General features: G+C 33.4%; 1 protein-coding gene and 1 long non-coding RNA gene across 6 annotated transcripts; one reads left to right on the forward strand and one right to left on the reverse strand.

Annotated features, from left to right (window-relative positions):
* Positions 1-8,383: 8,383 nt before the first annotated feature.
* On the forward strand, positions 8,384-57,893 carry LOC143234500 (transmembrane ascorbate-dependent reductase CYB561-like). Of its 5 annotated transcripts, XM_076471907.1 has the most exons (6): positions 8,384-8,513; positions 17,743-17,834; positions 37,681-37,959; positions 53,358-53,566; positions 55,238-55,392; positions 55,785-57,893. In XM_076471907.1, exons 3-6 carry the CDS (start codon positions 37,749-37,751, stop codon positions 55,957-55,959), a joined length of 750 nt encoding a protein of 249 aa, XP_076328022.1. In that variant the 5' UTR covers positions 8,384-8,513; positions 17,743-17,834; positions 37,681-37,748; the 3' UTR covers positions 55,960-57,893. The 5 variants fall into 5 exon arrangements, with proteins under 5 accessions (XP_076328022.1, XP_076328021.1, XP_076328020.1 ...); XM_076471906.1 differs by lacking the exon at positions 17,743-17,834 and having other exon boundaries at positions 8,454-8,513; XM_076471905.1 differs by lacking the exons at positions 8,384-8,513; positions 17,743-17,834 and adding an exon at positions 19,840-20,057.
* Positions 34,310-55,331, reverse strand: LOC143234502 (uncharacterized). The gene is made up of 3 exons (XR_013018690.1): positions 55,209-55,331; positions 54,889-55,049; positions 34,310-34,668 (listed from the first exon to the last, which is right to left on the reverse strand). It is a non-coding gene; the product is annotated as an uncharacterized LOC143234502 (long non-coding RNA).
* Positions 57,894-60,948: the final 3,055 nt, after the last annotated feature.

Genomic DNA, 60,948 nt, shown 5'->3' on the forward strand with positions numbered 1-60,948 from the left:
GATATTCCCCCACCTCGTAGAAAAATGTTTAAAGACTTAACATGATCTGTAACAACATTTTTAGAAGTATTAAATTAACATAATTTACAATGAATTAAACAGCAAATAAATTTGTTTTATAATGTTTCTTTCTCAGCTTTTAGTTTCACAAAAAATAATAATTTCATATATTGTATGAAAGCAGATCGTACTTTTATAATCAATACGTCTCTAATTTTAGTTTAGAGCAGCAATACAGATCTACACATGGTAACGGTTACATAGCTGGTATAGAGTTACTTATTTAAGTGTGGAGTGATTTCACGTGGTCTGGTACAGAGTTAACTTTCGTGTGTGTACTATCGAATTTTACCTGAATTAAATTTATATTATATTATATTATATTATATTATATTATATTATATTATATTATATTATATTATATTATATTATATTATATTATATTATATTACATTATATTATATTATATTATATTATATATCACAAAATTTATATGAGAAATAGAAGACAAACGTTTTAAGAAAATCTTGAAAATTGGAAGTTTTGGAACTTTGTTTAAAAACGAAATAAAAAATAGCGTATAAAATCTGTCGTTGTTGAGTGTGCTGGAATGAAGGAATGTCTGGTATTTCTATAATTACTGGACTCAAGTAATTCTCTAATTTCTCTACAGATGGCACTGCTGCTCAGTTCTTCGTGACTATGTGTAACGTTTTAACAATATGCTTGACTGCGTCTGTTCAAATGTATGTTTTAAGAGTACTTTTGTCGGCGATACATTCCATTTACTGGAGTAAAAAACTACAGAACTTGTTGAACAGTATGTTTGTGTTGTACCGACATGCCTAAATCTCCACTTTTCTTTTTAATCACACACCAGCCTTACTGTCGATAGATGCCGCGAGTGAGTTCTCATGGATTCTTTGGGATAAAAAAAAATTATAATTAGAGACTGAACAGTTCAAGGGCAAGCGGTCTCTAAGGGAAACGGATTACGTCACCAAGGCCGTGATTTTGTATCACAAGAACTTCACCATGCGGATGGCGCTCAGTTCTTAGTTTTTAATCAAACAATTTACTTACAGACAAACCACATACCGAAACAGCCATCGTGGATTAACAAAACAATATCGCACTGTAAGTGGCGAAGTTTTTGTATTCTTTGAATCTGGTTTCCATTTTTCTACTTGTTTCTCTAATATAGAAGTCGTGGCAGTTATCACATTGTATTTTGTAAATAATGTTGGTGTGGTGTTTGTCAGTGTAGTTTTTACATAGTATAGACCTCAGTTTTGTGCCTGGTTTTTGAATAAATTTGGTATTAACTGGAATGTCACATTTTGTTACTAGTTTTTGCCAAATGTTGGTAACCAGATTCAAAGAACATAAAAAGTCACCTTCACACGTTTTCGAACACTGCAAATCAAATAAACACAACATAACAATAGAAAACACCCAAATACTAAATAAAGAAACAAACATAAAATTAAAGAAGCCTTACTTATACAACAACTCAAGCCCAAACTAAACCAATACAAAGGAACACCTTTATATCTATATTAATAAATATAATCAAACATCAGAGCATGTCCTCTACACTCAATTACACAACCCCCTTCAAACATGTGGTCAGCTATCGGTCAGTTACCTCTTTCTTTCTTTGTGAACCTGACAATGACCGAAGAAGGTCGAAACGTTGTTCTGTCCTCTACGTAAACATTTTCTCAACCCAGCCGTAAGTAGATTTTCTTTTACCAAAATCGAACTGTCATTTGTTGTTGTTATTTACTTAAATCTAAAGCTGAAACCTACTCATTTATTTCTAAGTTTCGTAAAATTTCTCGTCTTGAAATCATATGAGATAGAAAGACACAACATTAAAACTTGTTTGTTTTGAATTTCGCGCAAAGCTACATGAGGGCTATCTGCGCTAGACGTTCCTAATTTAGCAGTGTAAGACTAAAGGGAAGGCATCACCACCTACCGCCAACTCTTGGGCTACCCTTTTACCCACGAATAGTGGGATTGACTATCACATTATAACGTTCCCACAGCTGAAAGGGCGAGCATGTTTGGTGCGACGAGGATTCGAACCCGCGACCCTCAGCTTACGAGTCGAACGCCTTAACCCACTAGGCCATGCCGGGCCATAATACCAAAACTAAATATTAAATTCAAAAAAAGACATTTTTTTTTTTTATTTTCTTTTACACAATTCGTAGTGCATACTGGAGAGATTAACACATTTTGATAAAAGTTAAGAAAAAAACGACCTTTACAATCTGTATAAATATTCATTTATATTTATCTGGAATATAAAGGTCGTTATTTCTTTACTTTTATCAAAATGTTAATAAAGGTATAAATTCTGTTAAATAACGACATAACTTTGCTAACAGCGCCTCTATTTCCAGTTATTCATTTCTGAGGAGCATCAAGGAGTGCACAATGTATTGTAAAACATTAATCAAGGAGTGCACAATGTATTGTAAAACATTAATCAAGGAGTGCACAATGTATTGTAGAACATTAATCAAGGAGTGCACAATGTATTGTAAAACATTAATCAAGGAGTGCACAATGTATTGTAAAACATTAATCAAGGAGTGCACAATGTATTGTAAAACATTAATCAAGGAGTGCACAATGTATTGTAGAACATTAATCAAGGAGTGCACAATGTATTGTAAAACATTAATCAAGGAGTGCACAATGTATTGTAAAACATTAATTGGCTTTTACAGACGTGTTCCCTTCTGGAAGATGGAATTCAAATTTCAGTAAACAATAATAGTTCACAAGGCTAAAAGTTGTCGATTTCCTACCTTCCCCGTCTGCATGCATGTCTTGTTCGATGGTTGTCCTCAAAACACTAGCGCTCCAACTTTGAAGTAGAAGAAACAGAGAAAAACAAATCCAGTTCCAAGTATCATCAACAATTTCTTGACTACTAATAACTGGAAACTCAAGTGTTTATTATAGCGCTGATAAATACAGTAAAAAGGTTTGGTTTAAATTTCGCGAATAGCTACTTCAGAGCTATCTGCGTGAGCCTCCTAATTTAGTAGTGTTAGACTAACGGGAAGGCAGCTAGTCAACACCACCCATTACCACCTCTTGGGGTATTCTTTTACAGAATAGTGGAATTGACTGAAATATAATAACACCCCCGCGGCTGAAAGGACTAGTATGTTCGATGACGGGGTTCGAACACTAGACGACCTAGAAAGAAATGTAGTCACTTTAAAAGAAGTCTGTTGTCAGCTAGGTGCTATTTAGAAGTTTATTGGTGTGCTTGACTGCATGTATTTTGTGTTAGAATTGTGGTAGTCATTAGTTCAAGTCTGATACTATTATTATCATTTGGGTAAACGAAAGAATGTGTGACGAGACTCAGATTGGTTTGTTTCTTTTGAATTTCGCGAAAAGCTACACGAGGGCTATCTGCGCTAGCCGTTCCTAATTTAGCAGTGTAAGACTAAAGGGTAGGCATCATCACCTACCGTTAACTCTTGGGCTACTCTTTTACCCACGAATAGTGGGATTGACTATCACATTATAACGTTCCCACAGCTGAAAGAGCGAGCATGTTTAGGGTTATGAACCCGCGACCATGAGATTAGGAGTCGAGTGCTTTAACTACCTGACCATAACGATCCCAATACTCAAACTTTACCTGAGAACTTCAGTGTTTTAGTCTCTCATATCGTTCGAGGTCAGTAAACGAAACAAAAGTGGATCTAACGTTGATTGCTGTGAATTACATATTACATGTTTACTGGATTACATATTACATGTTTACTGGATTACATATTACATGTTTACTGGGTTACATACTGCATGTTTACTGGATTACATATTACATGTTTACTGAATTACATATTGCATGTTTACTGGATTACATACTGCATGTTTACTGGATTACATATTACATGTTTACTGAATTACATATTGCATGTTTACTGGATTACATATTACATGTTTACTGGATTACATATTGCATGTTTACTTCATGACATTTAAATAAAATAAAAATAAAAAGAAAATAACTGATTTTAAAGGAAAAAATAAATAGTCATTTTTGATTTTTTTTAACCCCAAGTTGATACAATTAACTTAACATTCATTAGTTGCTTATTTGTTGTTACAGAATGTGATAATATAGCGTTTACAAAGCAGTCCTTTTAACAAGTTAACTTTTATTTTCTCACTTCATCTAATAACTTCAATTCTTTGATGATTTAAACTGCTTTGAATCTTTGCGCCACCGAGTGGTCAAACCATGCGTCTGAAGACCATAACGCTAAACACTCTACTCAATCCAGTATTTTATTAAAACAAAAACCTAAAATATTTTGCTGCTACAGTTATAACACGTAAACTTAGATGTTAAAACGTGAACACCGTCTGTGTTTATTGATTCACGCTATATTTTTATAGTTACTGTCAACTGGTTGTCGTCATGAGTCATAAAACACACTCAAAGTAGAAATTCTAGCAGATGTATGTGTCATAACCAGAGTTAGTGCTTGTCCTTATAAGGATAAAATTACTTATATAACGTCACATTAACTTATTTAATTCCTTGTAAAGTTTTAAACATAATATGTGTTAAAATGCTAGGAATGTCACCCACAGCCTACTGAAAAAAACAAAAACAAAAAAGCTGAACGAGATATTACACTCCCGCACCTCCTTGTTTTCTTTTTAAAAGGCCAGTCCGAAGCTACATTAAAGTAGTTTTACAGTCGTGCTGCCATCTAACGAGTAATATAGTAACCTTGTTTGTAAATCTTAAAGAATTATTTAATGTTTGTTTGTTTGTTTATTTTGAATTTCGCGCTAAGCTACGCAAGGGCTATCTGTGCTAGCCGTCCCTAATTTAGCAGTATAAGACAAGAGGGAAAGCAGCTAGTCATCACCACCAACCGCCAACTCTTGGGCTACTCTTTTACCACCGAGTAGTGGGATTGACCGTGACTTTATAACGCCCCCACGGCTGAAAGGGCGAGCATGTTTGGCGCGACGGGGATGCAAACCCGCGACTCCCAGATTACGGTTAGCTAGTATCAGCTGGACTGAGCTAACCAGGAAGTTGAAGTAATGTGACTGTCAGCTACTATCAAATGTTTTTAACCAGCCAGAAAATAGTATCATGGTCAGCTGTTACAAATCAATGAAAGATAAGGACAGATTATGGAAAACATTGTCTGAATTGGTTTTCTAAGTTAAAATCTCGTAGAAAACATACTGGTTTTGATTTTTATACTAACTTTCAATCCTTGTTACCCAGTGCTAGTTTGATACTCTATACACAACGGATTTAACCGACAGTGCTGGTTTGATAGTCTATACACAACGTATTTAATTGACAGTGCTAGTTTGATAGTCTATACACAACGGATTTAACCGACAGTGCTGGTTTGATAGTCTATACACAACGTATTTAATTGACAGTGCTAGTTTGATAGTCTATACACAACGGATTTAACTGACAGTGCTGGTTTGATAGTCTATACACAACGTATTTAATTGACAGTGCTAGTTTGATAGTCTATACACAACGGATTTAACCGACAGTGCTAGTTTGATAGTCTGTATACAACGGATTTAACTGACAGTGCTAGTTTGATAGTCTATACACAACGGATTTAACCGACAGTGCTAGTTTGATAGTCTGTATACAACGGATTTAACTGACAGTGCTGGTTTGATAGTCTATACACAACGGATTTAATTGACAGTGCTAGTTTGATAGTCTATACACAACGGATTTAATTGACAGTGCTAAAACCAAAGGATAGTGTAATATTGCACTTTTAAATCACAAAAGGATCCTCATGCACGGCCAGACATGGTCAGACGGTTAAGGTGCTCGACTCGTAATGTGAGGGTCAAGGGTTCGAATCCCCGTCACACCAAACATGCTCGCACTTTCAGCCATGGGGGACGTTTTAATGTGACGGTCAATCCCACTATTTGTTGGTAAAAGAGTAGCCCAAGAGTTGGCGGCGGGTGGTGATGACTAGCTGCCTTCCCTCTAGTCTTACACTGCTAAATTAGGGACGACAAGCGCAGATAGCCCTCGTGTAGCTTTGCGCGAAATTAAAAACAAAAGAAAAAAAACTCGTGTAGAGTCTTACATTATATATATATCAAAGACTATCCCGTATAACGTAAACATGTAACAGAACTTCTAACTTATGCCAGTTTGTACAAGTATCTGTGGCAGTGTTATCTCTTAAGATGAGCTTGTCTCACTCCAAGGATTAAGTGCAAAATACAAAGTCACTCTGGTACAAGTTTCCACGTTATTACGTAGCAGAAGACTTAGTACATGTTTACGACCTTGTAGCATCTTGTTTACCTGCATAAAAATTTAGAAAAACAAGACATGTTGGGCACCATTTTTGTATGGTATTTCCTTCAGTTGAAAATAGAACCCAAAAACTTTTACATTACAAGCGAGATCTCCACTGGCTGACCTGTCGTGCTTAGCTTCTAGTTACTAGTGAAGCACTTTCTAACTTTTTAACAACACAAATTGACCACACATGCAATCTATTAACAAGTCTTGTTACACATTGAGAAGTAATGAAAGAAGTCTTGTAGTCTGTAGTTCTTTGTTAGTTGTACGACTACCATCTTTCTACTTAAGGCCTAGTATATCTCTGCTCCACTGCATGGCAGTACATCTCTGCTTTACTGTATACCAGTCTCTTTGAATACGAATGATCAAAACAGATGGACGAGGATACTGGTCACAGAATGCGGTAGAATGTTTCACCGAGTTGTAAAAATTATGTCATTCACATAGGTGGCAGAGGGCTGCACGTGCATTCTAGATTTGTCGAGAAAAGGGTGTCATTAAGGTATTAAATTTGTATTTTAAATTCCCTAGAAATCCGCAAGTAGGGGTGACGAACCTGTGATTGGAAGAGCTTCACTATTGCCTGAACACAGGCGAACTCAAAAACGTCTAATAAGTTCACAATGCATACACTGCTAAATTAGGGACGGCTAGCGCAGATAGCCCTCGAGTAGCTTTGCGCGAAATTCAGAAAACAAAAACAAACAACTATACACAATATTATGTAAAATAAAGTGATCTTTTAAAAAAATTAGAAGGAAGGGTAAAAAATTATTGACTCCGTAAATAGGAGGTCATATTTTTAAAATGTGGAACAAGTACATGTATCTCCATAAATATAGGCCCAGGTCTATTTCTCAGGATTGATTCATGACTCAAAGATTTATTGATAACTAAATGACTTCGTGACTTGCTAGATAAAACAAACAATCATACTGTAACATTTCTCTCTATCCGAATCCATAACGTTACAAAATAACTAAAAACAATCTCACAATAAATTGTACTCCTAACTGAAGGTAATTGAATTTTAAAATTATCTTTTGTTCTTTGACTACATATATTACAAATAATAAACAAATAATAAGTGAATGTAATTCAATGCATTGTTGTCATTATTTTAATATTTACTAATTACTACATAGTAACACAAGAAGTATCATTCGTAAAAGCCAATAATCATGTTTAAACCAATGATGTTAAACAGTGGACACACAAATAGTCCAATATAGTTTTCCTCTAAAAACGATAAAACAAGAAACTTATGTGAGAGTATATAAATTCAACAAGTCATTGGACAGGTGAAGGGTGAAGTAGAAAATATGGAAAAATTATGTGTACACCACTAAATATATAAATTGAATAGTCCATGGTAATATATATGTATAATATGACCACGAGAACTGGACTTTTTTTTTTGCTATAAGTATTTTGTAACGTTTTCGCTGGATATTTATGTTTCTCAGGTCTTTTCAAAGATGACTGAGGCCATATAAATTAACACAGAACAACTTCATTAAGACGCCTAAATTAATTAACATAACTGAATGCGTAGGTTTCTGTTCGTGGAACAAAAAAACAACAAGTATTTTATAACACAAGGACTTGCCATAAAGTTTTTAGAATATCATGCAGCAATAAGTGAACATAGTAATCTGAGGGTCGAGGGTTCGAATCTCTGTCGCATCAATCATGCTCGCCCTTTCAGCTGTGGGGGCGTTAAAGTTGCGGTTAATCCCACTATTCGTTGGTAAAAAGAGTACCCCAAGAGCGGAGGTGGGTGGAGATGACTAGTTGCCTTCCCTCTAGCCTTACACTGCTATTTTAGGGGTGGCTAGCGCAGAGAACCCTAATGTAGCTTTGCACGAAATAAAAAAATAATAAAAAAAATTCAGGTTTCAAATGATGTAATTAATTATAATGTAAGCGCGTTGCAAAAAGTAAAATAACTAGGCAGTTTTAACGAACGTGTTGAAAAGAAATGAAAAGTCGTTGAATTGTATATTTGTATTACACCTGCAATAAAAAAGTAATTTATAGAAGTACTGCTAATAGCGCTGCAGTTTGGGCGCTTCCGTCAGTGGTGAAAACTTGGCATAGCATATGTTAGCTATATCGTGTTTACTACTCTTACAAGGACAAAGTAAGCCTGGTTTTCACTGTATTTTCTATCTATTTCTTGGTTGATTTTCTTATGACGGAACAGATATATGAATATATCTTTAAAAATTTAACTCCAGATTCACAAGTGACAAATTATAAGACTGGTCGTATGGTAACTTTACGTTATATTGTAATACTACTAGTATTACTCATTCTAATATTAATTATATTATAATTTGTTCTATACAGGTGTCTACAAATGACTACAATTACTTAGTTAACTTTGTTTAGTTGCGAGTTGTGATGTAACACGTTTGTTTGCTGCAAATGTTGAGTGAGCTTGATTTCACTTCAACTATTTCAAGATTCTCGTATGTTTTGTTATAATATAAACACGAAAGAGAATAAACCTTAAATATTAAATACTGTTAGTACAGCTGTCAAAGAGAGTGGCTTGCCTCTTTTCTCCTTCTGTTACCATAATACAGTTATATGTAACACCAATATGTTGCCTAATCATACGCTTGTCTTCTCAATTCTAGACTGTTGTCCTTAACGTAAATCATATTAAAGTCATAAACAAGCTATTTTAACAGTTTGGTTACTTAACCCAAATACATGGAAGAAATTATTACATGGTTCTTTAGAATTGTTGTAGGCCTAAGTTATTTTTCTTGTTCTAGAACAATGAACTCGCGAGGATTAAATACAACAAAACAGGAACAGTAAAGACAGGATATACACTAGATGATCCTTAATATGCACTTTACAGAAAAACTGTCCATACTGCTGATAGTAGAAACCCTAAACAAAAATTTTGGTTAAGAATTTCATGGATGCTTTCCAACTGACTATTGTAATTATGGTTTGCAAAATAAAATTCCATTATACAAATGTATAATCCACAATTTTTACATATAAGGAAATGTTTTAAAACCAAGGAAATTCAGAACAGGGTAATATGCTTTAATTTAATTATGTGAGAACTTGGCTTTAAATTTTAATAATTCCAAAAGAGTGAAGGGTTGCCTGGTTGTTTTCAACCAAATTAAGAACAGAGCACATACTAGACTATATTTGAGTAACAGTATTTATTCAGTGAATGCATGTAGTGAATCATTTTCAGTATCTACAATAGATTTTCTATTTAAAGTTCCTCTAAAACTGAGTATTTGGAGTTATGACATAAGCTTTTTGCATTGTGGTATGTATTTAAGATCAGGCCCTGGCATGGCCAGGTGGGTTAAGGCATTCAACTCATAATCCGAGGGTCGCGGGTTTGAATCCCGTCACAACATTCTCGCCCTTTCATCAGCGGAGGCCTTATGATATTACAGTCAATTCCACTATTCATTGGTAAAAGAGTAGCCCAAGAGATGGCAGAGGCTGGTGATGACTAACTGCCTTCCCTCTAGTCTTACACAGCTAAGTTAGGGATGGTCAGTGCAGATAACCCTCATGTACCTTTGCACAAAATTCAAAAAACAAACAATTTCAGATCAACCAGTAGAAAGTGTTAACGTATGCAGTGTCTAAGTGCTTTATATCATCACAGTAAATGTAACACAACATTAGGTATTACTTTGCATGATTGGCTACTTGTAGCAGTAAGGTTACCAGAAATGATGACCTTCAAGGCAATTGCAAATATAAAATGTTAAAACCTGAAGTAAAGAGATTGGTATTCAAACAGATATTCAGTGAGTTTTTGACAGTTTTTTTTATGTTAAAGTCTAATAATTATTTTAATATATTTTCATTTTATGAATGATTTTTAATTTTAAAATAATGAACTCTTGTTGTCTAGAATAAAAACAAAATTTATAAAACAAGATACTTAAATATTGGTGCATTAAATTAACTTTTTAGATTTTCAATCCTGGTGGCTTTTTTAGACTTTAAATGAAGAGTTAAAATGTTTTTTTTAACAGCTTTATAATAAAGAAAAAATCTCAATGAAATTTCAACCTTTCATGAGTAATACAAATTAAGTTACAAAGAGAAGGATAGTAATAATAGTGTAAACCAACATTTGAATCTGAGACTTTCTAGTATTCAGGATTTATAAACATAATTAATTAAAAGAAGGATAACAGTAAAAACCCTAAAAGGAAAACATAATGAATAAACAAAAATGCATCATGCTTACAGACAACAAGAGTACAATTTGACGTGAACAAGAAGGATCCATCTTTATACTCAATTTTAAGACAAATCCACCCTCTATTTTTGAATAAATCATGCATTTGATTCTTAAACACCAATAAGTTAATCACCTTGTTTGAAAAATAGAAGTGTAGCCTATCATATATTTTCCAAGTCTTACATTTGTGTCTTCTAATGTTATATTTGGAGTAGTAATATTGCAAAGAAACTTAATTTTTCTGGTACCCACATGCACTTGTGGCCTTCAGTAAGATCATCTCTTACCTTTCTCTCAAGACAAAATAAGTTCAAAAACCTTAACTTCTTATTGTAAGCTAAGCAATCATCATACTGGCCACCCTCCTGTGAACCCTATCCAGTAAGTCAGTATCCCTTCTTAGATAAGGAGACCAAATGTGCAACACCATTCCACATGAGGTGTCATTAGGGTTTTGTATAAATAGATAATTTGCAGTCATTATGTCTAAATAAATTTAACAAGCACAAGCTAGTAAGTATAGTTTCCACTCAGATTAAGTTTATACATGAGATACAAGTACAGGAATTCTTGTGATTTGGTGAAACTATTTAATGTCAGTGATGTAAAAACAGAAGATATACTACTGTATGTAAACACAGTACCCGATACACATAGGGCAAGTAATGTAAAAACAGAAGATATACTACTGTATGTAAACACAGTACCCAATACACATAGGGCAAGTAATGTAAAAACAGAAGATATACTACTGTATGTAAACACAGTACCCGATACACATAGGGCAAGTAATGTAAAAACAGAAGATATACTACTGTATGTAAACACAGTACCCGATACACATAGGGCAAGTAATGTAAAAACAGAAGATATACTACTGTATGTAAACACAGTACCCGATACACATAGGGCAAGTAATGTAAAAACAGAAGATATACTACTGTATGTAAACACAGTATCTGATACACATAGGGCAAGTAATGTAAAAACAGAAGATATATTACTGTATGTAAACACAGCAATCCAATACACATAGGGCAAGTAATGTAAAAACAGAAGATATACTACTGTATTTAAACACAGTACCCGATACACATAGGGCAAGTAATGTAAAAACAGAAGATATACTACTGTATGTAAACACAGTACCAATACACATAGGGCAAGTAATGTAAAAAACAGAAGATATACTACTGTATGTAAACACAGCAACCGATATACATAGGGCAAGTAATGTAAAACAGAAGATATACTACTGTATGTAAACACAGTACCGATACACATAGGGCAAGTAATGTAAAACAGAAGATATACTACTGTATGTAAACACAGTAACCGATACACATAGGGCAAGTAATGTAAAACAGAAGATATACTACTGTATGTAAACACAGTAACCGATACACATAGGGCAAGTAATGTAAAAACAGAAGATATACTACTGTATGTAAACACAGTTACCGATACACATAGGACAAGTAATGTAAAACAGAAGATATACTACTGTATGTAAACACAGCAACCGATACACATAGGGCAAGTAATGTAAAAACAGAAGATATACTACTGTATGTAAACACAGTATCTGATACACATAGGGCAAGTAATGTAAAAACATAAGATATATTACTGTATGTAAACACAGTACCCAATACACATAGGGCAAGTAATGTAAAAACAGAAGATATACTACTGTATGTAAACACAGTAACCGATACACATAGGGCAAGTAATGTAAAACAGAAGATATACTACTGTATGTAAACACAGTATCTGATACACATAGGACAAGTAATGTAAAACAGAAGATATATTACTGTATGTAAACACAGTACCGATACACATAGGGCAAGTAATGTAAAACAGAAGATATACTACTGTATGTAAACACAGCAACCGATACACATAGGGCAAGTAATGTAAAACAGAAGATATACTACTGTATGTAAACACAGTACCCGATACACATAGGGCAAGTAATGTAAAAACAGAAGATATACTACTGTATGTAAACACAGTACCCGATACACATAGGGCAAGTAATGTAAAAACAGAAGATATACTACTGTATGTAAACACAGTTACCGATACACATAGGGCAAGTAATGTAAAACAGAAGATATACTACTGTATGTAAACACAATTACCGATACACATAGGGCAAGTAATGTAAAACAGAAGATATACTACTGTATGTAAACACAGTACCAGATACACATAGGGCAAGTAATGTAAAAACAGAAGATATACTACTGTATGTAAACACAGTACCCAATACACATAGGGCAAGTAATGTAAAAACAGAAGATATACTACTGTATGTAAACACAGTACCCAATACACATGGGGCAAGTAATGTAAAAACAGAAGATATACTACTGTATGTAAACACAGTATCTGATACACATAGGGCAAGTAATGTAAAAACAGAAGATATACTACTGTATGTAAACACAGTACCCAATACACATAGGGCAAGTAATGTAAAAACAGAAGATATACTACTGTATGTAAACACAGTACCCGATACACATAGGGCAAGTAATGTAAAAACAGAAGATATACTACTGTATGTAAACACAGTATCTGATACACATAGGGCAAGTAATGTAAAAACAAAAGATATACTACTGTATGTAAACACAGTACCCAATACACATGGGGCAAGTAATGTAGAAACAGAAGATATACTACTGTATGTAAACACAGTATCTGATACACATAGGGCAAGTAATGTAAAAACAGAAGATATACTACTGTATGTAAACACAGTATCTGATACACATAGGGCAAGTAATGTAAAAACAGAAGATATACTACTGTATGTAAACACAGTACCCAATACACATGGGGCAAGTAATGTAAAAACAGAAGATATACTACTGTATGTAAACACAGTACCCGATACACATAGGGCAAGTAATGTAAAAACAGAAGATATACTACTGTATGTAAACACAGTATCTGATACACATAGGGCAAGTAATGTAAAAACAAAAGATATACTACTGTATGTAAACACAGTACCCAATACACATGGGGCAAGTAATGTAGAAACAGAAGATATACTACTGTATGTAAACACAGTATCTGATACACATAGGGCAAGTAATGTAAAAACAGAAGATATACTACTGTATGTAAACACAGTATCTGATACACATAGGGCAAGTAATGTAAAAACAGAAGATATACTACTGTATGTAAAACACAGTTCCAATACACATGGGGCAAGTAATGTAAAAACAGAAGATATACTACTGTATGTAAACACAGTACCCGATACACATAGAGCAAGTAATGTAAACACAGAAGATATACTACTGTATGTAAACACAGTATCTGATACACATAGGGCAAGTAATGTAAAAACAAAAGATATACTACTGTATGTAAACACAGTACCCGATACACATAGGGCAAGTAATGTAAAAACAGAAGATATACTACTGTATGTAAACACAGTACCCAATACACATAGGGCAAGTAATGTAGAAACAGAAGATATATTACTGTATGTAAACACGGTACCTGATACACATAGTGCAAGCTCAAACAGCCATTAGGTTTACTGGCATGTGCAGCTGTTGTTTCAGTGGAATAGACAAAGTAAGTTTGAGAACCTTAATGGACTGAACTTTCCACTGAAGACAATATACAAAGAAAGTTTGAGAACCTTAATGGACTGATCTGTCCACTGAAGACAATAGACAAAGTAAGTTTGAGAACCTTAATGGACTGAACTGTTTACTGAAGACAATAGACAAAGTTAGTTTGAGAACCTTAATGGACTGAACTGTCCACTGAAAACAATAATTTGGCTGCTATTACTGATTAACTATTAACATTGACATTTGACAGTGAAAGTTGTTTAAGTTCTTCCAACACTGAACAATAAGGAATTCAGAATCCTCACTTGTGACACTAAAAACACCCATCTCAAATCCGACCAATCAAGAAAGAGCAGCCGTTCTTACTCTTGAAGAATCTCACTATTTGTGTTATGAAAAGGTAAGGGAAACTACATTATTCTCAACAAGATGGCTGGTGAAGAAAAATTAGAATCCATTATACAAACAATGCTCTACAAGGGATTGAAAAAAAGAGAAGTTAAAAAGTTACCAAAAAATTGGAGCCTGAAAAGCTACGAATCTCCAAAAGCCCTGACTGTATGTGATGTCTTTTAAAGTGCACTAACAGATGTATGTTTAATACTTAACATGGTGTAGACCACTGCTGTTTTCTTCTTATCAGTATATAGAAGGCTTATGTGGGAAGTGTTCTGTATATATATATCATGATCTCAGAGTGTACTAAAGAAAATCTTATAAATCAAAATTTATACTGTCATCCAGTAAATAGAAGATGATATGTGAAGCTTATATTATCATTGGAATGAGCAGTGCCAAGCCACTTACCTTCTCCTCCTTGTCATAGCTTAACTTGAGGTTAAGATGTCTGCTGTCATGTCACTGTTATCAGTGAAAGGTTAGAGGTTATCATACATGTTGTTGTTTTTTTAGTTACTGTTTTTGTCTCTAATTAGACACAATTTAAAACTAAGCGACCTCTTTATTTATTTGGTATCACCAAATGATCTGAAATTAAACACCCACTGAGTGACCCAAAGCTGGTACACCTGCTAAACGTTAAAGCTCTCTTTCTTATCAGTAATTTTATCAGAAGGTATTTTTAAGCATGTCACTGCAAACATGGACGAGGCACTTTTATATATTTTTTACAGATCTAAGGTGCATTGTATACATGTTGTGCCCCTGTCCACTCGTTAGGTCTGTATGTTTTGATTGTTCTCGACCAGACATTGGTTGCAGGGCTTCTTGTGGTGTGTTATAGGGGGAATATCCAGATCATACTCCTCTCATCTAATTCTCTGCAGACCAGTGGCTATGTGTTGATCTTAAAGATACCCAACAAGTGTTATAGGGAGATTGGCATTTGTCTGAATCTCCCCCATATCACTCCTCAGATGGGGAAGAGGGGCACACAGCCTGTCTTTGTGTCTATCTTACATGCCAGTAGATTTTGACCAATCTCACATAGTTTTGTATGTGCTCTTAGGGTCCCTTGAGGAGTAACATAAGAGGGTCAGAAATTATAGTTGGTCACTTCTTGAAGGGATATAGTATACTACCTGTTCTGTTGGTTCTATCAAATGTTGAATACACCATTTAAGGCACCATGGAGAATGACACAGGATGTCCTGACCCACCCTTCAGTGTCACTCCTTGGGTAGCCACTGTCTTTGTGTCCACCTACAGTTTTTCATCTTCTTCAACCAAGTTTGCCACATACCATTACTTTGTTTGTTTGGAAATTCCCCCCAAGCTACATGAGGGCTATCTGCACTAGCCATCTATAATTTAGCAGTGTAAGACTAGAGGGAAGGTAACTAGTCATCACCACCCACTGCCAACTCTCGGTACACTTTTCTACCAATGAATGGTGGGACTGACTGTCACATTATAACTTCTCCATGGCTGAAAGTGCTAGCATGTTTGGTACAACAGGGATTTGAACCAGCAACCCTCAGATTACGAGTCGAACGCCTTAACCCACCTGGCCATGCCAGGCCTTGTACCATTACCACTTCCTAGAAAGTGATAGGTGATGATTAGCTGAGTTGGGCAAACAAATGGCATGTGGGTTTTAATTATGATAAATGTAAGATAATGAATGTGGGTTGTCATAATTTGGATGGGAATTACTTTAACAGTGTCATGAAAGAAATGGATCTTGGTGTAATGGTTGACCAATCTCTAAAGCCACCCAAGCAGTGGTAGCTCAAATAGAACTTCAGGTTGTATCTACAGATATATTAAATACAACTATAAAGATGTTATAATGTCATTCTATAAGCCACTAGTTAGATTACATTTGTAGTATTGTGTTCAGTCTTGGGCTCCAAACCACAAGAAGGCTATTGAATTGATAGAAAGGGTTCAGAGAAGGGTTACTAGAATGGTGCCTGGAATGGAGGGGTTGTCATATGAGGAGATATTAAGATCCTTAAAACTGTGTTAACTTCAGAGAGTTACGGTGGATCTGACTGAGGTGTTTATGATTGTTAAATGAATGGATATTGTTAATGCATAATAATTTTTCATATTGAACAGTGAGAACAGCAGGAGTAAATGACAGAAATGTTAATTTTGACAGGGTAGGATCATCTTCAGCTAAGACAGTTTCATTTTTCTAACAGGGTGGTTCGTCTTTGGAATGGGTTGTTGTAGAGCAGTAAAAATGTAAGTAAAGGCTTGATAAGTATATGAATGTTAAGGGCTGGGTTTGAGATTTTACAATTTATTTTATATTTAGTTTGGAGGATTGAATAGCAGAAATGGACAAATAGGTTCCCCATTAAACTTCAAAGACAAAAAGTTACAGTGGATCTGACTGGGTAGTTTATGATTGTTAAATGAATTAAAATGCATGTGTGCAATAACCTCTAAGATGCAAAGAATATACTAACTTTATTTTTAATTTTTAATGATGGTAAAATGCATTTTACCATAATTTTCAGGGCTTAATCTTATTAACAAAGGGGACATTTAAGCAACGCATCATTAATCTTTGGCTAATTTCAGGTGCAGGATCCCCTAAGTTTAACTTTCATCCATCAGTCGTGTCTCCTCTGTTGTTATATTCTTAAAAATTTATAATTACCTCTGTCTGGGATCAATTGTTAATATGTAATAGTAAATGCAAACATCAGTGAAGAAATAACTGAATAAACTATATTAACTAGGCCTATAATAAAGATTATAATTTACTTTGTCTTTTCCATTGGCAACTTTCCTGTACAATGTTTCCATTATTTCAGTCAGCATTTCTCAGACTGGGGTCCCAACCAAAGATCATCATGTTGATAAATCATTAAATGTATTATGGTAACAGGTATTTGAGGATTTATAGTAATTTGTTATCAGTTCGTATGTGTAGGGAGGTGGGTTTGGCACAGCCTGAATTTCTTTTTGTGTGTGTCTGGAGGGAAGGCAGCAAAAAGAGCTTGAGGACATCTAACTTATTTACTTTCTCGCAGTAAAATTTACCATTTTTTATCTTCTTATCAGAATTTTGACCTTGACCTTTCTCCTCTCATCTTCAGGGTCACCAGTTAACCACCTCACTCCCCTGATGATGTAATATGTGAATACCAAACACAGCAGACAAAGAATAAGAAACAAGAACATTTCAAAGGTAAGTTTTTATAGGATGGATATGAGATAAAGTTGTGTTTCTATGATTTTTCACAAATCGAAGCATCTGTGATCTCTAACTTTCTGTCCATTGTCACCACACATGAAGGAGGTTTGTAATATGACTGTTATCTTTGACCATTATATAGAGATTTATAAGGTTTTTCTGTATAAATATTCTCAATTCCCTTGTACCTTCAATTGTTTTTTAGTATCAAGACAAATATTGAAAACTTTTGTGGTTATGGTATTTAGTCCGAGACGTATCGAAAATTAAACCTTGAAATATTACATGTTACACATATGAAGATTCATAGTTGGAGGTTATGTAGCCCCTCTTTCCATGAATACATCTTGGTTTATAGACAAAATATTTGAGACAAACATTATACACTGTAAGCCTTTTTAACTTGCTAAACAGGCAACAGTGTAGTTTTTATTAATACTTGTATAAAGTAATTTTAGTTGACTTAATTCATTTTGCATGAAACCTAACTGACGAGAATGAATGAAGCAAAATATAAATGCATGTGAATTGTGTCCAAAAATATCACATACTGATTAAATTATTGTTATCATCATAAGACATATGAACCATATAATAAATTAGCTGTATTCATTATCAAGTCTATTTTAAGTCTTAAGTCATGGATAGTTTCCTTTGACCAGAATTTACCATAACATAAAATTTATGAACAACAAGGAACTTGTTGGCCCATCTAGACTCTTCTATCCACTAAAATTAAACTTAGAAAACAATCCCTAGTCAGCCTTTATCATTCAGATACTTACTGAAGCCTTCCATAAAATTCACTGTTTGTTTGTTGGTTTTGAATTTTGTGCAAAGCTACACGAGGGCTATCTGCGCTAGCCATACCTAACTTAGCAATGTAAGACTAGAGGGAAGGCAGCTAGTCATCACCACCCACTGCAATCTCTTGGGCTACTCTTTTGCCAATGAATAGTAGGATTGACTACCACATTATAATGCCCCCACAGCTGAAAGGGCAAGTATGTTTGGTGTGATGGGGATTCGAACCTCCAACTCTTGTATTACGAGCCAAGTACCTTAACCACCTGGCCATGCTAGGCCAAAATTCTCTGTATTAGCATATATGAAGTCAATCCATTTCAAAAGAACCTCTACTCTACCCTGTTTAGAAAAATAAAACAGTCTTAGCTGAAGATAACTCCAACCCTTCCAGAATTTGTATTTGTTCCACAGTCTTATGGTTCTCATAATTAAGTATGAGAAAATGATTTTTAAATGAATTATTCTTTTTCAAATTATTCAAATTTACAGGTGCCATAAAAGCTCACAATCTGCTATTGAAGATGGCTTTTTTCAAGTTTGGTTATTAAATCATGAGGAAGTAAAACATTTCACAAAAATAAAAAAGACACCTTACATTGCACCTTCTATCTCTTGATTGGTTTGTAATTACCATTAAATATCTCAGCTTTTGTTAAAAGTATCATTTATAAATGAGTTGTTAGAAGATTGTTACCAAATTTGTTTAAAAAGTCTGTGTGTTGTACTATCTCAAAATGGTAAAACAAAACAAAGAGCTCACAGTTGAAGCTTATAATCAGATGTTACGTTACCATTGAAGAATATTTTTCATTGGTTACTTAAGCCTAGTTTGTAATGTTTAACGAGGTTTCTCAGATTCTAGGAAGGTTTTATATTAAGCTTATCCGTAGTGTAGAAATTTTTTGTAAAAAGTGACACTTATCGATGGCGTGATCATGATAAAAATTTAGGAAATTTTCCAAAGGATGCCAGATGCAGCCTACATCTTCCGATTTCTAGAACAGCAAGAAAAAAATATGAATCCATCTTTGTTCTGTTTCACTACCATGTTTCAGATATGGGTGGGTGCTTCATAATAATATTGCAGTACACAGACTTGTAGCTAATGGTAGCAAATATAATAAAACTGAGAGTGTGACTGACATAGCAACGTTCGGAAGAGAAGTGGAGCTTAACTGAGAAGTATCAGACGAGAGGTCACGTGACTACACACCCGTGTATCTTGGGTGTTTGTTGTTTGTGAGAACAGTTAGTCCAACACACAACAGCTTCAAAGTCTAAAGGAATTTGACCAGATTGTGGATTGTGATACATAATAAATCATTACAGTTTTATTTGTTATATGGAAATAAGATTGCGAGGACAAAATGACATCAGTATATCCTTCTGTTAATACGCCATCATCGGCCGGTAGGTATTACTGTTAGTATAAAAATATTCGAACTTCTTCGAGTTTTTGATAATACCATAGTAACAGAAAGAAATATTTTTACTGTTGGCGTGTTAATGTCTGTCTTTCGATTTAAGTTACTCTAAATATATTTTAATAATATACTTACTTAAGCACTCTTTCTTGTTTTTGTTAATTTTGAATATTCTAATCGATCTTGTAATGTGCTCGTGCATCACATAATATCCGTGCATGAGCTGCACTTGAAAGTTTTATTAATTTAAAGAACGTTTTCTAGACCTGCAATTACTAAATATTCACCTCTGTACATCTACTTCCTTCTCGTGTTTATATTTTAAAAGGGTCATTCTGATTTGCATACACGTTCCACGTGCTTTTATTCTTTCCTAATTATTACGGATTTTGCATTATCAATTAATTGAAATAGTGAACGTAAATTTAAATTAATATAATATTTATTCCCTACCACTGTAAAATTGATTATACGGTGGGATTACCCACATTTAATAATCAATCTATTGTTTTGGCCCGGCATGGCCAGGTGGTTAAAGCACTTGACTCGTTTTCCGAGGGTCGCGGGTTCGAATCCCCGTCACACCAAATATGCTCGCCCTTTCAGCCGTGGGGGCGTTATAATGTTACAGTCAATCCCACTATTCGTTGTTAAAAGAGTAGCCCACGAGTTGACGGTGGATGGTGATGACTAGCTGCCTTCCCTCTACTCTTACACTATTAAAATTGGGGAGGGCTAGCGCAGATAACCTTCTTGTAGTTTTGCGCGAAACTCAAAACAACCTATTGTTTTAATTTTAGATGTTACAAACGTAATGTGGTTGAGATATGTTTAGATAATTTTTGCTTTCACCGTAAGATCGTAGAATTGGTAAAACAAAGAAATCTACGAACTTATCAACTTTAATATGTGGGAAAGTATGTGTTTTAAATATATCTCGGATCGGTAATATGAAGTGCTATTGTTTAGAATATAATAGTTCAACATTTGTAAGTAGTGTCTTGTATCTGCATCAGTTAAATAACTACATTGACATAAAAATACAATAACAGTAAAGTTTAAAGTGGGTGACTAATGACATAGTATTGATGATTCAATACAAAACGTTTTAACTACAATAAAATGTTCTGCTAGTGCATTTTTAAATTGACTGCCGAACTCTCTACCAAACGTCTATATTAAATGTAAAGACCGAAGTACAGTAAACTTGATATTATAAACGAACGTTTCGCAGTTGCGTTGGTGGGTGATGAATATGTCATTTATCTTTCTTTTCAAAAGTTACTGTTATAATCCGTAGGCCCTTCATAGCATTACTTCTAAACGTTTTGGAATCGTTTCTATGTTTTATTTATTATACACATTTCTTTATGTTAAAAGGTTATTCAGTTTATATTATGTTCCTTAACCCTTATCGAATACGTCTTGCTAACAGTCTTAAATATTGTTCCTTAACCCTTATCGAATACGGCTTGCTAACAGTCTTAAAACGTGCTTTAAAAATAAGTTTTTTATTGAACTTCTGGAAATGTAAACTGAATCTTGGGTTAACAAAAATTATTGAGAAATGACAGCGATTTTGAAATAAGCAATGAAAATACCAAAATGAAAAAATAAATAAATAAGCATTGCTCTAAGGAATAGTGTATACATGCGCATTACTGCACGTTGATTTGTCGAATTACTGAGTGTGGACAATGATGCTACAGGTGGAATTACTGAATAACACTAAGTAATACAAATATTGTTCCTGGATAGTATGTGTTATTTCTGAATTACTTATGTTGTAAAAGTACAGAAAATGGCCATTATTCCCTTCAAACTTTTCTTTTGTGACCTGGATAATGAAATTTAGAAATCAACCTGTTTTCTATGTAAAAACGGGCACATAAAAAATATGCACATTTTCATTTACATAAGGTCTGAATAAAACAACATATGAATCAAGATTTACTTGTATTTATACTAAAGGTATACAAAAATGTTTAGAAGTGAGTAGTTTTTCAAGATTTGCGACTGTAATGTAAATCACTTTCACGTATTAGCCCCCACATAAAGTCTCCCATCATGTTTTCGTTATACACTCCCAGGTCACAAAAGCAAAGTTTGAAGAGAAAAATAGGTCTTTTCCATTTACTTTAGGCATAAGCAATTGGGAAATAACACTTTCTGTCCAGGAACAAGAAAAAGTAAATATTTTGTTACAAAGTGTTGTGGAGGGTGAACAGTGATTTCGATCTGGAACCGTGAAGTCTTAGTTTTCCGGAAGAATTTTAGAATGGGTGGAAAATTTATACTGAAACTGAATTGAATGACAATCAATATTTAATCAAAGCTGAATATTAACTATAATGGATATTTTTAATTGCATGTTTGAATAAATCTACATTTAAGTACTTATTAAATGTATTTTAAAAAATTGAAATAAAACTTTAAAGTAAGTTTTGTATCATGTTGTTTTGGTAACACACAAATTATGGCTCATCTCCTAAGAACATGTTTGTAAAAGGATTGCTGTAACTCTATGTTTTGTATTTTTCGATCGTCAAGTCAATGTAAATATTAGAGGGCAGGTAATTCCGCGCATGTCAACTAGGCCTAAGCCTAGGGGAGCAAAAACTTTTAAACGTTATTGCATATTGTCTGTGTGATTGTTGTTAAATGTTTGTCAGTCTAACCGAATTGTTGAAAATGGGTGTTGACATATAAATATATATATGTATATATCCTCTTGCCCGAGAGAGGTGAAGCGGAAAAGGAAGAACAACGTTGATTGTATATCAGTTACTAAAAGGAACAAGGTTAGTCTTTCATTTGTAGCTGTGTGTTCAAACTCTCGTACTCAGTGTAGCCAATGAAATGATGACCATTTCAAGCGTGATGTTATTTTTATAGTAATATGTAAAATTAATTCAACCATTTTTTACATCATTGTGTGTACATCACCATGACCAAATTTTGTATGTATATATTTCTTATATGAGTGTGGTATCTTAGTGTTTTATACTAATTTAACCTATTCAGTGCCGTAGACGAGATAATTCGTTCAAGCCGATCGGTAACACAGTGCCACAGACGAGTGAATTCGTTCTCAATAATACCTAACTTCAACGATAGATGCCAGTACCATACATGCATTTGACCTACTTACAAATTGTTTCACTTTCGATCCAAAATGGCGTCACGAAAAAGTTACAAAATGAAGAAGCATTAGAGTTGTATTGTAGCAGCTGAAATACTTGGCAGTCAACAGGTTAAAGGGCATGTTTAGTCAATGTATTCTCTCTCGTATAGGCGCCTAGCTACCCTTGCCAACAGAGCATGACAATAATAATAATAATTGATAATTTAATAACGAATATGATAGTGCAGAGCACAAAGTTCTGAGAATAAGTAGCGAAACAATGAAGCTTTTGACAACGGCTCTTACTTAAATAAACATACTTTTACGAAATAAGAGAGAAATGGGTTTTTCAATATTTTCTAAGTTAAGTTTGTAGTATTAACCATATGTGATACTCCTAGGTAAGTAGTTTCTATAGAAACTGTAATTAGACATTTAAGTTAAATTATCAGATAGGTTTCTACAAATAAAATTTACTGACACTACCCCATGAAACTAATTTGCTAAACATAAAAGTCACTAAATGTTTTTATTTTGACGGAAGTCATAGAATCGAACTTGACAGTTTGTGTAATTGTTTTTTGTTTTAAAGCACAAAAATTATGTCGACGAAATTGAAACGTTGCTTGAAACTTTTTATCGATTTGAAAGTAACGAAAATACCATTGGGACAGGTGGTTAAGGCACTTGACTCGTAATCCGAAGGTTGCGGGTTCGAATCTAAACATACTCGCCCTTTCAGCGTTATAAAATTACAACCATTCATTGGTAAAAGAGTAGCCCAAGAATTGGCGGTGAGTAGTGATGACTAAGTGTCTTGCACTGCTAAATTAGGGACAGCTAGCGCAGATAATCCTCGTGTAGCTTTGTGCGAAATTCAAAACAACCAAAACCAATGGGGTTTGTCCTCTTTTCTCTCGTTCAGCAGCAAGTCTCTGGATTTATGGTGCAAAACAATCAGTTTTTGATATCAATTATTGGTGTAGTACAAATAGGTCATTGTGTAGTTCTGCGCTTAACAACAAATGTACAGTTTCTTACACCAAGGGGAAATTACCTGACTTAACATTCATATGTTACACACTATATTAAAGCCAGGCCAAGAAAGATTGCTCAGTTAAGGTATAGGCCCGGCATGGCCAAGCGCGTTAAGGCGTGCGACTCGTAATCTGAGGGTCGCGGGTTCGCATCCCCGTCGCGCCAAACATGCTCGCCCTCCCAGCCGTGGGGACGTTATAAGGTGACGGTCAATCCCACTATTCGTTGGTAAAAGAGTAGCCCAAGAGTTGGCGGTGGGTGGTGATGACTAGCTGCCTTCCCTCTAGTCTTACACTACTAAATTAGGGACGGCTAGCACAGATAGCCCTCTGGTAGCTTTGTGCGAAATTCAAAACACGAACTAACAAATATTTAAGGAATTATAGAGTACATTTAGAAATAATTCCTTGCAGCTGTTAATCAGTTATGTTCGTGGTGTGGGTAAGTACCGGTGAAGGTAAGGGTATGAATATATTGTCAGTGTTCAATCTCTTCAGTTGGCTTGCGACAGTATCTTTAAAATAAAATAGTCCATTTTGACCTTTTCTTAGGTTATCACTAATGTAGGTTCGATTTGTGAGACAACAGATTTTAAAACTAAAGTAGTTCTTGTTTATCATGATTACTTTTCAATCTTGTTAGGTCGTCTTCAGGTTAACCAAGAGAGTTTGCAACACTATGTAAAAACTACACTTACAAACACAACACCAACATTATTTATAACACACAATGCAATAACGGTCACGACTTCTATATTGGAGAAACGAGCAGAAAAATGGAAACTAGATTCAAAGAACAAAAAAAAAGCCCCTACGTACGTTTTGGAACACTGCAAATCAAATAAACACAACACAACCATAGAAAACACTCATATACTGAGTATGGAAACAAACATAAAAAAAAAACGCAAAATCAAAGAAGTCCTACTTATGCAACAACTCAAACCAAAATTAAACCTGTATAAAGGAACACATTTATACCTATACTAATTAATAACCTAACATCTAACTGCAGCGCCCCCTACAATCCTATACCCCTTTACACTCTCGTCTCTAAGACGTGTGTCCCCCGCTAGTACAGCGGTATGTCTACGGATAAAATCAGGGGTTCGATTCCCCTCGGTGGGCTCAGTAGATAGCCCAATGTGGCTTTGCTATAAGAAAACACTAACACTCTAAGACGTGCCGGCAATGGTCATTTGCAAACTTTCTTTGTTAACCTGAATATGATCTAATAAGGTCAAAACATTGTTCTCAGAGGCTCAATAGGCCTGACAGAACCTGGTTGTATAGGATACTCGACTTGCAATCTACTAGTCGCGAGTTAGAATCTCGTCACTGAGCATACTTGCCCTTTCAGCCGTGGGGACATTATGTGACAGTCAAACGAACTGTTTGGTGGTAAAAAAGTTATTCAAGAGTTATTAATGAGTGATGTTGACTGTGTGCCATCGAAATTAACGATAATCAGCGCAAATAGCTTTGTAGTAGCTTGCGCGAAATTTTAAACAATGTGTCTGAGAAGAGCTAAGTTTGCGAGTCTGATGTGATCTTGTAATTCTGTTTAGTGATACACGACTTATCACTCAAAAGATGGCGGTTTTATTTTTCTGGCATCATTTAAAAAAAATTCAGTACGTGCTTGCAGTTTAAGTCTTAAGTTTAAGGCACAAACAAAGCTTTCATTTAAGCTTACACATAGGATATATATATAAACCTAATCGTGAACGGAATTGGTCAAAAAGACCTGGTTATGAAGTGTTTTATGGCTAATAAAAATTGAGGCGAATCTGAAAATGTAGGGCATTTTTAATAAAATGGACAGTTGTGGTGACTTTATCATGTTTCTTGCCTAATGTTTTGATTGAAAAAACTGTTATTTGATGGAAGTATTAATTATAAGTTTTTATCTATTGAAGATTCATACCAACAACTTAACCCAATACTGTGTTCGTGTAACATTCTTAGTGCACTTGTCTGTATGGGCGTCATTTCTACTAGAGGTTAACAGGGTTGACAGGTCCATCATTGGACTCCTGTTGAATTGGAAGCACCCGAAATCAGTTTCTTTACCCCTCTCCCAATCATTTCTGAAATGATTCTCCTATTCGACCTAAAAATCCCAGTTTTTATTTTAACCCCATAACAGAGAGCAAGTAAAGATCCCATGCTGTTGTTTTCAATATATAAGTTTCGTAGAGGCGGTTTAGCAGAACTAGCTGCTAATTTCACCCTTCTATGACTAACACCTTCATTCAGATATATTTCGATAATTTTCGTCAATGTTTCGTGGTGTCAATCTCTTTGATTCTTGACGCCATTTTGTTTATGAGAATAATTCTGTTTAAGTCCTAGAGTATAAGAACCTAAAGACCTTGTTTCTTTAGTCTTAAGAAATGCACTTCTTTAGTCTTAGGAAATACAATACTCATAATCTAAGCGCTTTCGTAAAATGGACCTTTCGTCTTCCGTGACAAACTACACGTGTAAAGCAGAGTTCAGTAACATCGTGCAAGTATGTGTTGACTTAAGAAGATCAAAACGTTGTTCTCTATTGTTTTAGTTAGGCTTAATACCAGTCGTCTTGAGATATATTTTTACTTCAAATGGGTTTCGTGTCATCACCAATAACATCATGCGCACTACCTTGGGATTCCGGAAGTGTTTTTTTCAGTAGTGTTTCCGGTGTTAGGTTTAAAGAAGGTAGAAATTTATTGTTTTAAAAAAGGAAGTATGTTTAAAACGGAAGTACATTGGTGTAAAATAAACAAAATAAAAGTGAGGTATAGAGATTGGCTGAAGAAAATGAACGTTAAACAGAAATAATTTTAAAATAACCTGAAAATTATTCTAAGTTCAGAGTATTTTGAAACAGTTATGAATACGATTGAGAATTCGAAAACAAAACTTTGTTTTCTGACAGAGGACTGACAAACAGATGATCGGAAATCTCTCATTCCAGAATCCAGATTCAATCCAAAAGATTGAACAGTATGTAAAGCTGCAATCCACTAAGTTTACTTTATATCTCAATCAGCTTTATTTTTGAAACTGGTTTCACTGCCGATTGGATTTACATTGTTAATACTATGATAGGTTGATTGAAGAATTGGACAACAGGGAGGTCTTTTTCTGTGTTAATAGAGCATTTATGGTTGTTGAAACGTCTTATAAGAGTTGTTCAGGTCTGTTCTACACACATGATTACATGTTGTTTGTTTTTTACACTATGCGAGGCAAGTTGTATATTGTGTTGTGCAAGTGATTTCTTTAGGCATTTTTTAAGCCTTTATATAGCCATATTGGTCGCAAAAGTTGGACAACCAACTTTATTTCATGGATGACAACTTTTGCTCTTCTGGAAGGATACAACAGGAACTTCTGGAAGTATTTGTTCAAGACAATAATTTATTTCTAGCAAATGAAAATATATATATGTATGTGTATTTTTAAATTTGGGAAACGTTTCTAAGTTTAAAGTGATAGGTAATAACAAGAGGAATTCTGATACGAACCTCACTGTTGTACCGTTTAAGGATGTTTTTTGTGTTGTTAGCCGTTTCAATCCGTCTATCAAGCCCTATATCTTTGTCCTCTTTGTAACATGGTTTGTTGCAAAACCTTGGTGTTTTTTTTTTTTTATATTCTGTTTCATCTAAATGATTTGTTGTGAAACCTTGGTGTGTTTTATGTAATATATTCCATCTAAGTTGTTTGTTGTGGAACCTTGGTGGTGTGTTCTCTGTAATCTATTCCATTTAAATAGTTTGTTGTGGACCCTTGGTAGTGTGTTCTCTGTAATCTATTCCATTTAAATGGTTTGTTGTGGAACCTTGGTGGTGTGTTTTCTGTAATCTATTCCATTTAAATGGTTTGTTGTGGAACCTTGGTGGTGTGTTCTCTGTAATCTATTCCATTTAAATGGTTTGTTGTGGAACCTTGGTGGTGTGTTCTCTGTAATCTATTCCATCTAAGTTGTTTGTTGTGGAACCTTGGTGGTGTGTTCTCTGTAATTTATTCCATTTAAATGGTTTGTTGTGGAACCTTGATGGTGTGTTCTCTGTAATCTATTCCATTTAAATGGTTTGTTGTGGACCCTTGGTGGTGTGTTCTCTGTAATCTATTCCATTTAAATGGTTTGTTGTGGAACCTTGGTGGTGTGTTCTCTGTAATCTATTCCATTTAAATGGTTTGTTGTGGAACCTTGGTGGTGTGTTCTCTGTAATCTATTCCATTTAAATGGTTTGTTGTGGAACCTTGGTGGTGTGTTCTCTGTAATCTATTCCATTTAAATGGTTTGTTGTGGAACCTTGGTGGTGTGTTCTCTGTAATTTATTCCATTTAAATGGTTTGTTGTGGAACCTTGGTATGTTTTCTGTAATTTGTTCCATTGAAACAGATTTTCTCTATTTGGGGAGTGTTTGACTGTAGGTAACGTTCCATTTACTGTGAGCAGGCTGACAGATGTTATAATGAAGGTGTGATTTGTTTGTGGGTGTTTTCGTTGTTGTTTTCTTTTTTTGTACAAATCGGTGTGTAAAATTCTGTCCATTAAAAGACAGTGAAGTCGAGAAAGTTTAATTGGGAAAAAGAGCGGTCCAGGTTAAATCTGTTTTGTCTTATCATAAGAAATAAAGTCTGTAGTTCATTTAGAACCAGTTGTCCAAATGAAAAATGTCATCTATTTAACGTTTCGTTGTAAAATCTGTGCTTCAGTATGATCCCTGAATATGTTGACATAGTTAGAGCTGTTTTTCAGTATCATTAACTTACTGGTAGTGTTCGTTATTGAAGTTGTTAAGAGATAAGTGCTCACTGATAAGCTGTCTTTTAATCATTAGGCGGGTGTCTATCTCTTTCCTGGATATTTTATGTTTGTGACACGTGGCCGTGTAATACGTACTTGTAGATTGACACGTGGCCATGTAATTCGAACTTGTAGCTACACCCTTTACCATTATTGTGAGAAATATATGGATTATTTCTCTTTTTCTCTCTTTAATACGTATCAAAAGTACAATAAATTAATAAGGCGCGCGTTTTAAACATTTGTTTCATTGTTAGTGATTTTTATATGATATTCAGTGATGTAATGTGAGGGTCACTGGTTCGAATCCCCGACACACCAAAAACATATTCGCCCTTTTAGCCGTGGGGCTCTTATAATGTTACAGTCAATCCCGCTATTTGTTGGTAAAAGTAGCCCAAGAGTAGGCGGTGGGTAGTGGTGGCTAGATGCTTTACTTCTAGTCTTACTCTGCTAAATTAGGGACGGATAGCGCAGATAGCCCTCGTGTAGCTTTGCGCGAAATTCAGAAAACAAATAGTTAACTTCATAGGAGTTGTATGTTTTCTCTCGGTGATATATATATATTTAATTTGGCATCATTGTAAGTAGTTTCATATAATTAGTTCTGTACGTGTCTTTACTTCAAATGCACTCGCAAAATGAAAATTACATTCTGAAGACGAAATATTTATCCTGATATGGTGACGTCACACACATGAAAAACTTCGATCGGGCTCCGGCAGTATAAAAGTTGGCTTAACGCCTTTACTTCTGCGAAAATATATCCCCTCCACGTGGGACAGCGGTATGTTTCCGATTTGCAACGCAAAAATTCGTGGTTCGATTCCCGCGGTGAATGCAGTAGACAACCGAATATAATTTTGTTCTAAGCAAGTCAAGAAACATTTTCCTTGAACATATCACAGATTTATTTTCATGTGATTGCTAATAAAACTGAAAAGCAAAACTTTTATTTTGTTGTTGACCTTTGTAGTTCTACAAAATCATAGGTAGTGTTATACAGTGAACAGATTCACGTGCGATTGGTACACGTGCTTGTGTGATGAACAGCTGTAACCGGTACTGATAGAAAAGCGAGATTTTTTTTCTGGTACAAAATAAATGTATGTTGCTGTGATTGGTTAAATCTAGAATTCACTTGCTTGAAATTACTGGTGGAACAACATATATTGCCTTTCATATTGTGTCAGGGCTAGCCAGTCTGCCTGAGTCAGTGTTGGAAAGCGATTAATAGTTTACTATGCAACGTAACGCCTCTAATAAGAATGTGACATTATTAAGCTATGGTAAACTCGCTATTAAAGGTAAGTCTGCTTAAAGATAGGGCTCTGCTTTATAAATGTTGAGTTCTTATCGTATGAAAGACTTAGGTTTCTCTCTAGAAAGTATAATTATAAAAATATAAACTGTCAACTTATTTCTATGACAGGGAAAATTGGTATTAACGTAACATATTTTATTAGATTGAGAATTTGCACATACGTGGTTACGATTTAATTAAAAGTTTGTAACATAAATGTAAACTGTCATTTCAAGAAAAGGAACATAATATCCTAATTCTGACAGATATACAACCAAGACTTAACTGTTGGGGGAAAACGAATTATAAGCAAGGCACTAGGACTGAATGCTAGACTTAGGTTAATGCGTAAGAACGATAATATTGATCGGTTGGAACGGATGGCTTAAATTTAAATCGGGTAGGACCTGTCTTGTTTGCAAAGGCTGTTAAATCATCTATAAGGTAAGTTTTCAAGTGTGAGTAGACGTGAAAGCACATTGTGTAGAGAAGTGTTTAGTGTTACTTTAGACACATAAAAGTCGTTTTAATGGTTGAATAATCAGTTATTGTAAATTTAATGCATGAGAAAGGCTAATAAATAGCAGATTTTTTTTTAATTATAAAAATGCAAGATAATTCGTGATGGATATTGCTGTTTTGATCATGTTATTGACGGAAAGAACCCTTGTGTCTGCTCGGTCAGTCTTACCGCTGCTAATGGCAAGGCGTGTATAGGATTTTAGGTTGCATAAGAAGAAATCTTGAATACAAGCCTAAAACGTTTATAATGTCATTGATTAAGGTATTCCTAGGAAAACAAAAAATAGAATTTCTGTCAAATTTCACCTTCAAAACAACATCCTTTTATTTAGGTAGAACCTCAGCCTTGCGGTGTTGAAGGTAAATTGTTCATCCAGAAGTTAATTAGATTAGTGTAAAAAACAATTAGCTGGATCACTACACAACGAATTAAAAAGCAAAAAAAAAGTTATTTTTTATTCTAGTTGCAGTTTGATAAATACGTTTATTTTTATTGTATCCATTCTAGTTAAAGCTTAATGTTTATTTAAGTCATAATGAATAACTTTGCATTTTAATTTAGTACGTTTTGTTGTTGTTTTTCGAACTTGGGCGAGTGAAAAACTCGTAGGTAGTGAATGATATTAGAGAAGGTTGAGAAGTCCTGAATTAGTTTGTCACTGAACGTTATTTTGTAAGGAACTTTTTTGTTTCTGTATCTGACTTGATAATTCATCAACTTCGCTGTTTGATTTTATCTCAGTTCTGCCTGTTACTAAATTTCAATAGATACCAACGCCGCCTGTCGCCGATCTTAGCATTTTAAATAAGTTTCCACGTTTAAATAAAAAAAAAAAAATTATTGTTCCGTTTTATGCGACATAGACGCCCCATGTAAAGAATAAAAACCCGTGTTACTGTAGTAACAGTAGCTCAAAATACTTTAAGTGTCTAAAGAGCGGATTTGTAAATTCACGTATTAGACACCAAAATTAAAAACGACTTCAAATGGTTTGAAGTTAACTATTATAACAAAAATGCTTTTATTGGTTTATAATTTTAAAACTTTATAAAAAAAAAACTTGGTGTTTCTTTGTTTTGCGTGTATCAGTTTGATCTCTCGCCGAGTTTCGCTGTTTTGTCTGTACCAGTTTAACGTATATCGCCGAACCATTGTTCGATTTGTGCACTTGTTTCTCAACCATGTAAGCTTTTTATATTGTCACACCGTAACAGTTAAATCGGACGTTATGCTGTGAAAGAAAGACTGTATCACTGTTTACTGTCGAGAAAGAAAGAAACTTTTAGTAAGGAGCTAATTTAAATATTTGTGTTATACAGCTAAGTTGGTTGAAAATACGCAGGTGTTTTCAAAAATAAGATACACAAAACACGCGTACTCGTATTATGGTGTCGGTCTCCCATATGTTCTACCGTAAAGTTTCCATACAGGTGATTGTTGTTTGACTCAAACTGACTGTTTGAAATTCATTTATTGTCTCAGTTGAAAGTCGCGTATGTCGTCTGCTTCACGTTCACGTGACTTTGTTGGACTCTCACTTGAAACGCGTACCTAAACATTATTTAAGTAAACCTGGCTGTAACACACAAAGTAAAGATTTCACCATTATTATTTTTTATTTCATTTTCATAAAAAACAAACCAAATAACGATTTGGTCAAATTAATACATTATTTTGTAATCATTTTTATTTGTACAGCTTTATTGAATAGATGGTGTTGGGGTCGACATGAATACAGAAGTTGACTGCGTAATACAAACGACTTGTACGAGATATTTGTAAATAAATTAAACTATATTTGATAAGATTTGATTAACTAATTTGAGATATATGTAATTAACACAGAGGTTTTAATATGTATACAGTTTGGAAAATGGTATTTTAATCTTTTTATTATATAGAGAGGCTCTTTGAAGTCGCGAAACGTTAGTAAACAATAGAGAGAAAATCTGAAGTGTTTAAGTATATTAGTTTTTATTGTCGGTGTTAAACGCATGATTTTAATGAAGTTTACTGAATAGAGGGCGCTGTAATATTTTTTTTTCCATAATATTTCTCGCAAACTTTGAAGTTGAATAATTTCAATCCAGTGCCACTACTTTGAATGTTGTTTGAATCTGTTCTGAATGGCACTATTAATATCCTATCCTTTTTCTTCGTTGTATTAAAAATGATTAGTATTGTGCTAATATTTTAGTGACGTATTTTTTCTAATTTATGTAGTAGATGAGGCCGCAACAGAAAATTTATTAACTATTTGGAATTTCTCACAGTATTTAAAATGCATGAAAATATGATTTTCTCTCTAATATACTATCCATAAGAAAATAGGAACTTGTAATGTTTTTAGAATTGTAACAATGCCTTGTTGTAAATTTGGGTTCCATATTCTCCAGCGTTGTATAACCAAATTTATAATATCTAAGGGCATGACATCATTGTATGTAAAGTACACCTAGCTAATTTAATTTTTAAGTTTCTGAGAAATGATAAAACAAATAATATTTATTATCATAACAAACCAGCTCTTCCTAATGTTAGCTGTTTGTTTCTTATAAATGGTAAAGTGGGTAATTTATGTCTTGATAAAGTAGATAGTTATTAACTTGATAAACTAGTTTCCATTAATATTAATTATATGGACAGGTGGTTAAGGCGCTCGACTCGTAATTGGATGGTCGCGGTTTCGAATCGTCGTCACACCAAACATGCTTACCCTTTCAGCCGTGGGGGCGTTATAAATGAACGGCCGATCCCACTATTCATTGGTAAAAGAGTAGCCCAAGAGTTGACAGTGGGTGGTAATGACTGGCTCCCTTCCCTTTAGTCTTACACTGCTAAATTAAGGGTGGCTAGTGCAGATAACCCTCATGTAGTTTTGCGCGAAATTCAAGAACAAAATAGTTATTCCTCAGAAATGGTAAAATGAATAACATTCACCTTTACAAAGCAACCTTTCTTACTAAAATTGCTGTTGCTCATGTTTCTTATTGAAACATTACCAAACCTTTAGTACAACACAAGAGGCTCGTTAGCTTGACTTAACAGGTGGAAGAGTGACTGAAAAGTTGTGATAGTTATAATCATTCATCTTTTTGATAGACAGAATGCCATGAAGTATCCTTCACTTCCTCCAGACATTAGTTTTTAACACTTGTCTCAGTCAGTGATTATGATGGCATCTCAGACATACTTATATCGTAATATTATTACAGTCTTAGTATTTATTGAGAGTGTTCTATAGTCATCAAATTTATGATTTGGCAAAAATGTAAAAGAAATTAGTTCTGATGTTGACAAGTGTAAAATTATGTTCCTGTGTTATGAAATTTAGGAAATGAATAGTTTCATGTATGAGAAGCTATGTTGGTAGTATAAATACTGTGTCCAGTTTGAGGAATGTTGTTCCAGTATCCTGAGACATTCTTTTGACACATATAAAGGTTCCATTTTTTCCTTGTTTTAGTAATAGTTAGCATTTTTATTATTTGTATTTGTTACTTTGACAACTGTTAACCGACAGATACAAATTATCATAAGCGAGTAAGATGATATTGTAGGTTGGAATGAGTTCCTTCCAGTTTTGCTGCTTTCTCTGAAGTTGGCTAAGACCCAAACTGTAAGACATTTGTTGTAAACATAATGTGTTTGTCAGTTTTCCTCCTTTCAAAGTGGAGGTAGTTGAATATAACTGGTTCATGCTGTTCATAGTTGACGTTCAACTTTTAATTCATGAAGCATTTCTTTAAAGTAACTCAAGGGCGAACATGAAGAGAAGTTGACCGGGATTTTTTGACAAATTCCTGACGAAGGACATGTTCAATGAAAAAAATTGATATCTGTAGCAGCAATAATCTAAATAATTCTATAATTACAATAAAATTAATAAATATCATGAAAGTTATTAACTAATTAAAATTAGTATTTCTGGTTATTCCAGTTATTCAAGTCTTGCTTGAGAATAATAAATTTTTAAGCCTAATAACTTATTACTTATCAAATATCATTAAGCTGTATTTGATTATGTTTATTATCTACATAATTTATTATTTATAATATTATGTCTGTAAAGAAAAGTGGGAAATACATATTTGTAATTTAAGATCTGAAAAAAATTGCAGTTTTATTATTTTAAAATGTATCACCTAGCTGTAGGTGGAAAAGAATCTGGTATGGTTACTGATAAAAGGTGCAGTATTGTCCAATGATTGTGTAGCTGTCGTGAAGAGAACATTTTCAGAGAAAGGTTGAAATGTAGAAGCCAGAATGTTAATATAAACTAGTAGAACATTAACGAGGCATCACGTGGAGAACTGTCTGCAGCTTTGGTCCCTTTACTACATTATGGTTATTAACGTGTTTGAAAGAGTACAGGGTCAGGTTTACAATTGCTTTTATAGTAGCTTTGTAGCTATCTAGAATGTTGCTTGTAGCATTTTGTTCTTAGTTTGTTTTGGTTATCAACATTTCATAGTACAGAGACAGACTGGCAATAACCTTGTAGCATTAATTTCTGTTACAGAAATCTTCACTGTAAGACTGTCACGTCCAAAGCACACAGTTCCTCCCTGTTTCAGTATAGTGTGTGAATATGACGACAACTCAGTGGTTGTTTCAAAAGTCTGATAACATAAAAATCAATTATTCATTATAGTAAAAGCACATAGGGCAAGAAATGTTTTGTGAATATCATTAACCTAAACATGATTAAACCTCAGCACTTTACATGAACCAAATTTAGAATATTGTTTTGTGACTTGGTGATAAACTAAACTAGAAATATTGTTTTGTGCTTGGTGATAAACTAAATATGGAGTGTTGTTTTATGACTTGGTGATAAACCAAACACGGAATATTGTTTTGTGACTTGGAGATAAACCAAACACAGAATGTTGTTTTATGACTTGGAGATAAACCAAACACGGAATATTGTTTTATGACTTGGAGATAAACCAAACACAGAATGTTGTTTTATGACTTGGAGATAAACCAAACACGGAATATTGTTTTATGACTTGGAGATAAACCAAACACGGAATATTGTTTTGTGACTTGGAGATAAACCAAACACAGAATGTTGTTTTATGACTTGGAGATAAACCAAACACAGAATATTGTTTTATGACTTGGAGATAAACCAAACACAGAATGTTGTTTTATGACTTGGAGATAAACCAAACACGGAATATTGTTTTGTGACTTGGAGATAAACCAAACACGGAATATTGTTTTGTGACTTGGAGATAAACCATACACGGACTATTGTTTTGTAACTAATGTATTAACTTCCATGCAACTTATAAAATTTTATGATTTGTATCACCATGTGTAGCTTTTCATGTGGGGTCAGATATTGTCATGAAAGTGAAGAACCATATGTATGTTAAGGATTAATTGTTAATCTAATTGGTGTATAAGGCAAGTTTATGAATTATTAAGCTTTAAGTAATTTTCATGAACGAAAAACAAAACACATTATGTAGCTAAATATATTTTTTCCATTTTTGTATTTACTTAGTCATGTAAGAGAATGTAACCTAAAGGTGTTTTTCTGTTTGATTTCTTGATAGTTTAGTAAAACTTAGTAGGTCTTCTATAAAAATATTTATATGAATGGATAAAATGTCCATGTTGTATAAAATTAATGTTTTGTGTATATCAGTGACTTCTATGTCATGATATACACTAGCTCAAGCCATGAATAATTAAACACCAACTTTTACTATGAGAGGCTGGCTACCTTCTAGAATATAGAAGATTCCTTTGCTTGAGATTAGTTATTCAATTCGAAGTACAATTTTTTACTTTTTGTGTAAGTGAGTGTACAAGATGAAAGAAAAGTTCAAGGTATTGAATTCAGCACCAGAGGATATCCCATGTACCATTGGGGATAACGTTTGTCATGTTTTTATAGCAAGAAATACATAAAGAAATACATTTTGTAAAGATGCTAGGTGTTTTATTACAAAGACATAATAAATTAAATACATGCAATAGATCGACAGCTTTAAGGTAACTATGAGGACTGTTTCTTCTTAAGTGTATTACAAAGAGAAATTGTTGGAGAAATGAAATATTTGTTATGATATAAATCTTGGGCAGGTCCTATTGACACTAGTAGTTTTTTGTTAAAAATGGTAAACTGTGCATACTTCCAAGTAACCCCCCATGATCACATGACTCCAAGTACAGTGTCATATGCAAGCGTATCTAACATTGGTGAGATCATAAGTTGGAACCAAATTTGGTGAAATATTTTACAAAATAGAAAAGTGTCTGAACTTTTGTTTTCTTTCATTTTATTAAACGTTTGGTGCATGAAAATTGCCTTGTATGAATGATGAAACTGCATCATAAACAGGGTCTCAGTGAACCCAAGTAAAGGAAAATGTCACCCTGTTTTATGGTAACAAAGTTGCATCCAGTTATATGAGTACAGTTGCTGTGTAAAAGATTTAAGTTGTTTCCTTTTAAAGTGTACATCGTCCATTATTTTGTATAAGGTGGGTGTTATGAATGTGCATCATTTATCATATTGTGTAATGCGGGTGTTATGAATATGCATCATTTATCACCTTGTGTAATGTGGGTGTTATGAATGTGCATCATTTATCATCTTGTGTAATGTGGGTGTTATGAATATGCATCATTTATCGTCTTGTGTGATGTGGGTGTTATGAATGTGCATCATTTATCATCTTGTGTAATGTGGGTGTTATGAATGTGCATTATCTTATGTAAGGTGGGGGGCATTTATAAAATCACTCCACACTTTTTCTTGCATTCTGGTTAACATTTTGATTGTTTCATACCAGGCTCTCCTACAGTACAAGAAGGATCTAAAACGCCCCCTACTGCTGGTGGTCCTGTGTCACTTGAGACGATGGATTCACCTGTAAACCAGCCACAGGACTTGCAAGTATTTACCGTGGGTTTTTTTCTGGCTCAACTACTTGGAATCTTGTGTGTAGCTTTGGCAGGGGCTTGGAGCGGTCATTATCTTGGAGGGTTTGCTTGGCAAAGTAACCCAAAGTTGCAGTTTAACTACCATCCATTGTTTATGGTCATAGGACTCGTGTTTCTGTACGGAGACGGTATGTTATTTCCTATTTACCGGTAATATGTTACATGCAAACAAGGCAGTATGTAAAGTTAAGTACAGATAATTTATCTAACATCTCAGGTTTGCTTTAATTTCTTTATATTTGCATAATTTTACACTTTATTTTACATATATTTGATTAATAAATTTGTTCACAGTTCCAAACTGGCTCTGTAAATGGTTTTATTTCTTCTTTTATAGTTTTACTGAAATCTGTTTCATACTAGTGACATGATGAATAGACATTCTTCAGGTTTAAATCTTAATATCTACTGTCCCCTGCTGTTACAGCAGTAAGTCTATGGATTTACAATGCTAAATTCAGGGGTTCAATTCCCCTCTGTGGACTCGGCAGATAGCCTGATGTGGTTTTGCTGTAAGAAAACTTACACATACACATAATATCAGCTGAATTGCTGTTAACAATATTTATTAAAGCTCCCCCTGATGGTTCAATGGTAAAGCTTGATGGTTACAACACTAAAACTGTATTTTGATACACTTGGTTGATACAGCAAAAATAGCATATTGTACAGTTTTGTGCCTAACTACAAACAGAATTTTGCACACCAAAATCACAAATGTTTGGATCCAAATGATATTTGAATTATATTCATATCACATGGAGTTTCAGTTTTGAAATGTATTTCATACAGCTAACTCCATGCACAAGTCTGGGCTTTAATAAAAGTAATGATTATTTCTAGTGTAAAACCTTTCCACTCTCCAGTTAGAATAAATTCTGTGGACATCCTTGCCTGTTAATATGTAATAATCTCAATCACGGTGATGAAGATGTTTTCTTTTATGTTTTTGTTTTTTTTAATTTTGAGCAAAGCTACATGAGGTCTGTCTGTGCTTTATGTATTGCAGAAAGTTTATTAACTGTACCTTGACACAATAAAACTACGTGACATAAAAACATTGAGAAAACCTAAACAGAATTAGCCATTTTTAGTGTTGTTTCTTTCAAAACCAAATAGAAAATAAAGTATAGTTGTAGATAATATTTTGTCTTAATTTATGTTAAAACTGATGTGAAATTAATCAAATGTTTTGCTCTGGTTTTCTTGTTCTTGTGAGGGAAGTGTTAACAAGAATAGAAGTGAATGTTTGGTTGTTCTTATGAGTGTTAACAAGAATAGAAGTGAATGTTTGGTTGTTCTTATGAGTGTTAACAATAGAAGTGAATGGTTGTTCTTATGAGTGTTAACAAGAATAGAAGTGAATGTTTGGTTGTTCTTATGAGTGTTAACAATAGAAGTGAATGGTTGTTCTTATGAGTGTTAACAAGAATAGAAGTGAATGTTTGGTTGTTCTTATGAGTGTTAACAAGAATAGAAGTGAATGTTTGGTTGTTCTTATGAGTGTTAACAAGAATAGAAGTGAATGTTTGGTTGTTCTTATGAGTGTTAACAATAGAAGTGAATGTTTGGTTGTTCTTATGAGTGTTAACAAGAATAGAAGTGAATGTTTGGTTGTTCTTATGAGTGTTAACAATAGAAGTGAATGTTTGGTTGTTCTTATGAGTGTTAACAATAGAAGTGAATGTTTGGTTGTTCTTATGAGTGTTAACAATAGAAGTGAATGTTTGGTTGTTCTTATGAGTGTTAACAATAGAAGTGAATGTTTGGTTGTTCTTATGAGTGTTAACAAGAATAGAAGTGAATGTTTGGTTGTTCTTATGAGTGTTAACAATAGAAGTGAATGTTTGGTTGTTCTTATGAGTTCTTATGAGTGTGTTAACAACAATAGAAGTGAATGTTTGGTTGTTCTTATGAGTGTTAACAATAGAAGTGAATGTTTGGTTGTTCTTATGAGTGTTAACAATAGAAGTGAATATTTGGTTGTTCTTATGAGTGTTAACAATAGAAGTGAATGTTTGAATTTTGTTCTTATGAGTGAATAGAAGTGTTAACAATAGAAGTGAATGTTTGGTTGTTCTTATGAGTGTTAACAATAGAAGTGAATGTTTGGTTGTTCTTATGAGTGTTAACAATAGAAGTGAATGTTTGGTTGTTCTTATGAGTGTTAACAATAGAAGTGAATGTTTGGTTGTTCTTATGAGTGTTAACAATAGAAGTGAATGTTTGGTTGTTCTTATGAGTGTTAACAATAGAAGTGAATGTTTGGTTGTTCTTATGAGTGTTAACAATGTTTGGTTGTTCTTATGAGTGTTAACAATAATAAGTGAATGTTTGGTTGTTCTTATGAGTGTTAACAATAGAAGTGAATGTTTGGTTGTTCTTATGAGTGTTAACAAGAATAGAAGTGAATGTTTGGTTGTTCTTATGAGTGTTAACAATAGAAGTGAATGTTTGGTTGTTCTTATGAGTGTTAACAATAGAAGTGAATGTTTGGTTGTTCTTATGAGTGTTAACAATAGAAGTGAATGTTTGGTTGTTCTTATGAGTGTTAACAATAGAAGTGAATGTTTGGTTGTTCTTATGAGTGTTAACAATAGAAGTGAATGTTTGGTTGTTCTTATGAGTGTTAACAATAGAAGTGAATGTTTGGTTGTTCTTATGAGTGTTAACAATAGAAGTGAATGTTTGGTTGTTCTTATGAGTGTTAACAATAGAAGTGAATGTTTGGTTGTTCTTATGAGTGTTAACAAGTGTTAACAAGAATAGAAGTGAATGTTTGGTTGTTCTTATGAGTGTTAACAATAGAAGTGAATGTTTGGTTGTTCTTATGAGTGTTAACAATAGAAGTGAATGTTTGGTTGTTCTTATGAGTGTTAACAACAATAGAAGTGAATGTTTGGTTGTTCTTATGAGTGTTAACAATAGAATGAGTGTTAACAATGAATGAAGTGAATTTTGGTTGTTCTTATGAGTGTTAACAATAGAAGTGAATGTTTGGTTGTTCTTATGAGTGTTAACAATAGAAGTGAATGTTTGGTTGTTCTTATGAGTGTTAACAATAGAAGTGAATGTTTGGTTGTTCTTATGAGTGTTAACAATAGAAGTGAATGTTTGGTTGTTCTTATGAGTGTTAACAATAGAAGTGAATGTTTGGTTGTTCTTATGAGTGAGTGTTAACAATAGAAGTGAATGTTTGGTTGTTCTTATGAGTGTTAACAATAGAAGTGAATGTTTGGTTGTTCTTATGAGTGTTAACAATAGAAGTGAATGTTTGGTTGTTCTTATGAGTGTTAACAATAGAAGTGAATGTTTGGTTGTTCTTATGAGTGTTAACAATAGAAGTGAATGTTTGGTTGTTCTTATGAGTGTTAACAATAGAAGTGAATGTTTGGTTGTTCTTATGAGTGTTAACAATAGAAGTGAATGTTTGGTTGTTCTTATGAGTGTTAACAACAGAAGTGAATGTTTGGTTGTTCAATAATGAAGTGAATGTTTGGTTGTTCTTATGAGTGTTAACAATAGAAGTGAATGTTTGGTTGTTCTTATGAGTGTTAACAATAGAAGTGAATGTTTGGTTGTTCTTATGAGTGTTAACAATAGAAGTGAATGTTTGGTTGTTCTTATGAGTGTTAACAATAGAAGTGAATGTTTGGTTGTTCTTATGAGTGTTAACAATAGAAGTGAATGTTTGGTTGTTCTTATGAGTGTTAACAATAGAAAGTGAATGTTTGGTTGTTCTTATGAGTGTTAACAATAGAAGTGAATGTTTGGTTGTTCTTATGAGTGTTAACAATAGAAGTGAATGTTTGGTTGTTCTTATGAGTGTTAACAATAGAAGTGAATGTTTGAGTTGTTCTTATGAGTGTTAACAATAGAAGTGAATGTTTGGTTGTTCTTATGAGTGTTAACAATAGAAGTGAATGTTTGGTTGTTCTTATGAGTGTTAACAATAATGAAGTGAATGTTTGGTTGTTCTTATGAGTGTTAACAATAGAAGTGAATGTTTGGTTGTTCTTATGAGTGTTAACAATAGAAGTGAAAGTGTTTGGTTGTTCTTATGAGTGTTAACAATAGAAGTGAATGTTTGGTTGTTCTTATGAGTGTTAACAATAGAAGTGAATGTTTGGTTGTTCTTATGAGTGTTAACAATAGAAGTGAATGTTTGGTTGTTCTTATGAGTGTTAACAATAGAAGTGAATGTTTGGTTGTTCTTATGAGTGTCCAATGTTTGGTTGTTCTTATGAGTGTTAACAATAGAAGTGAATGTTTGGTTGTTCTTATGAGTGTTAACAATAGAAGTGAATGTTTGGTTGTTCTTATGAGTGTTAACAATAGAAGTGAATGTTTGGTTGTTCTTATGAGTGTTAACAATAGAAGTGAATGTTTGGTTGTTCTTATGAGTGTTAACAATAGAAGTGAATGTTTGGTTGTTCTTATGAGTGTTAACAATAGAAGTGAATGTTTGGTTGTTCTTATGAGTGTTAACAATAGAAGTGAATGTTTGGTTGTTCTTATGAGTGTTAACAATAGAAGTGAATGTTTGGTTGTTCTTATGAGTGTTAACAATAGAAGTGAATGTTTGGTTGTTCTTATGAGTGTTAACAATAGAAGTGAATGTTTGGTTGTTCTTATGAGTGTTAACAATAGAAGTGAATGTTTGGTTGTTCTTATGAGTGTTAACAATAATGAAGTGTTAATGTGAATTTTGGTTGTTCTTATGAGTGTTAACAATAGAAGTGAATGTTTGGTTGTTCTTATGAGTGTTAACAATAGAAGTGAATGTTTGGTTGTTCTTATGAGTGTTAACAATAGAAGTGAATGTTTGGTTGTTCTTATGAGTGTTAACAATAGAAGTGAATGTTTGGTTGTTCTTATGAGTGTTAACAATAGAAGTGAATGTTTGGTTGTTCTTATGAGTGTTAACAATAGAAGTGAATGTTTGGTTGTTCTTATGAGTGTTAACAATAGAAGTGAATGTTTGGTTGTTCTTATGAGTGTTAACAATAGAAGTGAATGTTTGGTTGTTCTTATGAGTGTTAACAACAATAGAAGTGAATGTTTGGTTGTTCTTATGAGTGTTAACAACAATAGAAGTGAATGTTTGGTTGTTCTTATGAGTGTTAACAATAGAAGTGAATGTTTGGTTGTTCTTATGAGTGTTAACAATAGAAGTGAATGTTTGGTTGTTCTTATGAGTGTTAACAATAGAAGTGAATGTTTGGTTGTTCTTATGAGTGTTAACAATAGAAGTGAATGTTTGGTTGTTCTTATGAGTGTTAACAATAGAAGTGAATGTTTGGTTGTTCTTATGAGTGTTAACAATAGAAGTGAATGTTTGGTTGTTCTTATGAGTGTTAACAATAGAAGTGAATGTTTGGTTGTTCTTATGAGTGTTAACAATAGAAGTGAATGTTTGGTTGTTCTTATGAGTGTTAACAATAGAAGTGAATGTTTGGTTGTTCTTATGAGTGTTAACAATAGAAGTGAATGTTTGGTTGTTCTTATGAGTGTTAACAACAATAGAAGTGAATGTTTGGTTGTTCTTATGAGTGTTAACAATAGAAGTGAATGTTTGGTTGTTCTTATGAGTGTTAACAATAGAAGTGAATGTTTGGTTGTTCTTATGAGTGTTAACAAGAAGTGAGATGTTTGTTGATGAGTGTTTAGAAGTTGTTTGGTTGTTCTTATGAGTGTTAACAATAGAAGTGAATGTTTGGTTGTTCTTATGAGTGTTAACAATAGAAGTGAATGTTTGGTTGTTCTTATGAGTGTTAACAATAGAAGTGAATGTTTGGTTGTTCTTATGAGTGTTAACAATAGAAGTGAATAGATGAGTGAATGAAGTGGTTTGTTCTTATGAGAAGTGTTAACAACAATAGAAGTGAATGTTTGGTTGTTCTTATGAGTGTTAACAATAGAAGTGAATGTTTGGTTGTTCTTATGAGTGTTAACAATAGAAGTGAATGTTTGGTTGTTCTTATGAGTGTTAACAATAGAAGTGAATGTTTGGTTGTTCTTATGAGTGTTAACAACATAGAAGTGAATGTTTGGTTGTTCTTATGAGTGTTAACAATAGAAGTGAATGTTTGGTTGTTCTTATGAGTGTTAACAATAGAACAAGTGTTAACAATAGAAGTGAATGTTTGGTTGTTCTTATGAGTGTTAACAATAGAAGTGAATGTTTGGTTGTTCTTATGAGTGTTAACAATAGAAGTGAATGTTTGGTTGTTCTTATGAGTGTTAACAATAGAAGTGAATGTTTGGTTGTTCTTATGAGTGTTGTGAATGTTTGGTTGTTATGAGTGTTAACAATAGAAGTGAATGTTTGGTTGTTCTTATGAGTGTTAACAATAGAAGTGAATGTTTGGTTGTTCTTATGAGTGTTAACAATAGAAGTGAATGTTTGGTTGTTCTTATGAGTGTTAACAATAGAAGTGAATGTTTGGTTGTTCTTATGAGTGTTAACAATAGAAGTGAATGTTTGGTTGTTCTTATGAGTGTTAACAACAATAGAAGTGAATGTTTGGTTGTTCTTATGAGTGTTAACAATAGAAGTGAATGTTTGGTTGTTCTTATGAGTGTTAACAATAGAAGTGAATGTTTGGTTGTTCTTATGAGTGTTAACAATAGAAGTGAATGTTTGGTTGTTCTTATGAGTGTTAACAATAGAAGTGAATGTTTGGTTGTTCTTATGAGTGTTAACAATAGAAGTGAATGTTTGGTTGTTCTTATGAGTGTTAACAATAGAAGTGAATGTTTGGTTGTTCTTATGAGTGTTAACAATAGAAGTGAATGTTTGGTTGTTCTTATGAGTGTTAACAATAGAAGTGAATGTTTGGTTGTTCTTATGAGTGTTAACAATAGAAGTGAATGTTTGGTTGTTCTTATGAGTGTTAACAATAGAAGTGAATGTTTGGTTGTTCTTATGAGTGTTAACAATAGAAGTGAATGTTTGGTTGTTCTTATGAGTGTTAACAATAGAAGTGAATGTTTGGTTGTTCTTATGAGTGTTAACAATAGAAGAAGTGAATGTTTGGTTGTTCTTATGAGTGTTAACAATAGAAGTGAATGTTTGGTTGTTCTTATGAGTGTTAACAATAGAAGTGAATGTTTGGTTGTTCTAGAAGTGAATGTTTGGTTGTTCTTATGAGTGTTAACAATAGAAGTGAATGTTTGGTTGTTCTTATGAGTGTTAACAATAGAAGTGAATGTTTGGTTGTTCTTATGAAACAATAATAGAAGTGAATGTTTGGTTGTTCTTATGAGTGTTAACAATAGAAGTGAATGTTTGGTTGTTCTTATGAGTGTTAACAATAGAAGTGAATGTTTGGTTGTTCTTATGAGTGTTAACAACAAAGAGAAGTGAATGTTTGGTTGTTCTTATGAGTGTTAACACAATAGAAGTGAATGTTTGGTTGTTCTTATGAGTGTTAACAATAGAAGTGAATGTTTGGTTGTTCTTATGAGTGTTAACAATAGAAGTGAATGTTTGGTTGTTCTTATGAGTGTTAACAATAGAAGTGAATGTTTGGTTGTTCTTATGAGTGTTAACAATAGAAGTGAATGTTTGGTTGTTCTTATGAGTGTTAACAACAATAGAAGTGAATGTTTGGTTGTTCTTATGAGTGTTAACAATAGAAGTGAATGTTTGGTTGTTCTTATGAGTGTTAACAATAGAAGTGAATGTTTGGTTGTTCTTATGAGTGTTAACAATAGAAGTGAATGTTTGGTTGTTCTTATGAGTGTTAACAATAGAAGTGAATGTTTGGTTGTTCTTATGAGTGTTAACAATAGAAGTGAATGTTTGGTTGTTCTTATGAGTGTTAACAATAATAGAAGTGAATGTTTGGTTGTTCTTATGAGTGTTAACAATAGAAGTGAATGTTTGGTTGTTCTTATGAGTGTTAACAATAGAAGTGAATGTTTGGTTGTTCTTATGAGTGTTAACAATAGAAGTGAATGTTTGGTTGTTCTTATGAGTGTTAACAACAATAGAAGTGAATGTTTGGTTGTTCTTATGAGTGTTAACAATAGAAATGTTTGATGATGTTAACAATAGGTTGTTTGGTTGTTCTTATGAGTGTTAACAATAGAAGTGAATGTTTGGTTTAACAATAGTTGTTTGGTTGTTCTTATGAGTGTTAACAATAGAAGTGAATGTTTGGTTGTTCTTATGAGTGTTAACAATAGAAGTGAATGTTTGGTTGTTCTTATGAGTGTTAACAATAGAAGTGAATGTTTGGTTGTTCTTATGAGTGTTAACAACAATAGAAGTGAATGTTTGGTTGTTCTTATGAGTGTTAACAATAGAAGTGAATGTTTGGTTGTTCTTATGAGTGTTAACAATAGAAGTGAATGTTTGGTTGTTCTTATGAGTGTTAACAATAGAAGTGAATGTTTGGTTGTTCTTATGAGTGTTAACAATAGAAGTGAATGTTTGGTTGTTCTTATGAGTGTTAACAATAATAAATGAATGTTTGGTTGTTCTTATGAGTGTTAACAATAGAAGTGAATGTTTGGTTGTTCTTATGAGTGTTAACAATAGAAGTGAATGTTTGGTTGTTCTTATGAGTGTTAACAATAGAAGTGAATGTTTGGTTGTTCTTATGAGTGTTAACAACAGAAGTGAATGTTTGGTTGTTCTTATGAGTGTTAACAATAGAAGTGAATGTTTGGTTGTTCTTATGAGTGTTAACAAGAATAGAAGTGAATGTTTGGTTGTTCTTATGAGTGTTAACAAGAATAGAAGTGAATGTTTGGTTGTTCTTATGAGTGTTAACAATAGAATGTTTGGTTGTTCTTATGAGTGAATGTGAATGTTCTTATGAGTGTTAACAATAGAAGTGAATGTTTGGTTGTTCTTATGAGTGTTAACAATAGAAGTGAATGTTTGGTTGTTCTTATGAGTGTTAACAATAGAAGTGAATGTTTGGTTGTTCTTATGAGTGTTAACAATAGAAGTGAATGTTTGGTTGTTCTTATGAGTGTTAACAATAGAAGTGAATGTTTGGTTGTTCTTATGAGTGTTAACAATAGAAGTGAATGTTTGGTTGTTCTTATGAGTGTTAACAATAGAAGTGAATGTTTGGTTGTTCTTATGAGTGTTAACAATAGAAGTGAATGTTTGGTTGTTCTTATGAGTGTTAACAATAGAAGTGAATGTTTGGTTGTTCTTATGAGTGTTAACAATAGAAGTGAATGTTTGGTTGTTCTTATGAGTGTTAACAATAGAAGTGAATGTTTGGTTGTTCTTATGAGTGTTAACAATAGAAGTGAATGTTTGGTTGTTCTTATGAGTGTTAACAATAGAAGTGAATGTTTGAGTGTGTTCTTTGGTTGTTCTTATGAGTGTTAACAATAGAAGTGAATGTTTGGTTGTTCTTATGAGTGTTAACAATAGAAGTGAATGTTTGGTTGTTCTTATGAGTGTTAACAATAGAAGTGAATGTTTGGTTGTTCTTATGAGTGTTAACAATAGAAGTGAATGTTTGGTTGTTCTTATGAGTGTTAACAATAGAAGTGAATGTTTGGTTGTTCTTATGAGTGTTAACAATAGAAGTGAATGTTTGGTTGTTCTTATGAGTGTTAACAATAGAAGTGAATGTTTGGTTGTTCTTATGAGTGTTAACAATAGAAGTGAATGTTTGGTTGTTCTTATGAGTGTTAACAATAGAAGTGAATGTTTGGTTGTTCTTATGAGTGTTAACAATAGAAGTGAATGTTTGGTTGTTCTTATGAGTGTTAACAATAGAAGTGAATGTTTGTTTGTTCTTATGAGTGTTAACAATAGAAGTGAATGTTTGGTTGTTCTTATGAGTGTTAACAATAGAAGTGAATGTTTGGTTGTTCTTATGAGTGTTAACAATAGAAGTGAATGTTTGGTTGTTCTTATGAGTGTTAACAATAGAAGTGAATGTTTGGTTGTTCTTATGAGTGTTAACAATAGAAGTGAATGTTTGGTTGTTCTTATGAGTGTTAACAATAGAAGTGAATGTTTGGTTGTTCTTATGAGTGTTAACAATAGAAGTGAATGTTTGGTTGTTCTTATGAGTGTTAACAATAGAAGTGAATGTTGTTCTTATGAGTTGTTCTTAGAAGTGAATGTTTGAGAGTGTTAACAATAGAAGTGAATGTTTGGTTGTTCTTATGAGTGTTAACAATAATGTTTGGTTGTTCTTATGAGTGTTAACAATAGAAGTGAATGTTTGGTTGTTCTTATGAGTGTTAACAATAGAAGTGAATGTTTGGTTGTTCTTATGAGTGTTAACAATGAAGTGAATGTTTGGTTGTTCTTATGAGTGTTAACAATAGAAGTGAATGTTTGGTTGTTCTTATGAGTGTTAACAATAGAAGTGAATGTTTGGTTGTTCTTATGAGTGTTAACAATAATAAAGTGAATGTTTGGTTGTTCTTATGAGTGTTAACAAGAATAGAAGTGAATGTTTGGTTGTTCTTATGAGTGTTAACAAGAATAGAAGTGAATGTTTGGTTGTTCTTATGAGTGTTAACAATAGAAGTGAATGTTTGGTTGTTCTTATGAGTGTTAACAATAGAAGTGAATGTTTGGTTGTTCAATTATGAGTGTTAACAATAGAAGTGAATGTTTGGTTGTTCTTATGAGTGTTAACAATAATAGAAGTGAATGTTTGGTTGTTCTTATGAGTGTTAACAAGAATAGTGAATGTTTGGTTGTTCTTATGAGTGTTAACAATAGAAGTGAATGTTTGGTTGTTCTTATGAGTGTTAACAATAGAAGTGAATGTTTGGTTGTTCTTATGAGTGTTAACAATAGAAGTGAATGTTTGGTTGTTCTTATGAGTGTTAACAATAGAAGTGAATGTTTGGTTGTTCTTATGAGTGTTAACAATAGAAGTGAATGTTTGGTTGTTCTTATGAGTGTTAACAATAGAAGTGAATGTTTGGTTGTTCAATTATGAGTGTTAACAATAGAAGTGAATGTTTGGTTGTTCTTATGAGTGTTAACAATAGAAGTGAATGTTTAGAAGTTGTTCTTATGAGTGTTAACAAGAAGTGAGAAGTGAATGTTTGGTTGTTCTTATGAGTGTTAACAAGAATAGAAGTGAATGTTTGGTTGTTCTTATGAGTGTTAACAATAGAAGTGAATGTTTGGTTGTTCTTATGAGTGTTAACAAGAATAGAAGTGAATGTTTGGTTGTTCTTATGAGTGTTAACAATAGAAGTGAATGTTTGGTTGTTCTTATGAGTGTTAACAATAGAAGTGAATGTTTGGTTGTTCTTATGAGTGTTAACAATAGAAGTGAATGTTTGGTTGTTCTTATGAGTGTTAACAATAGAAGTGAATGTTTGGTTGTTCTTATGAGTGTTAACAATAGAAGTGAATGTTTGGTTGTTCTTATGAGTGTTAACAATAGAAGTGAATGTTTGGTTGTTCTTATGAGTGTTAACAATAGAAGTGAATGTTTGGTTGTTCTTATGAGTGTTAACAATAGAAGTGAATGTTTGGTTGTTCTTATGAGTGTTAACAATAGAAGTGAATGTTTGGTTGTTCTGAGTGTTAACAATAGAAGTGTTATGAGTGTTAACAATAGAAGTGAATGTTTGGTTGTTCTTATGAGTGTTAACAATAGAAGTGAATGTTTGGTTGTTCTTATGAGTGTTAACAATAAAGTGAAGTGAATGTTCTTGAGTTGTTTGTTCTTATGAGTGTTAACAATAGAAGTGATGATGAGTGTTAACAATAGAAGTGAATGTTTGGTTGTTCTTATGAGTGTTAACAAGAGAAGTGAATGTGATGAGTGTTAACAACAATAGAAGTGAATGTTTGGTTGTTCTTATGAGTGTTAACAATAGAAGTGAATGTTTGGTTGTTCTTATGAGTGTTAACAATGAATGTTTGGTTGTTCTTATGAGTGTTAACAATAAGTGAATGTTTGGTTGTTCTTATGAGTGTTAACAATAGAAGTGAATGTTTGGTTGTTCTTATGAGTGTTAACAATAGAAGTGAATGTTTGGTTGTTCTTATGAGTGTTAACAATAGAAGTGAATGTTTGGTTGTTCTTATGAGTGTGTTAACAATAGAAGTGAATGTTTGGTTGTTCTTATGAGTGTTAACAATAGAAGTGAATGTTTGGTTGTTCTTATGAGTGTTAACAATAGAAGTGAATGTTTGGTTGTTCTTATGAGTGTTAACAATAGAAGTGAATGTTTGTTCTTATGAGTGTGAAGTTCTTATGAGTGTTAACAATAGAAGTGAATGTTTGGTTGTTCTTATGAGTGTTAACAATAGAAGTGAATGTTTGGTTGTTCTTATGAGTGTTAACAATAGAAGTGAATGTTTGGTTGTTCTTATGAGTGTTAACAATAGAAGTGAATGTTTGGTTGTTCTTATGAGTGTTAACAATAGAAGTGAATGTTTGGTTGTTCTTATGAGTGTTAACAATAGAAGTGAATGTTTGGTTGTTCTTATGAGTGTTAACAATAGAAGTGAATGTTTGGTTGTTCTTATGATGTTAGTGTTAACAATAGAAGTGAATGTTTGGTTGTTCTTATGAGTGTTAACAATAGAAGTGAATGTTTGGTTGTTCTTATGAGTGTTAACAATAGAAGTGAATGTTTGGTTGTTCTTATGAGTGTTAACAATAGAAGTGAATGTTTGGTTGTTCTTATGAGTGTTAACAATAGAAGTGAATGTTTGGTTGTTCTTATGAGTGTTAACAATAGAAGTGAATGTTTGGTTGTTCTTATGAGTGTTAACAATAGAAGTGAATGTTTGGTTGTTCTTATGAGTGTTAACAATAGAAGTGAATGTTTGGTTGTTCTTATGAGTGTTAACAATAGAAGTGAATGTTTGGTTGTTCTTATGAGTGTTAACAATAGAAGTGAATGTTTGGTTGTTCTTATGAGTGTTAACAACAATAGAAGTGAATGTTTGGTTGTTCTTATGAGTGTTAACAATAGAAGTGAATGTTTGGTTGTTCTTATGAGTGTTAACAATAGAAGTGAATGTTTGGTTGTTCTTATGAGTGTTAACAATAGAAGTGAATGTTTGGTTGTTCTTATGAGTGTTATAGAAGTGAATGTTTGGTTGTTCTTACAATAGAAGTGAATGTTTGGTTGTTCTTATGAGTGTTAACAAAGTGAATAGAAGTGAATGTTTGGTTGTTCTTATGAGTGTTAACAATAGAAGTGAATGTTTGGTTGTTCTTATGAGTGTTAACAATAGAAGTGAATGTTTGGTTGTTCTTATGAGTGTTAACAATAGAAGTGAATGTTTGGTTGTTCTTATGAGTGTTAACAATAGAAGTGAATGTTTGGTTGTTCTTATGAGTGTTAACAATAGAAAAGTGAATGTTTGGTTGTTCTTATGAGTGTTAACAATAGAAGTGAATGTTTGGTTGTTCTTATGAGTGTTAACAATAGAAGTGAATGTTTGGTTGTTCTTATGAGTGTTAACAATAGAAGTGAATGTTTGGTTGTTCTTATGAGTGTTAACAATAGAAGTGAATGTTTGGTTGTTCTTATGAGTGTTAACAATAGAAGTGAATGTTTGGTTGTTCTTATGAGTGTTAACAATAGAAGTGAATGTTTGGTTGTTCTTATGAGTGTTAACAATAGAAGTGAATGTTTGGTTGTTCTTATGAGTGTTAACAATAGAAGTGAATGTTTGGTTGTTCTTATGAGTGTTAACAATAGAAGTGAATGTTTGGTTGTTCTTATGAGTGTTAACAAGAAGTAGAAGTGAATGTTTGGTTGTTCTTATGAGTGTTAACAATAGAAGTGAATGTTTGGTTGTTCTTATGAGTGTTAACAAGAATGAGTGAATGTTTGGTTGTTCTTATGAGTGTTAACAATAGAAGTGAATGTTTGGTTGTTCTTATGAGTGTTAACAATAGAAGTGAATGTTTGGTTGTTCTTATGAGTGTTAACAATAGAAGTGAATGTTTGGTTGTTCTTATGAGTGTTAACAATAGAAGTGAATGTTTGGTTGTTCTTATGAGTGTTAACAAGAATAGAAGTGAATGTTTGGTTGTTCTTATGAGTGTTAACAATAGAAGTGAATGTTTGGTTGTTCTTATGAGTGTTAACAATAGAAGTGAATGTTTGGTTGTTCTTATGAGTGTTAACAATAGAAGTGAATGTTTGGTTGTTCTTATGAAGTGAATGTTTGGTTGTTCTTATGAGTGTTAACAATAGAAGTGAATGTTTGGTTGTTCTTATGAGTGTTAACAATAGAAGTGAATGTTTGGTTGTTCTTATGAGTGTTAACAATAGAAGTGAATGTTTGGTTGTTCTTATGAGTGTTAACAATAGAAGTGAATGTTTGGTTGTTCTTATGAGTGTTAACAATAGAAGTGAATGTTTGGTTGTTCTTATGAGTGTTAACAATAGAAGTGAATGTTTGGTTGTTCTTATGAGTGTTAACAATAGAAGTGAATGTTTGGTTGTTCTTATGAGTGTTAACAATAGAAGTGAATGTTTGGTTGTTCTTATGAGTGTTAAACAATAGAAGTGAATGTTTGGTTGTTCTTATGAGTGTTAACAATAGAAGTGAATGTTTGGTTAACAATGAGTGTTAGAAGTGAATGTGAATGTTTAGAAGTGAATTGTTCTTATGAGTGTTAACAATAGAAGTGAATGTTTGGTTGTTCTTATGAGTGTTAACAATAGAAGTGAATGTTTGGTTGTTCTTATGAGTGTTAACAATAGAAGAAGTGAATGTTTGGTTGTTCTTATGAGTGTTAACAATAGAAGTGAATGTTTGGTTGTTCTTATGAGTGTTAACAATAGAAGTGAATGTTTGGTTGTTCTTATGAGTGTTAACAATAGAAGTGAATGTTTGGTTGTTCTTATGAGTGTTAACAATAGAAGTGAATGTTTGGTTGTTCTTATGAGTGTTAACAATAGAAGTGAATGTTTGGTTGTTCTTATGAGTGTTAACAAGAATAGAAGTGAATGTTTGGTTGTTCTTATGAGTGTTAACAAGAATAGAAGTGAATGTTTGGTTGTTCTTATGAGTGTTAACAATAGAAGTGAATGTTTGGTTGTTCTTATGAGTGTTAACAATAGAAGTGAATGTTTGGTTGTTCTTATGAGTGTTAACAAGAATAGAAGTGAATGTTTGGTTGTTCTTATGAGTGTTAACAAGAATAGAAGTGAATGTTTGGTTGTTCTTATGAGTGTTAACAATAGAAGTGAATGTTTGGTTGTTCTTATGAGTGTTAACAATAATAGAAGTGAATGTTTGGTTGTTCTTATGAGTGTTAACAACAATAGAAGTGAATGTTTGGTTGTTCTTATGAGTGTTAACAATAGAAGTGAATGTTTGGTTGTTCTTATGAGTGTTAACAACAATAGAAGTGAATGTTTGGTTGTTCTTATGAGTGTTAACAATAGAAGTGAATGTTTGGTTGTTCTTATGAGTGTTAACAATAGAAGTGAATGTTTGGTTGTTCTTATGAGTGTTAACAATAGAAGTGAATGTTTGGTTTATTACTTTTCCATCTTTAGTTAAAGAATATGAAACATTTCGTTTTTGTTTCAGCTATCCTTGTGTATCGAGTTATGCGGAATGAGAGGAAAAAAGTCCTGAAACTCATCCATGCAGGATTACACATGCTGGCATTTGTCTTCATAGTTGTGGCACTCAAGGCAGTGTTTGACTCTCATAACTTGGCTGCAGATCCCATCCCTAACTTGTACTCTCTTCACAGTTGGTTAGGCTTAGCTGCTGTTATTTTGTTTAGTTTACAGGTGAGTAATCAAAATGGTGCTTGTCTACAAATAATTTATTTCCTAAATATAAGATTGTTCTTGGTAGCATATGCTGCATTGAAGTCACGATCACTTTTTGTGCCTGGGGTATTTTAGCTGATACCTAAAATCTGTTTTTTTTGTGAAAGTTTAGTATTTGTTTTTGTCGAGTCTGTTTGTGAAAATTTATGTCAGTCTTACAGTTTTTAGCTGTATAACTTTTTTACATCCCAGTCTAACTATCATAATAAAAGGTAAATTTCACAATACATTTATCAGTTTATTATTATTATTACTTATTTAAATACAGTAGAAAAATATCGAAAATATCTTTTAGCAAAATTAATTTTAACATAATACCAATCAACAAGTACAGGTTCATTTATTTTTTTTATAATTTATTCATACTGATTGGGCTCGGCATGGCCAAGCGTGTTAAGGTGTGTGACTCATAATCTGAGGGTTGCGGGTTCGCATCCCCATCGCACCAAACGTGTTCTCCCTTTCAGCCGTGGGGGCATTATAATGTTACGGTCAATCCCACTGTTCATTGGTAAAAGAGTAGCCCAAGAGTTGGCAGTGGGTGGTGATGACTAGCTGCATTCCCTCTAGTCTTACACTGTTAAATTAGGGACGGCTAGCACAGATAGCCCTCGAGTAGCTTTGTGTGAAATTCAAAAAACAAACAAATCAAACAATCATACTGTATGCAGTAACACATTTTCAGTAGAAGTTTCTAGAATCTGTGTGTTTGCAAACATCAACCATACTAATTTTTTTGTAAAAATATAAAGGAACATGAAATCCGAAATATTTTATCCTTCCATAATTAGTAATGAATGTATATTCAGATAAAATTTGGTAACTAATCTTTGGTTTGTGCAGATGTCTGCACATAGAGATTTCCTGGAAAACCATACATAAAGAGATCGTAAACTTGGTTCAGTCTTTAAGCTTGGGCAAAGACTACATACAGCAACGGTTGTTGTATTGGAAAAGACTACATACAGCGATGATTGTTGTATTGGATGTATATCTACTTGTCCCTGTTTCTGTCTCATGCTTTTTAGAATTCTCATATTCATTTCAAAGAATGGTACAGAAACTTGTACAAAGCAGTATAAGCTGCAGGTCAATCTGCCTTAAATGTTTAAAGTTGTTGACAAAAGTAATTGAGGAGCATGCTATATTACAATGGAAATGTTTTCTGATTTCAAAGTGTGGTCTCTTTATGATTTTGTTTTTTCTCTGTCTTGTACAATTCTTTTGTTCTTCTATATATATACAGCCAGAATATCCATACAATAAACTTAGAAACTGACCACAATTGGTTAAGATTCCTGTACTTCTGTATAAATATTTCAATAGCATATCTATGCTTGTTTTTCCTCTGCTGTCCTCCTTCATACTAATTTCCTACATAACACTTCTGACACCTGATGTAATGTTGATACTTATAACTCGCAGCTGGACATTGGTGTACCTGAATACCACAAAAACAGCCATTATTTTACCAAAACAAGAACAACTCAATCAATGAAATCTTTGTTGCTGTTTACATTTGTAACATTTGTGATTAAACTTTCATTAAATTATCTGATTAATTTTAATATAATTTAAACACAATTGCTTTCTAACTTACCACTAATTGATCATTTAACTTTTCTTTAGTTTGTATGTGGCTTCATGTCATACCTTTTTCCTGGAGTTAGTCAATACTGGAGAGCCTGGTACCTTCCTGTTCACGTATACTTTGGAGTTGTTGTCTACGTATTGGGACTCGGATCTTGTTTGATGGGGATTACAGAGAAACTGGTATTTTCCTTGTGAGTAGATACTTGGAATTATTATGTAACGTTGTAGACGTACTGTCCATGAACTTAGTAAGTGATACCAACATTGTGATAACTCTTTAAGTATGTAGACTGTATTTTGTGAACTTTTTTGTGGTTTAGTTTTGCACTAGAGGATGCTTTGGGCAGCTGTACAGAGTCCTCTGTCAATTTTGTAAAAGTTCCTAAGGTGTATTTTGCACATTGAATACATTATAGAATCTTACATTAAAGAAAATTATTCCATGTGTAAGAAACTTTGCTTCCTGTGAGCAACTCTAAGACTATTATAGAACATCATTGAGTTAATTTCTATTTTTTGATTTTGGATGAGATTCTAAACTTCCTGTATGTGAATTAAAAGCTTTATTTAAATTTTTTTCTAGAAAGTCAAGTTACAAGGATTTGCCTGGAACAGCTGTGTTAGGAAATATCCTTGGTGTAGTGCTTGTTTGCTTTGGAATCCTGATTGTATACCTTGTAACTACTCCGCAGTTTAAACGTCAACCATTACCAGAAGAAGTAAATCTACAACTGACACCACATTCTCCCATCAACTAATCCTGTTCTCTGTCTTCCCATTCTCCCATCAACTAATCCTGTTCTCTATCTTCCCATTCTCCCATCAACTAATCCTGTTCTCTGTCTTCCCATTCTCCCATCAACTAATCCTGTTTTCTCTTCCCATTCTCCCACCGGCTAATCCTGTTTTCTCTCTTCCCATTCTCCCACCGGCTAATCCTGTTTTCTCTTCCCATTCTCCCACCAGCTAATCCTGATTTCTGTCTTCCCATTCTCCCACCGGCTAATCCTGTTTTCTGTCTTTCCATTCTCCCACCGGCTAATCCTGTTTTCTGTCTTCCCATTCTCCCACCGGCTAATCCTGTTTTCTCTCTTCCCATTCTCCCACCAGCTAACCCTGTTTTCAAACATCTTGTTTTCCTGACAGTTAATCCTGTTCTGTAAACAGCTTTCTTATTAATATTATGGCTATTTCTAAGCTACACTTGCCACATTATAGTTTCATATGTTTTACACAGAACAGTTAAGCAAGTGTTACATGTGTTGTTCAACTTGTACTGTTTTCCATCAAGTGGCATCTTTCTTTTAATTTTTTCTCCCTTCCCTTCTATGATATTCTTACTTTCCAGTTATAAACAACCAACAAGTTTTAAATCTATATAGTATTTGTCCGTGTGATTGTGGCTTTTTGTAATCAGATACTGACCAGTGCAGTGGTCAGAAAGTTTTGACTTATCCATTGGTCAAGGCTGTCATCTCATGAAATGTTGCATTTATAGCTAGTTGATAAAGGATATTTTCATTCAAATCATGTTGTTGCTGTTCATAGTAAGTGTATTAACTTTGTGAGTCTGTAAACAAGTGGTTTAGTATGTGATATGGTGTTTTAAAATGGTGAGACTCTGTTATTTCTTGCTGAATGTTAATTCTAAGTCAGTTTGATTTACTGAGAGAGTTGAATGTAAAAAAAAAAAAAATTATTGACCTATATTTAATGATACAGTAAAACTGATGTAATTTATGACACTCTGAGTCTAAGAAAAACAGCACTGGAATGCTGCCTGAACACTGTCATGTAAATTGGGACACCCAAATTAAACAGAATAATATTTTGTTTTCTTAAACCTTTGTATGTTATAATGTCTGCTTCACCAGTTAGATATGTGAAGAAAATTACAGTTTAGCTTCTTGATTCATTTTATTTATGTCAGACTTGTTTAGTAAAATTTATAAAACTCTGTTCTATCAGATTAAAGTTATTGTGCAAATAACCAATAAAACATTGCTTACATTGTATTCATCAGTGTACAATAAGACAGTGCTAACATTAAACCAGCAGTGTACAATAGAATAGTGCTAACATTAGACTTGGCTGTACAACAACAACAAAATTCTACAAATGTAATATTTGTTTTGTGAGATGTTATGTAATTATTTGAAAAGTTATATTTTCAAATAATTATATAATTGGTTGGAGTCCACAAGTAAACCAAACTTGTCTTCGGTTGTGATAATTTTATCGTAGTTTCAACCTTTACAGTTTCACATGCTCAGATATTCTTTGTGCAATGTGAAATAAGTAACATTCCAGAAAAATTCGGACTTCTCCAAATACTAGTCAAAAAAAAGAAAACCAAAGACGTACAATAAATGATCAGTGAAACATTACATCTGTTTCACTCTACATTGGAAAGACTTTATAAAAAATATATGTTAAAAAGTTATGGAAAGGTGTGTATGCATGTTTATATATATATATAAATTATTACTGTAGCATGTGTACTTGAAACTGGAATTTAATATTAGCTTTTCTTTTGTCTTGTTTGGTTGTACAACTTTGAAAGATTTTCTGAAGTTGCAAGTCCCTTATGAATATTGAAAAACATATATATGAATCAGTAATTGATTATTCTTAAATGTTTTTCTGCATTTATGTAAACTAACTGGAAATAAACAACTGTACGCATACTTAACTTTCTGTAATGTTTTATCTTGAACGTGTTGGTGCTGATTTGATTCATAAATATATATTTGTTTTCCTGGGTTTAATAAAGTAAATATACTTGTAACTAACACTTACAATAGTTAGACTTTTTGGATATTTGTTGTACTAATTAAAATTATTTCTTACGTCTGATTAAAGATCTTAATGAAATAGGTACACCAATGTTAATGAAATTGAAGTGTGTTGGTTGTAGGTTTCAAATTCTATTGGACTACTACATGAATGGTAATGCAACCTGGTCTCTATTCATGGAGAGAAAAACAAAAAAACTATGTGTTGGTCTGTACGTGTAGAGACCAAAACACAGAACTACCACAGGTTGGTCTGTATGTGTAGAGACCAAAACAAGGAACTACCACATGTTGGTCTGTACATGTAGAGACCAAAACAAGAAACTACCAGATGTTGGTCTGTACATGTAGAGACCAAAACACAGAACTACCACATGTTGGTCTGTACATGTAGAGACCAAAACACAGAACTACCACAGGTTGGTCTGTATGTGTAGAGACCAAAACAAGGAACTACCACATGTTGGTCTGTACATGTAGAGACCAAAAAAGAAACTACCACAGGTTGGTCTGTATGTGTAGAGACCAAAACAAGGAACTACCACATGTTGGTCTGTACATGTAGAGACCAAAACAAGAAACTACCACATGTTGGTCTGTACATGTAGAGACCAAAACAAGAAACTACCACATGTTGGTCTGTACATGTAGAGACCAAAACAAGAAACTACCACATGTTGGTCTGTACATGTAGAGACCAAAACAAGAAACTACCACATGTTGGTCTGTACATGTAGAGACCACAACAAGAAACTACCACATGTTGGTCTGTATGTGTAGAGACCACAACAAGAAACTACCACATGTTGGTCTGTATGCATTGAGACCAAAACAAGAAACTACCACATGTTGGTCTGTACATGTAGAGACCAAAACAAGAAACTACCACATGTTGGTCTGTACATGTAGAGACCAAAACAAGAAACTACCACATGTTGGTCTGTATGTGTAGAGACCACAACAAGAAACTACCACATGTTGGTCTGTATGTGTAGAGACCAAAACAAGAAACTACCACATGTTGGTCTGTATGCATTGAGACCAAAACAAGAAACTACCACATGTTGGTCTGTACATGTAGAGACCAAAACACAGAACTACCACAGGTTGGTCTGTATGTGTAGAGACCAAAACAAGGAACTACCACATGTTGGTCTGTACATGTAGAGACCAAAACAAGAAACTACCACAGGTTGGTCTGTATGTGTAGAGACCAAAACAAGGAACTACCACATGTTGGTCTGTACATGTAGAGACCAAAACAAGAAACTACCACATGTTGGTCTGTACATGTAGAGACCAAAACAAGAAACTACCACATGTTGGTCTGTACATGTAGAGACCAAAACAAGAAACTACCACATGTTGGTCTGCACATATAGAGACCAAAACAAGAAACTACCACATGTTGGTCTGTACATGTAGAGACCAAACAAGAAACTACCACATGTTGGTCTGTACATGTAGAGACCAAACAAGAAACTACCACATGTTGGTCTGTACATGTAGAGACCAAAACAAGAAACTACCACATGTTGGTCTGTACATGTAGAGACCACAACAAGAAACTACCACATGTTGGTCTGTATGTGTAGAGACCACAACAAGAAACTACCACATGTTGGTCTGTATGCATTGAGACCAAAACAAGAAACTACCACATGTTGGTCTGTACATGTAGAGACCAAAACAAGAAACTACCACATGTTGGTCTGTATGTGTAGAGACCACAACAAGAAACTACCACATGTTGGTCTGTATGTGTAGAGACCAAAACAAGAAACTACCACATGTTGGTCTGTATGCATTGAGACCAAAACAAGAAACTACCACATGTTGGTCTGTACATGTAGAGACCAAAACAAGAAATTACCACAGGTTGGTCTGTATGCATAGAGACCAAAACAAGAAACTACCACAGGTTGGTCTGTATGCATAGAGACCAAAACAAGAAACTGTCATGTGTTGGTCTGTACATAAAGAGGTCAAAACAAGAAACTGTCATGTGTTGGTCTGTACATAAAGAGGCCAAAACAAGAAACTATAATGTGTTGGTCTGTATGCATTGAGACCAAAACAAGAAATTACCACAGGTTGGTCTGTATGCATAGAGACCAAAACAAGAAACTACCACAGGTTGGTCTGTATGCATTGAGACCAAAACAAGAAACTACCACAGGTTGGTCTGTATGCATAGAGACCAAAACAAGAAACTACCACAGGTTGGTCTGTATGCATAGAGACCAAAACAAGAAACTGTCATGTGTTGGTCTGTACATAAAGAGGTCAAAACAAGAAACTGTCATGTGTTGGTCTGTACATAAAGAGGCCAAAACAAGAAACTATAATGTGTTGGTCTGTATGCATTGAGACCAAAACAAGAAACTACCACATGTTGGTCTGTACGTGTAGAGACCAAAACAAGAAACTACCACATGTTGGTCTGTATGTGTAGAGACCATTCCAGAAAGAAGTAGAAATTTCAGTTTTACAGTGGAGTAATCTGACATTTGTTTTGCTGTTTTTTTTTCTCTGTAGTTTTTGCTTTATTTTATTATTTAAAAGCTATTTTTGTGACCAAAGTGGTCATTATTTTTACTATACTTGCAAAGTGTTTTTTTTTTGTAAGTTATATCCTTGTCATTACTATTTTCTTTGCTTAAAATAAATGGTTCTGTTTCATGATGGTGAAAGAAGTGAAGAAATATTTGTTGCAACACTTGAATGTATGAGCAGTATTGGTAAGTTATGTGACAGGTTCTAGATGTAATGCAATGTCATTTATGTTGTTCTACCACAGGGTACATTCCTTGTAACTTATAATATGATGAAACTTAAAAGTCAAATACTTTTATCACAGTTTTGAAACTGAGGGTTTTTTTTTTACTTCCATTGCAGTTCAAACTACTTATAATGTGTAGAAGTATCATTTTCTGTTATTTTGTCAGTCTA

Source organism: Tachypleus tridentatus, chromosome 12 (assembly GCF_004210375.1).
Source record: "Tachypleus tridentatus isolate NWPU-2018 chromosome 12, ASM421037v1, whole genome shotgun sequence".
NCBI classification, from domain to species: domain Eukaryota; kingdom Metazoa; phylum Arthropoda; class Merostomata; order Xiphosura; family Limulidae; genus Tachypleus; species Tachypleus tridentatus.

What these genes read in the sequence shown, in the direction of transcription:
- LOC143234500 (XM_076471904.1), top strand. Translation starts at nt 30,283, where the DNA reads ATGCAACGTAACGCCTCTAATAAGAATGTGACATTATTAAGCTATGGT. An exon ending in CGTGTTTCTGTACGGAGACG is followed by an intron (nt 37,960 to 53,357) that starts GTATGTTATTTC and finishes TTTTTGTTTCAG; the next exon opens with CTATCCTTGTGTATCGAGTT. An exon ending in TTATTTTGTTTAGTTTACAG is followed by an intron (nt 53,567 to 55,237) that starts GTGAGTAATCAA and finishes ACTTTTCTTTAG; the next exon opens with TTTGTATGTGGCTTCATGTC.